The following is a 66,011-nucleotide window of genomic DNA, read 5'->3' on the forward strand; positions in this document are numbered from 1 at the left end:
ACTACCATATAGAGTAGGTGTCCTGCCCAAAGGGGAAGTAGGACAAGATGTGGTGCCCATGGAGGTCACAAAAATGCAGAAAATCTGCCAAATATACAGAAGCACCCAATAGGAGAATCTGAGTGCTTGGGATTATTCTAGACATCACTACACCATGTACATGGACTACAACATCTCAAATGACTCATTGTGGCTGATTTTGGCTGTAGTGCAGCACCCACTGAGTTGTACAGTGTATGAATCACGTATGTATGTCATTACAGACATATGGAGCACATCTGAGGCACAAATAGGCACTTTGACATCTGCAGAGGCACGTGTGGATTTTTTTATTTTGCATTTTCTGGACCAGCCAGCCACTCTAGCTACTCAATAATGATAGTGTATACTCTCTGAATGAAGGGCTATCAGATCAGTATACTAAGTCCATTCAAAATTGTTACTAACTAGGGCTATGGGGCAGCCTATAAGTGTGAGCGCTAGCAGTGAGCTGCCTGGCTGCCAGTCACATGACATTCTCACCAGTTGCCATATTGGGCGCCACTGGAAGTGTTTCTTGGGCCCTCACCCCAGGACAAAGCACTGAGCCACGGCATTTGTTTGGTGGTGTTGGTGCAAGTCGCGTTGTCTGGGAGTCTGAAATTTTTGAACTCCGCTAACTGACCATAACAAATGTTAACTATACATGATAAGCTGGGGGCAAATGACTGTACCTGTGGGAAAAAACTGCCGCATTGGGCGCCACTGGAAGCGTTTCAGGCCTGTCCATCATAAGAACGATACCTTCGTACCTCAGGGATCGTAACTAGTGTGCCATGAGCGTCAATAGAATGCGAGATCAATGAATACGATCATACCGTAAGCATGTCAATTCTATTGTTGACTTACCATGTACGCGTCCATCATCGTGCCTGCAAGTACGCCACACGCGCCCACCGCCGCGCGCTCGCGTCAGTGTTCCTCACAGTTCGCTCCGCCACGTCAAGCACCGGCCCGCCGAGCGTACGCAGGTGCCCCACCGTGGGGTCGTACCACGGCACGCTCGGCTCCGTGCGGTGTCTGAGGGAGGTTACCACCAGCAACGCCGGGGAATGTGGATGTCTCGCTTGTCGACACCGCGCGTGGAACGATCGAGCATCATGTGCGAGAGCGAGCATCGTGTGCACGAGCATGAAGCAAGCAGGCGGGCGGGCCAATGAGGCGGGCTCGCTGAAGAGAATGAGCCCGTGGGTGAACGAAGGAAGTCGGGCGACCGTGTCTTGTGTGTGGACTCGGACTTGTTCTTTGAGTCCTTTTGCAGGAGCTCCAGTGTGCACGACTGCTAACTCCTGTCGAAGGAGAGCGCTCATCAGTGATCCGCTTCAACTTGAACACTTTGACTCACCATGCCTATCTCCGCATCCACTGTTGAGCGCGAGCGCAAGATATGCCAAGGGTGACTGCAATCCCATCAGCAAACTCACAGAATGACCCTGTAAGCAACAAGACAGTGTGCATTGACAACTCACCAGCGTTCGCGCAACTGAGAGCACAAGGGAACCTTATGTTGTCGACCTGGATCACCTGAATAATGATATATGTGACATGTCATTGCAACTCCGCGTACCAGTACGACCCACCCTCGATTTTTCTGCCCATTGCGCGATGGTGAGCAAAAGGACGGCACCATGTGGAGGATCTTCGCTTCGTCCAGGGCATCATTGGTGAAGCTTGCTAAAGTACGATGTGGCGATATGTACACGCTGGCGAGGACAGGTACCGAATATGCTGTTTGAGCGGGGAAGACTTGAGTGATGCAAAGGCGGAAGATCAGCAGCCGAACGGCGGCGAGGGGCAATACTAAACTAGGTGAATACATTTGTGGTTACCAAACTTACTTCTCTCTGCAGTAATCCATGCTCGACTTCGCTTGCCGGATGTTCAACATTGAGAGACTTGATGCACCCGGTACTCCCTTGGTCGAGGTCTGAAGATGGTGATGGAATAGTTTTAGGTGAATGGAGAACATAAGGCGACAATGCTAGGGTTACTTATGGGGAAGACGTGGTTGGAGGAGAAGACGACGATGTTGACGTGGCAGCGGGAAGTTTAGGGCAGGTTTGTACAAGACTCCCCACCGTCGCCGGTTCGCGGTACTAATACTCACTGACGACGCTGCCAGTGCCCAGTGGCGACTTGTACTCAGGCGGTGCTCGCACACTCATGCATCGGGAGTACCGAACATCATAGCCTCCGAGTCGACACTAACAGCGTCGAGCGTCGCAAGCGGGCCCGGACTCCGAGCGCTACTAGCATCCGGCGGGCTGCTCTTGACTGCCACCACCTCGACGAACTCTGCAACTCAATTGGTCACCGTGACCGCCCAACCCTGTCTCAACCGCACTACAAAACACTTGCATCGTTGACTGGACATACAAATTTGGGGTCGTGTGGCTCAGGCGACAGGCAAACTAGATCGAACTCGCGCATCACGCAGTGCGCATGCAAGACTCGGATCGCTCTGGGGTAATCAAACTGCCACGGTTTTTGGATGCAGGGGAGCGAGACTGACGTGGAGGAGGGCGCAGACCAGGACAAGGAGGTGGGGTACCGCATGAGCCAAGAACGCGAGCGAAAAGGCAGTAAAGTCGAAGATTCCTTTGCACCCTGAGCAGCACTGAGCCATGCACGCCGTCGCATTCAGTGCCGCGCTCCTGTACGCCACGCTCACTGCGTCCGCCAAGCCCGCACCCAGCCTGCGCCCGCGCGCCAGTCGATCACCGCGCTCTCGACAGCGTAGATCATTGTGTTCACGCCGTATATGTGGTATGCGGGCGCGGTGTACTGTGCACCGGCGGCGACACTCGCTTGGGATTGCGGCTCGGACTGCAAGGCGGACACGTCATTGGACATTCACTACGTACGCATCCTCACGCCCACTCTAGCTGATTCACACAAACTTTGTGCACCACAGGCACTGCGATCTCCCTCCTCAACACCGTCTACCTCCCACTCCACATCTTCAACGTGACCTTCACCTTCGTCGGGTATGGCCTGCCCCGGGTCGGGAACCAAGCCTTCGCGGACTACGTCGATGCCCAGTCAAACTCCGTCACGCACATCAACAATGAGGAAGACCCGGACCCAATCCTGCCGGGCATGTTCCTCGGCTTCATGCACCCGTCTGGAGACTCGGAGGTGCACATCGAAGACTCGGGCGAGTGGGCGGCGTGTACCAGCCAGGATAACCCGAGCACGGAGTGCATCGTCGGGGACGTGCCGTATCTCTGGGATGGCAATGTGTCAGACCATGACGGGCCGTATAACGGGGTGAACGTGTGAGTATTGCCTTCAAGTTTGTTGCGACGATGTGGGTAATGCGGCCAGAAAGTTCGGTGTATCATAGCTAGTGTAGTATAACTGGATTGTCGTACTTGTGTATGATTGATTTGCACTACAATTAAAACGCGCACAATGTTATTATTTCTGCTGAAGGGCTTGTTAGTGCACGAGAAGCTTAGACAGTGCTAGACACATTAGGTGCCTTAGACGGTAATTAGATCGCTCAGACCCATTTAGATGCCTTAGGGCATCTCAGACAAACGGAGCCTTTGCTGATGAGGATAGAGAAGGAACGACACTGGCAGTCGCAGTCGCCGCGGCGGGAGGACGGTAGCCACGTGCACCATGTCGAGGAAGTGCCTTGCTATGAGACAGTATTCTATATCCTACTGTCCAGCTCAAGTGCCATATATGAGCTAGACTTCATATATGTGACAGCCTCCTCTGCATGATCCATGGGAAGTATTGATGTATCCCACCTTCCAGAGTCCAGCCTTCTCCAGGTGTATGCACATGTGAACTCCATATCACAGTGATCTAAATCCCAATCTGTGTCCCTGTAGCCCTGGTTGATCAATTCCTGGTTGGTGAGATGCTGTTCCTCTCTGAGCTCCTCAATAGCTCCAAGCAGATATTGCTCATCCAAGTCTGCAGCAACACTGATCACTATCTTGGACATCTTTCCATCTTCAAGAGACCAATTAGCCAACTCAGACAATCCTGTGTAGGGGTAGCATGGCAGTCTTACCCCTCAGACCAGTGGTCCACCTAGTACATAACTTGTCATTGACCCCAGTGGAATAAGGAGGCCATATCAGGTAGAAGTTGGCATGGAAATGAAAAACTGGGACATTCTTGAATGCAGCTATTTGAGAAGACCATGATGCATTGTTTGTCCAGAAACCTCTGATTGGGTAGAGGATAGCGGTCTGTAGTTCTTCAGTTGCAATTTGTTTCAGACCATGAAGGAGACATACCAGATCATATTCATGCACATTGTGTGGCCTGAGTCTGAGGACTTGAAGTGTGGGAGGAAGATGGGGAGCAATGCACATGTAGGGCAGCAGTGGAGCAGGTTCTTTGTGATGGTAGCTTATGGTGAGATTGGTGAGATTGGTGAGATTGGTGAGGTTTGACCAGGCAAATCTAGACTCCTGCCAGGCAACTGAAAAGGTTCTGCCACCCTCCAAACTTCCAGGAAGAAGTATATTGATGGTTTCAACCCACTTGCAGGATACAAGCAAGAGTTTGTCCTGAGCAGAGGAGTCAATTATATGCATGCAATCCAATACTTCTGTGGGAAGCCACCTGAACATCATGATTCCTGAGATTTCGATAGTCAAGAAATGATTGCAGAGCATCATCTGAGATGAAGAACATGTTGGTGTATAATTGATGTCCAGCAACTTGGAAAGCTTGGAAAAAGGCAGAGGCACAAGGCAATCGTGACCTTGCTTCTGATGCAAGCATCACTGTCTGGGGATAAGGACAGAATATGGAAGCTGGAGCCAGGGGTGGTAACCGGGGGAAGACCTAACCATTCGTTTGAAACAAAATGCTACAAAGAAGCATGACATCTCACCTCCTGCCAAATCATCCGCTGGATTTCGGGCAAGCCCATGCCAATATACCCCGGCATTCCTACTGGACTTTGAATGAGAGGTGACCGTTGAGTGCACCAATAATGACAGAATGTGAGTGGGATGTTTTGAACAAGGAGTGGTGTGGCGTAGCTGAAGGCAAAACTACAAGGGAGCAAACAAGGACTGTAAGAATGGAGGACTTACAACAGATCTCAAAGCTACTGAGAGGGAAGACTCAGAGAGGCGTAGAACGAGAGGAGAGATCGTTACATTACAGGGGCATCCAGCCCAGTATATATACACATGAGAGAGCCATCACATGATCGTACAGTAAGTGTAGTAGCATGACATCGTAATGGTGCAATGAGCAATGATGTGATGATTGCACCATGGATAGAACATACTGGAAAGGACTGGACAGGACCGGAAGGGAATCTGGATAGTCCTAGAACATGATATCATAGTGATGTCATAGTGATGTCATCAAGGAACATCCTGGAACATCCTGGAAAGTACTGGAAAGTACTGGAATGTTCCGTACAAGTCTAGAACAAATCATGTGCTACAGGTCTGGATCAAGTCCGTAAGAAATGTATGTAATATGTAGCAACGAAGAACATAAGTCCATAACGAGTAAAGGATAAGTCCTATCCTGTAGTGTAACACCCAAAATAGTCGAAGTTCAACAGGATGGTGGGTGTCACAAAGAAAACTGGCAGCGGGTGAAAGCACTCGCTGTCCCGTCGGATCGATCACTTAGCCGCTGGGCATGTAATGGCCTGGCCTTACCACCTTCCTTTTCTGTCCACTGGTCCCTCGGCTGGCTGCCGCGTTGCACGTGCTCCGCTCTTTGACCGCGTCCTCAACTCGTCTTGCATTGGACTCCGTTGTGCACTCATTATCACTGTTTCGTCCTCCCGCCGTCTTGCGCCCCGTCCCCACGCTGTCGATGCCTCGGTCTCGCTACACCAGTTGATGCGCACGACAACGACGAGTCTGACAATACCCATAAAGCCGCCATTCGCGCATTCACCGCGATCCACGGCCTAGTACACGGGTGCCCCGACTTGCTCGCTGCGCTCTCATCAGCCCTCACTGTGCTCTCGTCAGCCCTCACTGCAATTTCGTCAACTCTCACTGCGCTACTGCCTCGTGTCGGCACCAAGGAATGTCTCCTTGACTGCTGCAAGTCATGTCCTGATCGCGGGACACGGCAAGGTGCCGTGTCCTGCTCGGTGCAATGTTCTGCTCAGCTCAGTGCACGGCGCACTCAACACCGAACGTCACAATTGGGGCGCAGGGTGTCGCGCTTCCTCTTCCTCCTCTCCCTGCTCAGCAGCACGCGCGCCGAGTCCAGTCAGCGAATGACCACTGCGGACACACACCGAGGCTATACTCACCGGCCCTGGACCAACACTCCTTCGTTTGGACGCATCCATGAGCCAGGCACGTTGCAGCTCACTTCGCACTGTACTCAGCTAACAGAGATCCCAGGCCTACCTCTCACAACGCGCGTTCCACGCGCTAGCGGGCGACCTGCGCTCGAAGGACAACGAAGAGCAGTAACGCAACAGGATGCGGGATGCGGCAGCAGAGGCCGGGATCAGCCCCAGAGCTCTCAGCGATCCGTATCTGACCCCGACGCTGAGTCTGAGACTACGCGGTGAACAATCGACGGACTAGAGTATATCATAGTATGAGTTTCCTGTGAGAAGCATTCTGCATACTGGATGTATGATACTCGATGTGTTGGACGTGAAACCTGTCAGCGGTGCTGGTAGCCTGAGTATAGCTGTATTGTCATACTCTCTTTGATCCAGCCCACCGCTACTATTCAACGAGATGTGTTTGAATTTCGTGGCATATGCACGCGGGGGTCAACGTCAACAAAAGGTACAGATCCGATTGGGTGCAGTGACATGGGAATAGTAGGCGTTTGGGCACCCCGTACGAGCAGATATACGAGTCAATTAAATCACACAGCGGCGACCGAGCAGCGCAAGAAAGGCCATCCAGTGACGAGTGGCGAGCCACATATACGGAGAATCTCGTCCGCATAAATGACACGTTGAGAGGAGTGGACCCCGTCGGAAAGGCAACTCGGAGCAGCCACCTCATGAAATGCACACCAGGTGAAGAAGCCAGTGTTCGGACGCATGAGCTCCGGATAACAGGGTCAGAGAAGTTGTGACAGGTGTAAACTCACCTCCTGGTATCCGGAGCTCACTGGATCTCGTAAGCATCTCGTACGCATGCAATAAAATTTGGAACTCACCAATGCTTGGTTGTGGAGCCCGGCTAGTGCGACGTGGAGAGGAAACAGGTTTGTTGCGTCGTCGCCGACCTTGCTACTGATAGAACTCTGTTGGTTGAACACTTTATCGAGATGTAGTGAACTACGTTCGTGCTGGCACAGGACCGGGACCCTCGAGCCTGCAGAAAAAGATTCACAAGGATCGAGCTGGAATGATGGCGCGTCAATGAGGTACGAAGTACACAAGCTATCCTCACCTGGCAAATAGGAAGACTTCCGCAGGAATGCTTTGTAGCGTTGCAGTCACGACGAGTTGTCTAGCACTGGTCGGCAGGTGACGAGCCTTCCTGCAAGGGTGCAAGTCTAATGACATTGCATTGGCCGCAATTGCCATTAGAATGCCCTGTACCGACGGGTGCAATGAACCAGTAGGTGAGGCAGAGTACTAGTTCTTGTTGCCACATATTTCAGTTGGTGGGCTCTGCGTCGGCGGTGGCGAGATGTAAGCTCAAGTTACTTGAAGAACAGGAATTGCCTTGCCTTGAACGAAGTCGCCACGCTGGTTGCGCTAAAACCGTGTTATGGCGTTGGAGCATTCGGCAAGGAGGAACGGCGCTGACCGTGCTTTAACAGCTGTTGCAATGTCATGTCAGGGTAAGTATGCCACGGACACTCGCGGTGCGGTCGATGGAGGCTGGTGCACTACTGGCAGATGATGAACCGCATCCACCAAAAAGAAGAGCTTACTTATGTGCCTTAGAACCACTACTCCTTCCTATATCTCCCAAGGCCTCTCAAGTTGTGATCTAGACCAGGAGCTGTTCGACCGCGATGCCGCGTCTTCTCGTCGTAGAACAAGGACAAAGCTGTCAAGTATGTATCCTTCGCTCAGGCCAAGGCCATATCAGACGTAGAACAGACAGGAACTCACTGGAGTAGCACTCAAACTTGAATAGACCCATTGGTTTTCGTCGTGCGACGGAGGGTGAAAGAGCTCCGGAGGATGGGCGCGCGCGAGCATGAGTCCTAGGCCGCACATTCAGTCAAAGCTCAGCAGAACATCATCATATCTGATCGCCGTAGCTCTAGAGAAGACTAGTTATCAGAGGCTGCTTGTAGAGTGCTTGGAGTGTGATCAAAAGAAGTTTAAGAGATGAAACGACTCAGCAAGCGTGGTCAAGAGGTGCTCGAAGGATATTCTTGGTGTCCACGGCCGCGCGCTCCTCCACCTTCGCTCTGGACTTCAACTAACACGACCGCAGACTTCTTTAGATCTCTGGGGCCCTCCTCCTCCTCTGCTGCTCTCGCCTGTTCCGTCGTGTGGGCGATTTGAAGAGCTTGTAGTGTCTTCAATGCAGGTGCCAAACACCTATGTATGTGACGTTTGGTACTCAGGTTCGTGTTCACCCATCTTTTGCAACCCTGGGCCGTCATGCGTACCTGGTTAAGACGGTCTTCAGCCCTTCGACCAGTCCTGCCAAACTACGCTACGCGGAACAATCAGCAAATGCTTGGATCGTGTTTGAGGTGTTTTCCGTGAAGTAGCCTTCCACTCGCCGCTCAAGGTCGTCATCGGCTAGGTCCACGCGGCGTAGGTAGTATGTGCAGTATGCACCCTCATTCCAGTTCAAACCCTTACACGCAGTCTCAGTCTTGTCTGCACCAGCTTCTACATGCTGTACTGCTAGTGCCACCCGTTTCCGCACGTCAAACCCTGGCTTTCATCCGCTTCTGATCATCGCCTACTCCTGACGGCTTCAAGTTGATGAACAAGGCTTCAAGTTAACTGCATGCGCTGTCTGTAACCCTTTGCCATGAGATGTACCACTGGCGAGCCCTTCGCGGTGATTCCGTCCCATCCCTTCATGTGTTTCAAGTCTATTCCAGCTCTCTCGTTGTTCTAGCTGCGAAGCTGACATGTCTTTGTATTGGCTTCACTTCACGTTTCTAATTGTCACTACGGCGGATTGGGAACGAAATGGCAGACGTGGAGGCGAAGAAGGCGGCACAAGGGGATAGTAGCCCGGTCGAGGACCTCCTGGGCTGGCTGAAAAACACGCTCCCAGTGAGCTTATCCAGGGTCAGACAGACACAAAACGAGAGGCTGAGGCGGATGGCGAAGGAGGAGTGGAAGGCGTCCCCGAGAGCAGAACGGATGGACCAAATTGACCCGGAGATGCCATTGAAGAAATATGGGAAGTTGGCAGAGAGGCTACCCCGGAGACAGGCAAGTATTCTCATTCAACTACGCACTGAACACGTCCCGTTGCAGAAATTTCTCTTTAGGATTCAGGATTCAGAAGGAGGACACTCCCATATGTGAGAGTTAGCGGTTTCGCGCTCTCGCGAGGGGGCCGGACTAGGCCGTGAACTCGAGGACGTGGGTCGTTAGGAGACCGCGGACTTGAGGACGTGAAGGTCGTAAAGGTCGTGACGGGGCGAGGAGCCCGCTGAAGGCGTGAACGAGGCAAGGAGCCCGCGTTGAGGTCGTTGCACGAGGAGCGCGCTGGCAGTCGGCGAGGAGCTCGACGGCGGGGTCGACGAGGAGACGACTCAGAGGGACAGCGCAGCGAGGAGCTCGTGTCGAGGACGAAGGGCGAGGAGCCCGACGTTGGAGGGACTTGATCCTAGTTCGTACGGCGCGGCGAAATCGCACTCGGACGAGGATGTAGGATGCTAAGAAGTTGTGCGTCTATTTCGTATGGCGCGCGCCTTCAGCGGAGACGCGCGCCTAGATGTACACGTGATACGACAAAGTATTACTGCTAGACGGGACGAGGAAGAAAGAGATGGGGGTCGCGGTTATTGTACAGTGAAGAATATATATGTAGGTACGCGGAATTCACCCTGTCCGCCGCATCCGTAACAGGGCCCCCCACCGCGAGTCTCAGGTCCTTCGCAATATCGTCCCGAATGTCCAACTCCAAGAGAACCCTCCCCAAGGTGCACCAGTGCGCAAGCCTCACCACATCGTCTTCGCTGTCGAGGTAGCGAGGTTCGTAGTATGAGGGGTAGACGGACAGTCCGGCCCCCCAGACTCGACGAATTCTGTCGCGGATCCCGGCCCAAAGCACGCCATGGGCGGTCGTAGACGTCGCGCCTCGCATGGCTGGGTGCTTGGCCGCTACGATGCGCTCGACGTTCGATCGGAAGTGGAAGGTGCGGAGCTCCCATACCTCCTTGTCCTCCTTGTCCGGATGAGGGTTGCGGTGGTACGGAAGCTCGGTCGCGGGGAGTGGGCGGAGAGGGCAAGTCTTGAGCGTACGACTCAGAGCAGCGTCGGGACGAAGACGGCCTTTTCAGACCTTGAACTTGAGCGGCTCCCACTCACCGGGCGGAAGGTCAAGAGCGGCCACTTGCGTGTCCCTTGACTTGAGCCACATCAAGAGGGCGCCATACCGGTCGTCGGGTCGTCCGAGCAGAAGCTGAGGCGAGGGCAAGAGGAGTAACCCGTCCGCAGGGAATTGTGGTTCCGGTCCGAGCTCGTTTTCCCAAGGTCGGCGAGGAGCGGGCGTGAACTCGTTGCGCTCGAAGGGTCGGCGAATGTATTCGACCACTTCGAGCGGCGAGTGAAGGTCGAGCCGCATCCTCAGAGGGGATCCTGACGGAAGAGTGACGATCCGGTAGGGGTTCGCGGGTGGGTCCTCTGGATCCAGGCCTTGGGTGCCCTTGTCTCCGTCATCGTCGGCGGGAGTGTCGTTCTCGCCATCAGCTACGCGGGTGTCGGAGAGTCGTTCCTCGAGTGTCGTTCCTACGTGAGCGAGCAGAGATCGGGAGTCGCTTAAGCGCAAGAGGAGCGAGGGACCGGGCTCATTGGTGTCCGCGACGGGAGCGGATCTAGGGAGGTTCGTCTCGTCGACCCGTAGACGTTCCTCCAACGAACGAGCCGAGGCAGGCACGGGAGCGGGATGTATCCGCTCCGCCAAAGGTCGGCCGGTGTTGTTGGAGCTGCTCCGAGGGGCAGGCTCGCGCGGAGGGGAACGGGGCGGACGAGGTGAATCTATCCTTCGAGCAGGACTACGCCCTCTGGTGGCTCTAGGTGCCCTTTCTTGAGGCGCGGCTCGGTGCATCCCGTCTCGATTTGCACGCCGGGAGTACCCCGCGGACTGGGAGGGCCTGTAGAAGTCGCCACCTCTTCGGGGCGACAGAGGACGAGGAGGAGACCGAGCGTGGTAAGGCGACCGAGGTCGAGGGCGATAGGGCCGAGGAGATCGCGATCGAGATAGCGCGCGGCGAATGGGCCGAGGGTCCGGAGAGGGAGGGCGGCGGAAAGACGGACCGTATCTCCCGTAGGGCTGAGGTGATGGAGAACTAGCCCGCTGCTTGCCCTTGTCTAAGGAGGGACGCGGAGGGGACGACAGCGGAGATGGTGCCGTCGGGAGCGGAGCGAGCGACTCGACTGGGCTCGCCGGGAGTGATACGGCCATGGGCGAATCCGCGCGCGGGAGCGGCAGTTCCGACTCTCCGCGCGTTTTCGAGGAGACCGAAGATGTGAGCGGATCCTCGCGCAGGAGCGGCAGTTCCGGCTCTCTGCACGGGGTCCGGGCTCGAGGCGTCGAATCCGAGAGCGACCCGAGGGCGGGGTTATTGACCCATCCTTCGTCCAAGTTGTCGAACGGGGCTCCGTCCCTAGCCTCGTCTCGTCGATCTGAGGGAGCGGGGATGGGGGGCGCCGGGGATGGTCGTCGCGGAGGGCCTCGATCTCGTCGTCTGGCGTCGCCCATGTCGAGGTCGGAGTCCTCTTCAGCGCTATCGAGGTCAGCTTGAATTTGACGCATACATTGACGAGTGCGCCTTCCCACAGGCTGCGGCGGTGCATGCTCTGTCACGTCCCATTCCTCCCATGAGAGTCGAGAGTCCATTGGGGCTATGGTCGAGACAATCTGGCTTGAGGGGGGAGGCGAACAAGTAACGTACCAAACTGGGACCCCACACCAAGCAAGACGCTTCCGTACCTCTTCATTCCTTTCATCTACCCAGCACCCCACTCCCACCAAATCCGGACACGGGATTGAAAAGCATCCCTCGGCGAAGGCTCGCCGTAGGTAGGCGTGAAGCGCGTAAGCTCGCAGCTCCAGGAGATGGCGTTGGATGAGAGCAACGATCTTGCGCATCGCGTGGAGATTGACGGTGAGGCTGCCGAAGTCGTAGAGCGCGTCTTGGACGCAAGTGGGACGAAGGACGAAACCGGAGGGAGGGGAACGGTCGAGGTTGTAGAATTCCTCGGCGCGATGGAGTTCCGCGTCGTAGAGGGTCCGCAATGCGAGTGAGAAGTTGCGAGTGGGAGTGCCCGTCCCGTTTTGGATGCAGGAAACGCGGAAGGAGACTGGGCACCGACCACGCTTGAAGTCGAGCAGAACGAAGGCAGCGTCCACTCCTTCATCATTCTCAGGTGATTCGTAAATGAATGCACGATGTTCGAACGCGCTGTTCCAGTGTTGGGCGTGGTACCCAGGCTCGAACCAGCTTGTGCACCCATCCGCGTAAACTTCTTCCTGATCGTTTGTCCCTGGGGGTGGCGACGGGACATACGGGGCGTTGGATGACACAGCGAATGACCCGTCGCCCAAGGGGAGGGCGGAACGGACGTCGCGGTGAGCTCGGTAGAGTTCCCAAGCGGTTTGACTGGCTCGAAGTCGGACCGGGAGATGTTGGAAATCCCGCGGATAGTGCAACGACGTGCGGAATCCGAGCGAGGACGAGGCAGGGGATGAGGCAGACATGACGAAGAAGGAGAAGACAAGGAGAATCACGAAGGTAGCTGAGCAAAGTTCGGCAGTTCCAAACGTTTGCTTAGGCTACGGAGTGAGAGTGAGAAGCGGCAAAATCACTAGCTCACGGAGGAAGGGATGAAGGAGGAACAAGCACGCTTAGTGCTCTTGTGGCTTTCGAACTTCCGCGACATGCTCACGTGACAGCTCGCGTCGCGTCAGGAGGCGTCTAGAAATTAAGGGAAAGGAGTAACGTAGAGGTAAATACAGTATAGTAAGAGAGATTCGTGGGTGGCAAAGTATTTTAATCTAGCTACTAGAGAGAAAAAGAAGATTAGAAAAGAGAAAAGTAATTCTATCAGCGGGTTAGTCCTTCCGCGGCTTTGTATTCCCTGAGAATCTCGAACGTGTTCTGGAGATGAGAAGCCGGCTCCCAAGTGTCGTGAATGGGACTATAGCCTTTCCATCGTATCAGGAATTCGAGGCGATTACTTCGGGACTTGTTCCTTCTCCACGCTACTATTTTGTCGACTTCGAATTCTTCAGAGGCGAGAAGGTCCGAGTTGCGCGGATCAGGGAGGATGGGACGGTCGACTTCGACGGGTACTGATGACGATCCTCTGTAGCGTCGTAGATGTTCGAGGTTGATGACAGGATTCATAGGGTACGTGTCGGGGATAGCGAGACGGTAAACTAAAGGGTTGACTTGCTCTTGCACCGTGAACGGTCCGAGCATGCGTTGAACAAGCTTCTTGCCGGTGCCCTTGACGTCAACGAGCTCCAGTGAATGAGGGTTGACCAGGACTCGGGATCCAACGGGGAAGATCTCCACGCGTCAGCCCTTGTTGAATTGACGGGCGGCTTGTTCTTGAGCGAGGGCTAAGGCATCCCGAGCCTTCTGACGATGAAGTTCCATTTCGATAACGAAGTCGGTCGCGCGCTCGCTAGCAAGCAGCGGACGTTCCACGTATCGGCTATCTTTGTTAAGGAAGTCGAGAGTGCCCTTAGGATCGTAGCCGTAGAGTAGAAAGTAGGGTGAGTGACCAGTGGCGGAGTGTATCGAGGAATTGTACGCGTGGGTGAGGGCGGGCAACCACTTGGCCCATCCCGTCCGGTCGCCTTGAACGTAAGCTCGAAGCATAGTCTCTAGTCGTTGATTGACTATCTCCGTTTGGCCGTCGTGTTGAGGATGATGTGATGACGATAGACATAGATGGATGCCAAGTTCAACAGCGACTGCTCTCCAGAATTCGGATATCCATCGACCGTCTCGGTTGCAGATGATATGCTCGGGAATACCGAAGCGGAAGACGACATGTAGCACGAAGAGGTGGGCAAATTCGATGGTATTGAGGGTTCCCTTGCACGGGATGAAGAGTCCGTGCTTGGTGCACCTGTCGACCACTATGAACACAGCATCGAATCCCTCCGAGAAGGGTAGGCCAGTGATGAGATCAAACGAAATCCATTCGAAAGGACAGTTAGGGACTGGGTTCGGACGTAAGAGCCCGGCTTTCGCTCGGTGATCGGACTTCGTCTTTTGACAGACGTCGCAAGAGGCAGCGTATTCCAGCACGTCCTTGCGTAGTGAGGGCCAGAAGAACCGCACGTTGATCCGGAGGGCTAACTTCGCTGCGCCTTCGTGCGCGGATTCGTGAGGCGAGTCATGTATCCGAGCAATTAGCGGGAATACTTCCGAGCGTGGCACACATAACCTCGCGGGATCGGATCCAGTTCGCATGTAGAGCAGTCCGTAGTCGTCCATGAAGACGCACTGTCCCGCGAAACGTTGTATATTCGGTTCACGGGCCTTCTTCCATTTGTCTCTGAAGAATGGGTCTTTCGCGTAGCCTTGAACGAATTTGTTTCGATATTCCTTACTCATTTTGATGAGCATGGTGGGATGCGATACGTCTTCGTCTGGATAATACAGAGAACTGGGATCGCGCGGAGCGTCCTGAACCCCTGAGTTCCTGAGTGATTCGTTCGGGGTGTTCGCTGGATTCTCCGCAGCTCTTTTGGCATTGCGGGATCGGGTTTGAACTGGATTGGCCGTCTTGAACGGTTTGACGTGGGGAGGCATTGTCTCTCCCTCACTCGTTCCGTTCCTTCCTTCGTTTACGTGCTGGGGAGGCGTGGCATCTCCCTCAACTTGTAGACTCCGGTTCTCTGCGTAAGGTGAACTTGTGTCTTGTTTGAACGGTTCGAAATGGGGAGGCATTATTTCTCCCTCACTCGTTCCGTCCGGTTCTTCCCTCTCGCCCTCCACGCTGAGGCCTGAGTTGTCCGTGTACGTGTGAGTTTGCCATCCTGTGGGTGGCGTCTCTTCGAGTACTTCGTCCCAGGATGTCGCTAATGATGCTCCGGCCGCCATGCGAGGGGCGGGAGCTCGCTCAGCCGCTGATTCCGTAGCGGCGGCCGTGGTCTGATCAGTGACGATGGGTATGGAAGAGTCGAAGCACGGAGATTGATGTTCCGGCGGGTCGCGAGGTAATCGAGAGAGTGGGTCGACGTTAGAGTGAACGCGCCCCGCGCGGTGTACAATGTCGAGGTTCGGCGCGAAGGCCGCGAACACCGCTCCCCAGGCCGCGAGTCATTGGTTGGTGTTCTCGTACGTGCGTGCCCATTGTAATGTGGCGTGGTCCGTGACGAGAGTGACAGGTTCGCCTTCAATGAACGGTTGGAAGCGTACTAATCCTTCCTTCGCGGCCAGAGCTTCGCGCTCAGTAGCAGAATAATTCCGTTCCGCCAGCTTGCAGGTTCTACTCCAGTAGGCGATGACACGCTCCACATGGACGATGGTTTCGTCTAAGGTGGGGGCCCAAGTCGACGGAGGTGGGCAGTCATCGAACTTGCGCGCTGTCTTCGCGACCAGTACGGGTATCGGAGCTCGGTCTGCAAAGGCCTTAGCTAGACGATCGTACATGCGTGTACCGCGGAGGTCGCTTGCGCGGATGGGTTGGACTTGCTGAAGGCAAGCTCCTAGGGCTATGTCGGAGGCGTCGGTGTAGAGTCTATACGGTAATCCCGGGATCGCATGAGCGAGTATTGGCGCGGACTGGAGAGCATCCTTTGCGTTCTGCCAAGCTACTTCGCAGTCGGCAGTCCATTCCCACTTATGGTCTTTCTTCAGCAGTTCAAACAGTGGGGAGACGAGGAATGAGAAGTACGGGATGTATGCTGCGAAATACACCGTCATGCCGAGGAAGGTTTGAAGTTCCGGTACGCGCTTCGGACGGGCTAGTTCCATCACGGCGCGCACCTTCTCCTGGTGAGTGGAAAACCCGAGGCGAGAGACCTTCTGACCGAGTAACAGGATCGATGTGTATCCGAAGTGGCATTTAGGAGGAGACAGAGTGATGCCTGAAGAGATGATAGCTTTTAGAACCTTGTCGAGGTGCGTAATGTACTCGTTCCAGGACCGCGAGTAGACCACTATGTCGTCGATGTAGACAAGGGCGAACAGCCATAAGTACAGGGCTAGGACGCCTTGCATAACTCGTTGGAAGGCCGAAGGTCCGTTCCTGAGTCCAAAGGGGAGACGCTTGAATTGGAATAGCCCGCGATGCATTCGGAAGGCAGTCTTCTCTCGGTCACCGTCCGCTATGGTAAGCTGCGTGAATCCAGCTAGTGCGTCTAGAGACGTGAGCACTTGAGCTCCCGTGAGGGCCTGTAGGATCTCGTTTTGGCGAGGAATAGGGAATTCGTCTGGGATCGTGATGGCGTTCAAGCGTCGGTAGTCGACGCACAGACGAGGCTTGCCGTTACGGTATGCTATCAGGACCGGGGCCCCCCAGGGACTGTTGGAAGGTTCGATAACGTCTAGGGACATCCAGGAGTCGTGCTGTTTGTCTATGACTAAACGCTTGGCCGGGGAAGCACCGTACATGGGTAGCGACACGGGTTTCGCGTCTGGTTGAAGTTTGATCTCAACTTCGGAGGGGTTGTGCCCTAGACGTCCGTCGAAGGCAAAAGCTGCCTGATTGGCTTTCAGCATGCGCAGAAGTCGTTCCCTTTCGTCGGCAGGCCACTCCGGTCCTATGTCCAAGATCTCGGTGATTTTGTCGGATGGGTACGTCTCGGGATCCGGTACTTCAGCTGTCTTAGGTCCCCATTCGTCTTCTCTGGGTGCGGTCGCCGTATCGTTCACTGCATCCGCGCGCGGCTCCATCGCGCTACGGATGAGGGTTTGCACGGCAAGTGCATGGGCTTCCAAGTCCGGCGAGCCATCCATGAAGTATAAGGCAGGATCATGAAGAAGACCGAGGGATTCTCCCTTGCGAACGATGATGGGTCGGTCCGTCGGGTTGGTGACGGACACATAGACATGTTCGGCATCGATGATGGACGGAGTAGTGAGCAGGAAGGATCCGTCAGACTGTCCGAGGACAGTTTTCTCGATGAACCAGGATTTGCGTTCGAGGAAGGATGCTTGGACCGGCACCGGACGACAAGAGTGCGGCGATATTCGCACGTCTTGGGTCGCGATGGCAGTGGGACGCAACTTCTTGGTTCGTTCACGATAGCGGTCGGCTCGGCGTCGCCGATGGGACTTGGCTCTGACGAAGCTGGAGTCGGCCCCCTTCACTATGATCTTGATGGGAGGACGGTCTTTGCGGACGGCAGAGGAGGCCGGTATGGAGTACCCAGTGTCGCCGACTTGTATGGCTGATCCTTCGGTAAGACTTCGCGTGATGCCTAACTCGTAATTGACGTGGAAGTCCTCTCCCAGTAGCAATGAAGAGGACATTCCCGGAACCACGTAGCATTCGGCGAGCATCTTGAGAGTATGTCCTTGTTCTGTTTCAACGTAGACTTGCGTCTGTACATAGCCAGTGATGCGAAAGCCTCCGGTTAGCTGGAACAGGTTCATCCTAAGGCCTTGTCGGATCCTAGGGCGCGTGGCTAGCGGTAGTGAGTCCAGATACTCTTGAGATACCAGGGAGATGTCAGCTCCGGAATCGGCGCGACATTGGACAGGGTCGTGCGAGCGGCTGCCGAATCGTAGTTGGAAAGACAGGGCTGCTACTCCTACCGTAGAGTGCCCGGGCGGAGGGTCGCGAACCCGGCTAAGTGTCACTACCTTGGGCCCGCTGGCTGGGTCTGGGCTAGGATCGAGAGGAGCGGCAGTTCCGCTCTCAGTCGTCGTAGTGCCAGACAAGACTTCGCGGGCCGTGAAGGTGTGACAAGAGCCGTCGACGGCCAAGGCCTCCGCCATTGAGTTAAACAGTCTGTCGGTAGCTTCGGACGGATCGGATTGGACCGCCTCCATGAGATGAGGATGGTCAAGGAGCCTACTGAGTAAGATTTGACGTTCCGAACGGTAAACCCGGAGTGAGATCTGGCCGTCTGAAACGGTGCGGCCGGCGCCGGCCGGAGGGGTCCGGGTCAACGTTGCAGACGTTGTCGTTGCCAGCACGTTGCCAGCGGTCCGGCCGGAGTGCATGCCGGCCGGCTCTGCCTCGTCTCCAACGTTGCAGCCGGCCTTGCCATCCCTGAATACTGTCCCCAACGATCCACCCGGCCTGTTTTCACGGTACGTTGCAACACTCCGGCCGGAGTGCATGCCAGCCCCGCACCCCCTCCTCAATGTTGCGGCCGGCCTGTTTTCACCGGACGTTGCAACGCTCCGGCCGGACTACACCCCGGCTGCCCCCCCCACTTCTCAACGATCCGCCCGGCCTCTTTCACCCAACGTTGCAATGCTCCGGCCGGAGGGTATGCCGGCCGGTCATCCCTCGTTCCCAATGTTGCGGCCGGAGCAGGCAGAATTCAAAGTGGCCAGGCAGTCCACGCTGCAAACAGTCCGGCCGGTCAACAGATATAGCATTGCAAACGAGCCGGCCAGCCTCAGGCCCTACCACTACAAATGGTCTGGCCGGACTTTTTGCCGGCCGAAAAGACAATGTCTCGGGCCGAGGGTACAGCCAAAACTCGGCCAAAGCAGCCAGACATTTTGCCGGCCGAGCTTTTGCTTCACTGACCTGGCAAGCATTGTCTCGGGCCGAAAAGTTGACCATTTTCTCGGGCCGAAGATTTGAGTACTGCCTCGGGCCGAAGAGTTGGGCATTTTCTCGGGCCGAAGATTTGGCCGAAGCTCGGTGAAAACAGCCGGGCTGTCAGATTGCCATATAAGGAAATTTTGTATTGACTGGTAGTACTTCATTGATAGACTATAGTATCAATTCCCTAGTGACCAAAGATGTCTAGTTAGGCCAGGATGTGCAAAACAAGATTTACTCACAGGCTTCTTTGCACAACAAGCTAATCAATTTCTGAAGCCAGTTTTCTTTTCCCACACTGTTTGACTATCTAGGATGTGTTGTTTCAATGCATAGAGTACTTGCTGGGGAGTGGGCCATTTCTGGCATTACGATCCCTTCAGTCCATATTATTATTACTTCATTGATCATCTATCCTGACATATATGGCCACAGACACATTTCTATTTCCCATAGTCTTGAGCATGTGTGTTTCCATTGCCTTCAATGTCCCCTGTGATTCACATCTAGACCCCATGTCCCGGCCATCATTGCACCAGATATGGTTGTCAGCTGAAATAATCCTGCATGTAAAATGGAACCCACCAAAGTAAATGATACCTGCTAGTCTGTATTCAATTTGTCCTTGCTGTGTGTGCACAGATATATGCTTGCTAATCTTTGTACTTTCTGCTCGGTATAGATTGAATGCCATGAAATTGGGTGGCTTCTTGATGGTCTCCTCATGTACCATGGCTGCATTACAAAAACGGCATCTAGTTCCTGCCTTGTGCTTCATTGCTGCCTTAACCCATTGGGCCATTGTCCGTGATTGAGTAGCATGTCCCCTTCCAATTCGTGCCTCCCACAGTGTTGAGTCTAGAGTCCAAAGCTTGCTTTGGGATGAGCTTTCTTGGAGACAAACATGGCAGGATGAGCATCTTTTTGCCTCACAGTAGAGTGGTTCATTGCTTGCTAGGAATGTGGTACACAGTGCATACAAATCTGTTCCTGCTGGGGCCTCAATAGGGAATGAGTCAGGATCCTGTAAATGCAAGATCTGCTGCATTTGGTCCCTGACAGCATCAAGTTCAATCTCATTCTTTGTAGCTTGGTCCAACAATTCTGTGAACTTGGTCAGGTGCATGTTTTGGCGTGCTATGTGTGTATTCCAAAAGGAGTTCTGTTCTTGATATATGTAGTGCAATATGCTGAACAGGGTGTCAAATGCACAACTATATGTGTTTGGATTCCACTTGAAGCATACTGGCTCATGTGTATCTTCTTTGATCATCCGCTTTTTCTTTGCCTGTGTTTGAGGTGTAGTCTCATCAATGAATGTATCCTTGTGTTTTCTCTTGCCTTTGTGCCCAGTATCTGTACTGAGAGTATTCAGCTGTGTGGTCCCCTTTGCAGGAATATATTGTGCCATAAGCAGCTCAGACTTGGTGACATTGTTACAGTCAGCATTTGCTGCTGTATCAGCTAGATCATCAAGATTATTGTGCACTTTATTCTTGTCTCTTTTCGAGTGCTTGACAATATCCCACTCTGCCTCTTTATATGGTTTCTCTATATCAAAAGGTTGCTTGTCAGACCACTTCAAAGCAGTGTGCATTGACTTTGGCATGTATCTTGCACCCTTTGTTGTCCTGTATGAGTGAATAAGTGCAACACGAGTTACACCCTGTACATCTGCATCCAAGGATCCTTCATATCTCAGCTTTGTGATCTCATCTAACATTTCCAACTCTCTGAATTCCTGTCTCAGCCAGCCTGTAACACCCCCCATGAATTTTGAATTGTCAAATCCTTGCACAATGATGGTTCTCTGATAGCTGGATCCTCTTGAGAGGCATGTATACACAGACTGGTGATTTTTGCAGTTTTGCAGGTCCACCACATTGTATGTCCTTGTTCTGCCTTGGGAGTTGAAATCTGTCATTGCAAAGTTGGGTATCAAGGCTACTTGAGTTCTGTGTATTGTCAGTGTACGGTCATTTGACATCAGGCATGGAATCTTTATTGTTTGGGCAGCAATAGGTACTACATTCTCTGGCAGTCCATCCAACTGTACAGGTGTTGGTGTCGCAGTCAGTTGAACAAATACAACATCCAACATCCTCTTATCATCAGTCAGTGGCTTAGACTCCCACCCAACAACAATAGCCTCTGCACCATTGGTGACATTGCATTCTGTAGCCTCATTGGCTTTGATCATGACAGGAAGGCCAATGCACAATGATAATTTCCCAGGATGATTGTTTGTATTTTTATGAGGGAGTGCCCAGAGCTGTTCTTGCAAATGTGGGTGGATCTTGTCAACTTTGCGTTTTACATTAGCAGTCTTCTTGGATTTATGCTGTTTAGGTGTCTCATCAGGGCTGCCATAGTGATCCAATGAATAGAAGGTCTCAAGGGCTTGTCCATTGTCCTTTGCAAATCTTGCAACACCCAGCTCATTGATGCGGTCTCTGTGGGAGTTGTATGACAAAATCATAGATACATTGCGGAAGGTTGGATCACCAAGCTTTGGCTTTCCCTTGCCCCGGCCAGCAATGCGGTCTTTGAGAAACTTGATGTCAGCCATGGTGCATGCCTTATAGCGGAGGTTCTCCAGCAATTTGCGGAACTTAGCATCTTCAGATGTCTGTGATAGTTGTCGCATGTTCTGCCGGAGTATAACAACAGTAGTTACTTGATGCCAGATGGCCTTACCAAGTGAGGCCTCTTGTTGTCTCCAGCTGGAGGTTGTATGTCTGACACTGCTCACTTTGGCTGAAAACAATGAATAACCTGAGCCCGGGGGCTCCAGCTGAGCAAAATCACCAGCAAAAATCAGATTCTTGCCACCAAATGGTTCACCATCATTGCTGAATATGTGACACAAACGGGCTGATATGTCATAAAGGTGATTGCAGTCAACCATGGATACCTCATCCAAGAACATGTAATCAACATCCTTCAGCCGATCTCGCACATTGCGCAAAGTACCATTGCTTGTCACTCCATACTTTGAAAACCCAAGCACAGAGTGGTATGTTGATCCTGATATAAGAGATGCAGCAGAGCCTGTAGGAGCCATGCAAATAAAGCGGTAGCCTTCATTTCGCACTGTGAAGAAATGAATGAGCGCCTTAATGACTTGGGATTTTCCAGTGCCTGCCATACCACCAAGGTACATCTTCAATTTTTCAGCTTGAGGTTGAGTAGCATGATTGGCAACAATACGGAAGGCTCGCTCTTGCTCTGTATTGAGTAGGAAAGTCTTGGCTGTTTCATCAATTGTCTCTTGATTTTTCTGTTCAGAAGCCCTAAAATTAACAGACATATAGTCATAGTCCACTGGTTTGACAGAATCAACATAGTCTGGGGAGTTTTTCCCAATGGCAGGAAAATGTTCTTTGTGAACTGGTTTAGAAGCTGCTTGTTCATCTCGTTTGTGTAGGATCTGTTCCCGTTTATCTGTCAGAATTGATCTCCATTCAGAGCCTGTCATAGAGCTCAATGGCTGGAATCTGTTTGTTTCAATAGGGCCAACTGCTTCATTGTCATCAAGCCATCCACTCGTGTGTGCAATATGCTCAGCTTGTTGCATCTGAGCAATGCGCCCCAGTGCTCTCTTTCCAAGGACATCCCATTCTGGATCATAGTCAATGGCCCCATCATCGCCAGTGAGACTAGTTTGGACAATATCTGCATATTCATCTGTGTCAATGTCATTCTGATCCTGCTCATCATCAAATGCAAAATTATCTCCTTCTGTTTCCCTTTGCTTTGAGAAATCATCTCTAGAGTCATTGCACTCATATTTGATATGAAAGAAGTTCATGATTTCATTCTGACGTGCTGTGAATGTATATTCTGTCAGGGCCTCATCCCATGTCTGCCCTGTCATCTTAAGGTCTGATCCTGTTCTCCATGGCTTGAACAGCATGAGCATAACAAGGCAATAGTCTTCTCTATTCCCCTTGTCCCTCCGAGGAAGAGCACCACCCACAAAGTTTGGGACCCGTGCAGAATGCTCTGGTAACATGACTGCCATATGTGTCTCATATTGAGGATGGGTAGGCAAGAATCGTTCAGGCTCAAGGAACTGTGCAGCAATTTCGTTCTTCTCTTCTTCCATAGCTTTGAGTACTTTGTGCATGATGTAAAGTGGTGGTTCATCTTCACTTTCTGATTCATGCTTCATAGGTTTTACACTTTTTAGATGCCTTGGCAAAGGTTTAATATCCCTCAGTTCCTTGATGTGTGGCTTTATTGATTGTGTCAACTTTGCATCTCTCATGTGAGCCAACTTCTCATTTGTTGCACTGGATTTCTTTGTAGCTTTCTTCATGGCACGTCCCATAGTTTGCTTCTCAGCTAACCGTATCCAATCATACAAAGTCACATCTTCATATTTCTCAGGCCTGTTGATATAGTCCATCTGTTGAGAAATACCAACAAAGTTCTGCTTACTCTTCCCAATCACAACCTTAACAGGTTTGTCATCAGGATTGTATACAATGTCCTCCTCTGTCCATGCTTTCATGACCTCATACTTGTAGTTCCGCCAATAGAAAGGCTTGAATTTGTGGCTGGTATAGTGGTCTGGTTGGTTGAGCATATACATGCAAGCCATTGGTGCACCTGTCTCAGCACTTGCTGACAATGCATTGACAACCTTTGTGATAAGTTTGCGGGCACGGATCTTGCGGTCTGTGCCATCACCAGTTCTGAGCTCTGTATTCCGGGTGAACACCGTCCTTACAGCAGAAAACATAGCATGAGTCTTCAATGGTGTCTTGGTAATGTAATCTGTCACATAAGCAGTGATTGCCTTTATAGCAGTTCCAGAAAGGAGGCTAGTGACATCACTGTTGCAGCGTAAGAGGAATGTCAATGCTGGTGTGAAGCTATTGAGGCGAGCTTCACCCTGTTTCATCAGCAAGGCTCCACTGTGTGGGTCCATTACAGTGCATGGCCTTATTGGTCTAGGGAATCGCCTTTTGCAAACTTTCAATATTTTTCCTGACTTTTTATCCATCTTACAGCCACCAGGGCCTGTGGAGCATTGGTGACGGTTTGATTTGTAGATGATATCATTGACAGTCTGCTTAAACATGTCCCACCATTTGGCCATGTTTGTGCATGGATCACAAGTATGATCTCCAGTGCATTCATGTTTAGTAGTTGGTGGCGAAATTGGCAAGGTGAGTGTTGGATCTTGGTAATGATTTGATTCCTGGGCCTGTGTCATGCTCTCTACCACATCAGCCATTGTTGTGTCAATGAACTCTGCTTGATGAACACCTTCAAGATATTCTACCATCCTTTGCTGAAAGTCAGAAGTGGGGTCCATGATGCGGTCCCTGATTTCTTGTGGGGACAATGAGTTCATGATCCACAGCATTAAGTGGAGATGAAGTGTCATCCGACCTTGCTGCTCTACTGTGCCATAGTATGCTGAGGTTTCACCATACAGTCCTGGGTGGTTTGCACCAACTCCAAGTACATGCTTGATAAACAGTTCTACAACAACATGGAAAAAGCGTGCACCTGCCACAGGGTTCCCGGCAATCAATCTTGTACGACTGTCAGCATCTGGTATGTTTGGCTCGTACACTTCATCCGTTCCTGCAAAATAGAGGCACAGAGGGTGCTTTACATCAGCAGGTGCAAATGTTATGAACCATGAAGGAGCACCAAGATAGGATGTTAGTGCCCATATTTCATTCCTCATGTATTTTCTATTAGTCAGTGATCCTTGTACCTTGTGTGCAACATGGTCAACATCCTGTATGAGCTGGTAGCAATCCTTCTCAGCCTGGGTCTCTGGCTTATAGTGGTGGCCATCCTTCAATTTCTCTGTAAGTTCCACAAGAACATTCTCATTGATTGATAATATGCGGTTGGCTATGTCAGGGAACTTTTGCTGTTCAGCTAGCAGAAATCCACCTGTTGTACTGTTCTTGATCTGTTCATGGTTGAAGGATATCAGTGGGAAGTATTGTTCTGTCTGAAAACGCTTATCATGATACATCAACAGTTGATGTTTCCTTTCACTCTCAGATATATGCTTGAATCCACGTGAGTTACCTGGACCTCCCAGTCCATATGGAAATAGCCAGGGAAACATCTGTGGGTACAACTGTGGGTTGGAAAAGAGAGATTCTGGTTGCTCTGATTGCCCAATACCTAATGCCATGTGCTTCTTACTTTTGAAATACTGCAGTGCATATGCCCGCAGTGCATTTGTGCTCATTTCTGTCAATTGCTCACCCACAAGGCCATGGACAACAAATGGGCAAGGACCCTCCATTGTACCATCATTGTCATCAACATCATTCACAGCCTTGGCTTCATCATCCTTGCCACCATCTCCAGGGTGGTAATCAACTATGACAGGAGGAGTGTTATCAGAGTACATGTTGAGATTATTGTATGATATGTGCAGGTCAGCATAATCAACATGATTCAACTTCAGCCATTCAAGAGCAGCAGCAACTTTGTTCCGTCTGACTAACAATGGTGTGCGATGGTGGTCTTTAGCTACAGGCTTAGTGGGTCCAATATAGATATAAGCCAATACTTCATCCAGTTCTTCAGGACTTGGAGGCAATGAATTATACACCTTTGGTATAGGAATTGTATGACAGACAGCATTTGCAATCATTTTGCTCTGCAAAGACCCCTTGACACGGACAACACACCGATTGTGATTGACTCTGGAAATCATTGTTCGTTCAGCCCATGTCAATTTCTGAAGTTGCTCAGGTATTTCTCCAATCCATAGTCCATTTGCCAATGCATGGTCAGGTACTGCACCTTCAGATAAAATGTACTTGCATGTGTGACATACATGGGATGCCTTTGGTAGAAGAATTGGGCCTTTAATATCCTCTATAGGATCATCATCTGAATGTCTCTCTTTCCTTGTAATGCCCATACCATATGTTTCAAGTGCAACCAACATTTTTGCCACTGAAGTCAGTGGATACATCTTTGTCAATGGTGTGAGCAAACCACACACTGCACAGCCAGTCTCATGATGTTGCTGTGGCTGAATTGCATCACTGAAATGAGAAATGACTTGTTGTACAAGTTTCTTATCTGGTGGTGGTGGAGGGAACTGAATTGTGCTCTTGTTTGTTTGTGATTCAACTTTCACAGTACTGCGAAATTTTTGTACCCGGACAGACCCTTTGACAGCACCTTTCCATTTCTGTAACAGTGAGACCATTGACTTGCAATGTACATTACATGTATGACCCTTGATAGCATTGCGAAGTGCATCAACAGACGACTTTGATGTACAGTTGAGTTTGTGCACTTTAGCTATGACAGTCAAATGCTTTCTTGACAGAGTTATCAACTCATTTAACGGAATTTGTGCAGCAACAAGGTTGTGTGACTCTGCTGCAAAGGCCTTTACATCATCAGGCTTGCAATGATATGTGAAGACAAATAGGTCATCTGGCATGTGACTGTCCATTGGTAGCTGGAAGCTGCTGTTCCAGTATGGCATCAGTTGTCTCCATGTCCATTGCTCTCCTGCACTGTGTCTTTTGGATCCTCCACCTATTAGTTGAGGTGCATGGTATTGGTCACTGCTTGGGACAGTATTGTGATTGAAAGCCAGTGTGAGATAGGTGATTATTTCAGTCCAATGAGTGAGGCCTCTACAACCATTGAATGTGTGTTTTACTATGGCAGTATAATCATGAGCTCGCATACTTCCTCTGCACAATTGCAGTTTGGCAATCTGTACCATCAATTTTGTAGTCTTGATGGACATTGACATGTATACATATAGGAAAATGTGATGTGGTTGTTGTATTGTGATTTGGATGTGATTCACTGATGTGTGTGGATGCGTTTTTGTGATGGTGCGTTCCAGAACCATACCCATGAAGGGTGCAGAAGTTTGTGGTGATGTGTCTGCTAACACACATTGGGTTGGGATGATTGTTATAATGGGATTGTTGTTATGGAATGGGTTGCTAAGCCCTGTGCATGTGGTGGGTACCAGCTGGCCAAGATCTGAGTGTATCTTGTTGGCTGTTATGAGTGAAAAATACACCACAATGTGTGCCATGAAGGCTACAATGCAGATAATGTTCTTCATGGTTGCAGGAGACATGAGAGTCAGAAGCAAGAGGACAGATATTCTCACGGTTCAATTTGCACATGTGATGTCAAATTTTCACATCACATGACTGCATTGATTGCTCCTTTCAGAAAGTCTTTCCCTATAACAATTGTTTTGTCATTTCCATAAATTGCAACACCAATACACTGTGCATGCCACATTTGCAATTGACTTTGACTGGAGTGATGATGAATCATGTGAATCATAACTTGGCATAATCATTGTAGAGCATGAGGTACAGCATAGAGGGTAGTCATACAGATTCATGGAGCATATGGCCAGCAAGGTCAGGATTGCATACATACAAAGCACATCAACACATTAGTCATTTCCCACCAAGATGACAGCACCAACAACATTCAAGGAGAGATTGGTGGGAGCACCAGAACTCCCTGGGTAAGTAGATGTTGTATGCAACACTGCAACAATAGAGTCTTTGCCTGGCTCCTCAAATGCACGTGGACAATCTTCAAGAGCCTCAATATCAAAGGAGCCATTGGCTGCACCAGGCTGGAAATATTCCCTTGCATCCCAGATGGGTACTGTACATGGATGCCATCAGTGGAATGAAATTCATATTACTATATGCCACTCACTCTCTTGCTTGGGGTTGAGTGCTACACGATCTCCAAGTATTTCATTGAGAGCAGTAGGGCGGGTACCAGCAAGAGCATTCTGAACACCCTGAGAGTGAGAGGGACGAGATGGGGAGGCAGTGGGCTTTGAGGGGCTCTTGAGGAACTTCTTCATAAGGCTGACCTTGCCATGAGATATCAAAGCATCTGCCATGTGGCTCAGCATCATGCAGCACATATAATCAAAGTGTGACATACCTCCAGCTCCAGTCACCTTGTCAGATATGGTTGAGAATGAAGTGAAGGAGCCATTAGCATTGTGGGATGAGAGTGCTAGTGAGGAGGCTCCCAGAACCTCACACCAGAAGGACCAGGCTAGATCAAAATCTGGGTCCAGGGGAGTGATGGTGATAGATTTTAACCTGCGACGACCATCTTTGGTGTTGAAGTCCATGGGAGTCACAAGATGGCTGTATTCAACAGTCCCAAAGGTGACATTGATGATGGGATGTTCATTGAAAGTGACCACAGGCCTTGAATAACCTGGACTGATGGAGCCAAAATTCTTGGGAGAGGCACGTGCAGGGTTCACCAGCCACATGCACCTGAATGAGGTGGTAAATGTTGCCTTCAGGTTTCTAGAAGTTCAGTGTTAGTATGAGACATTGCATAATTTGAATTAGTCTTGTTACTCACACTAGCTGCAGTTGAACACCAGCCTCAACAAAACTTCCAACAAGATCACTGGGCTTGACACAAGCGTGTGGTGGTACATCATATTTCCTGATACTATTGAATGATATGGTGTCTTTGATGGTATGGTGAGACTTACTTCAAGGGCCACATGTTCTTGTAGCTGTCTTTCAACCAAGGGTCTATCTCAGCCTTGTCAAGCTGGAGACAATGCCTGGGAAACATGCAGTTATCAGTACTGCAATACACATGTCAAATCTTACATACTTGTTTCCCTGGGGAGGTGTCAACTCATATGGAGGCTCAGCATAGCTATACTCAATGTCAGATCATTCAACTGCATGAAGATTGGAAGGCTCTCACATAGCATCCTCAATGCTAGATTGTTCAGCATTCCTAGCCATACTGAGTTGTTTGTGGACATCCTGAAGAGTTGTATGAACTCACTTCACAGTCTTCCTTGAAGATGAGGCCTTTCTGGGAGTGGAGTTCTCCAGAACAGGCTTGAGTCTAGAAGCACAAGATATGAATATGAACATTAATACTATGAAAGCTTACAAACTTCTTCCCTCCAATTTGGACATTGCTGTCAGGAAAATTAGCATATGTAGCATATATAAATATCTGAAGTGTACCCACCCTTTCCCTTGCTTCTCAATGAATGGGTTCTCTCCATCATCAGACATGGGCAACTGTTTGCCTTTGCCCTTGTTTCTGGGTTGAGATTGGCTACATAAGTCTCAGAACACATTCAAACTTGTATTATTCCATGGAATTGCTGACTTGAACACTGCCTGCCTGGACTTCTTGGTGGGAGATGCACTGTACAATTATATGAACACCAAATCATGAACTCTAAATAATGAATGTACCTTGCACTGTCATCCTCAGGGCTTGGGTGCTCATTGCTAGGATTGTTGAGCATACAGCTTCAGTGACAGATGTCAACTTACCGTTTGGCTTTGATCTGAGATTTGCTGCAATAGTAGTTATATCAGCATGGGCACATGCTACAGCAAGTAAGGTACACACTTAGGAGATGGTGTCATGGGGCTCTCAGGAGGACTAGATATGTTGCGTCTGCTATCCAATGAGAGAAAAAAGTACAGATGCAATCAATAACACACACCTCTTCACAGGGCTCTGAGGTGTAGAGCCAGCAAGCTCTGTGTCCCAGTCAGGACTGTTGTGCCATTCAGTATGCATTATGAATAAGATGCAGGGGAAGAGGTACCTAGATTGCATTTTCTTGAGACTGGACAAGCAATTGAGACAATATCCAAGGTGGTGGTTTTGTAGTGCATGCATACCGTGTGGCAAGAGGGTTTGAGGAATCACTACTCTCACCCGCTGACTCAAGATCCTGTGTAGCAGTAGCCTGCTTCTTTGCAACAGGCTTCTTGTATCTGCAGAGCACAACAGATGAAGTGCAGTGAACCCATGATTGCAGAACACATACCTCACAACCTCATACTCCTCATCACTCACCCCTTGAGATATTTCTCCCTCATGCTCAACTTCTGTATCACTGACAGTGATATGGGTTGCACCCTCCTCATCCTCATCATCACTCAAAGGTACATTCTTTGCTGACTTGCCACCCTTCACTACACCAGCCCTAGAAGACTTGACATGAGTTATGTTGATAATTGTGTGTCAAATAGGTACTAGCCTTATTTTTGCAGCTGTTCTACCAGCTGGCAATGATGAGTGCTTCTGGCTGGGAGGGGTTATCCTGATACTATATCAGTATATGTAGTAGTGTGATATGATAAACATACACAACATCATCAGAGTCTGTTCCACCTTCCATTCTCAGAGAGGGCTTCTTGGGAACCTTTTTCCTGAATTATAACTATGAGTAAAACTATCATTGGGAAAAGTCAAAACTGACACTATTGTCTGAGACTTGGCAACAGCAACTGCAGCTTTCTTCTGAGAACGTGTAGACCTGCAGTATGAAAGTTTCAGTGAAAATGGACAAATAAAACACTCAATGAACTTACAGAGACATGACAGAGACTGCACAATAATTACAGCAACAGTGTAGGTCCAATGAGCAGTGTTTCTGGCAGCAGGGTAGAAGTGTCAGGGAGGAATCTGATGGAGAAATCACCCTATTTATACTGTGGGCACTTCACAACATGTGACTGATTACACCATCAGTCATACAGTCATGTGACTCTGTAACACATCAGTCAGCATATGCTTGGCATCATCAATAGGTGTGTTCTATCAGAAGCTTGGTTAGGACTGATCCTTATCAGATATTGTTGCATGCTTGTCTCAACTGTTTTTCAGTGCAGTAAATTGCACTATTGCATGTCATCTATGAGAGAACCAAGAGACAATATATGACATTCACCAGTAATAATAAGATACAGCAATATACCAGGGGAGACACTTGTCATTACTCATATAGCAATCATTGATGGTTGCATCAAAATATGATTGCACCATGTGGAAGTAGATATTGGAACACATGAACACCCTGATCGCCAAGCATGTTTGTTGATCTGTTGTAACAGAAAAGCAGTGTCTGCTACTTGCACCAGCCTCAGTCCTCCCTCCCTGTTAGACATAAGTTGAAATGGCACTGGCAAAGTTGTACAATGCTCCAGAGAAGTACAGTATGTGACTGACTCATCAATACCCATACCAGTGACTAATGTCATTTGGCATATGTAGGGCTGGTTCTTGATGGAGAATTGGCATTAGCAGCCCATAGCAAAAAAGCAGCAGTGCAACTCACTGCTATGTCTAATGTGAGATTTGTCCCAGCAATCTGTGATTGCATCTCACATTTGCATAAAACAGGCAGATGATGTCCAGAGAGCAATGAACATCCTAGACCATGGTGAAGGAAAGGAGAAACTGCTGGTCTACTATGCAGAAGATGACAGCACTCCTGAGGAAGTGGTGCTCAGCATCCAGGGATACTTGGTCAAAAGCAAGTTACCACCAATAACCCGCGAGGCAGAGTATGTCATTACCACTTTTCTACATATAATTGTACCTACTAACAAACAAATGTTAGCATTGCCCGTACAAGGGCTGTTCATACAGAGCAGTACTTGCGTATCACTGGACTTGGCAGTGCCCAGTTCAGTGAAGCTGCTGTGGCACTGATGTCTATCCATCAGCTGTTTGAGAGAAGGCTTGGCCAAGGAAGCCTTCATCAGTGGGATGTAAAGAAAGAGCAAGGACATATTGCTCTTGACTTCCACAATCAATATCTCACCACACGAGAGAACACCTCTGCTGCCAACATCATTGACATCCCTGATGACATGGACCCTTTCCACATCCTCCGCCGTCACATCACAGATGAAGTTTTCACTATGGATGGTCTAGTCAAATACTATGAGAGGGTGAAACCTGACAATGTTGCCAAGTAAGTCATGAGTCACAGTAACAACATTGATTACTGACACAGTAATGTATATAAGGCCTCAATTCAAGAAGTCTCATTCAACAGCTATCAGTGTTGGTCAATTAGTGGAAATCCAAACTTCATTTGTGGCTGTTCCTAGGGGAAAGGGGAAATACAAGATGGTGTGTAAGTTGCGCTCCATCTGTGTCCTTGATCGCAGCATAGAAAATGTAAGCCTATTTTTGTATTTGAAACAAACTACTAAACTATGGACAGGCATTAACCGAGAGCGAGTTGAGCAAGCACTGAAACAGGGGTCTCCAACACGGAAGGTCAAACGTGTTGTTGGATATGATGATGACAGTGATGTGGAGGACACCAGGACAGATATCAAGCGCATGCGCATTGATACACCTGAAGGGCACACAATGGATTGATCCTTGCTTTCAATAGTGTCATTTGTAATCTCCATGCAATGCCTAGATCATAACAAAGAAGCTCTACACATAGCATTGGGGTACAGTTGAATATACCAAACAGAGAGGAGTTGAATCCCTAATACACCACACTATTCAACTACAACAGATGAGCTACTGACAAAGGCCGCATGCGCCAACCACCATCATATGCATCCAGTTCTGCCTCAGCATCATAGTCAACTTCCCATTCCGCCTCGAAAGAACAATCCTTCATCATACACACATACCCAGCATGGGCATCAGTGTAGAATGTCTTGAGAGTGTGAAGATGCTTGCACTCCGGGCATTGCAAGGGAGTTGGGTGACCAGCAGGTGCAAGCTTACGGTGATGCCACACGTACTCCTCACGTGCAATCCACCGCATACCAGCCTCGTTATCGCAGAGGCGGAACAGCACAATTGATCCATGCCGCCGAAGAGACCAGGACAGTTGGAGTAATTTGCGGAGGGTTTTGGAAGTGAGGCGAGCGCGTTCAATGAGAACACGGGAACCAAAAGCGATGATGAAGTCGGCAGCAAGGTGTGCATTCAGTGAACTGGCTGTGAAGCCAATGCAGAAGGGGACTCGGTGTTTCAGGAGCTCGTTGTCCAGTGTGTCGAGGGCCTTGGGACTGGTGATGATGGCGCCACAGGCTAGGATGAACATCCAATGTGAGGTTTCACCGTACTGCTTGGTGTACTCAAGATACGGAGGTGTGAGCACCCGGAAGAAGAACTATGCACTTGTCAATATAGCAGTCACTGGCTAATGAGGTTATTGACATACCTTGTCAATTGAGGATGTAGCATCCCATGCATGATAGAGGTCACCACGGAGGATGTTGCTATGCGTGTAGACAAATGTCACAACACGTCGACATTCCACACTAGGTGTGAATGGATGCATCAGTACTGTGTTGTTTACCTAGACTAAGTAGTTTGACATACTCAATAAGCTTGTCAATAACAGCCCGAACACGTTGTGCATGGCGGTCAGCATCTTGGAGGTCTTGCAGATCAAATGGTATGTCATAGTAGTGGAGCGTGTTGGTTTGCCAGAACCAGCTCTCAAGGTGCGCCTTGAGGAGCTCCGGAATACTGCCCTTTCGCTCCAGAGACTTGAGGCGGAACACAACAATAGCTAGATGCCTTGTGTTAACATGCGCATGCTGCGGGCCAACCAGACCACCAGAGATGATGGTCGGCTCGTCCATGACACGTTCACCATTGAGCTGGAAGGCCTGTGCAAATGTTATAAATGATATTCACTGATCATAGTACTAGTAAAACGTACATAGTATTTGTCTTTATCCTTCCAGTCCTTGTAGTAACACGTAGGGCATTTGAAATCCCACTTCTGTGGCACTTTGGTGATGTCGATCTTGTTCAAGCATTCAGAGCACATGGCACGCAAACACCAGTCACAGATGAGCATGTCACCACCATTGTGGCACATGTAACAGTACTGTGATAGATGTTAACCACAAAATTAAATAGCATATAAGAAACATTACGATTTCGTGCCACGCCTCTCCACCATCGTCTGCTTCAATGCTCTGAGGAGCTGGCGGAGCGTCATCCATATTGACATCGCTGATCTCTGCAGGTACAGCATGGCCATCATCAAGGTCGTTGTGTCTTGCACTTGTCAATAAGCCAACAGCCTTCTTTGCAGTAGCCTTTGTACGTGCCATTGCTTGGGCAAGGCGTGAGAACAGCAAAATCAATATCAAATCAACCCACTCACTGATATGGGGTTGACAATGGCGAGGGCAAGCGCATCTGATCTGTCTGCAAAGTCAGGCTCAATATATGTCATTCCATCAGCTTGGCGGTTTCACATTCATATATCTGATTGTGATGCCAAGTGAACCACTACACAGCTTGATCTTCATCGCCATGTGGTGCAGTGCTGATAGTTGATAAGCATTATTCACACAGTCATGTGACTAAAGGGGATCGCAAACAGGTCATTACATAATTCATTACATCACAGCACTTGTGTTCAAGTCAAATAAAGTAAAGAATGAGAAAAGGCGAAGTCATCCAAGGCTACACAAAGACTGGCCACGTCTTTGTGCAGCCCTGAATGATAAGGAATGGGGGTGAAAGGAAACCAGCAGAGCCGTGCCTGTTACACAGTGTTATATTTTCACAGCCATGAGATAATGGGAAATAAGTACCAATGGTCGTCAACACACATCCTGCTCAATGCAATGCATGAGCACAAGCAGATATCGCTACACGAAGGCAATCAGTGATGACCATGACATACTCCATGGAAGAAACATACCAGAATCATCAGTAAGCGGTGACGGTACAACCACACACACCAACAGTAGTACAAAGCCTGAAAATACATCAGTGCAGTGATCGGAACAAGCATCATCACGTACCAGACAATGTAACCCGTGGGCCGACAACAAAGGAAGGCACAACACCAACCAACTATTGACACGACAACCATCCATATATCCAACACAACGTACTCTGCCAGTAACAATTGCCCCCAGAACCCATTGGCAAGCGGAGGTGCAGCACCAACCAATGTGTTGGTACCGCAACCACCAAGACGTCCAATACAACGTACTCTCGCCAGTAACAAATGCCCCCAGAACCCACAGACAAGCAGAGGCGCAACACCAACCAATATGTCAGTACTGCAACCCCCAATACACCCAATGTGATGTACTCTCGCCAACAAAAAGTGCCCCCAGAACCGCATAAGCCCCCAGAACCCAATATCTCAGACATGATCATACAGAGACCGTATACTAGAGCAAAGTAATTCAGCAAGATGAACGGATGCATGACAACTCACAATTGCCGCAAGACAAAGCCAGGCAACCTGCATGCCCATGGCAACATGCAGGAAGTCTCGCTGAGCCTACGGACAACATATCATGCTGGATACAGCGGGTACGGAAGGGAGCATCAGTGACATGGCGGTGAGGAAACAAGAGGGACATCAACCTGTGAGCTCCGTATATGTGAGCGGTGACATTGGTCTTGGCATCAGAGCATATATCAGTTGCTGATCAGGCGCAGCAAACACACACGCTGACATCAGATCTGATTGATTAGACGTGCAACATGAGATAACACAATATTGGAATTTTCAATATATAGAACTCACTCATCTCATTATTATGTGAATACAGGTGGGCCCATTCAGAGATTCAGTCATTCGATGAGATGCAATGAAATATACGTACCCACAGTATCACAGGACCAGTGACTTGGCATGCCCAGCCAATGCTCCCAGAAAATCACAAGACCGGCTATGAGCCTCACAACATAACCGGATACTCGCCAAGGCCTACCTGTACCAGGACGGTGGGCCGGTGATGGTGGGTAACCGGAGCGGCACTGCCACGAAGCCCATGCGCACTGTGGCAACACAAACAGAATTGTCCAGCACCCCAAAACAGTAACGCTTGACTCGCCCAGGCAGGGCGAGTCGAACGCCACCGCTACCGGGTGGTAGCGGTGTGGGAGGGAGCCGGGAGTCCAGGACAGCAGGTCGGGAGGCGCCTGCAGCAGTGGGGCCGCATAGACGGTCGCTGAGCACCCGAAAACGGTCACGCATGACTCGCCCAGCCTGATCTAGTCGTACGGGACCGCTACCGGGTGGTAGCGGTGCAGGAGGGACACTGGAGGCAGGGGTTGGTGGCGACCAGGTCGGGAAGCACCGGCGGGCGGTGCTGACGCGTACACCGCCGCCCAGCACCCGGAAACGGTTGTGAACGACTCGCCCACGCTGGGCGAGTCGAACGCCACCACTACCGGGTGGTAGCGGCGCGGGAGGGAGGCGGGAGGCGGGGGTCCAGGGCGAGCAGGGCGGGAGGCGCCGGCGGGCAATGGTGACGCGTACACCGCCGCCCAGCACCCGAAAACGGTGACGCCCGACTCGCTCAGGCTGGGCGACTCGAACGCCACCGCTACCGGGTGGTAGCGGCGCGGGAGGGAGGCTGGAGGCGGGGGTCCAGGGCGAGCAGGGCGGGAGGCGCCGGCGGGCAATGGTGACGCGTACACCGCCGCCCAGCACCCGAAAACGGTGACGCCCGACTCGCCCAGGCTGGGCGAGTCGAACGCCACCGCTACCGGGTGGTAGCGGCGCGGGAGGGAGGCTGGAGGCGGGGTCCAGGGCGAGCAGGGCGGGAGGCGCCGGCGGGCAATGGTGACGCGTACACCGCCGCCCAGCACCCGAAAACGGTGACGCCCGACTCGCCCAGGCTGGGCGAGTCGAACGCCACCGCTACCGGGTGGTAGCGGCGCGGGAGGGAGGCTGGAGGCGGGGGTCCAGGGCGAGCAGGGCGGGAGGCGCCGGCTGGTGGTGGCGACGCGTACACCGCCGCCCAGCACCCGAAAACGGTGACGCCCGACTCGCCCAGGCTGGGCGAGTCGAACGCCACCGCTACCGGGTGGTAGCGGCGCGGGAGGGAGGCTGGAGGCGGGGGTCCAGGGCGAGCAGGGCGGGAGGCGCCGGCGGGCAATGGTGACGCGTACACCGCCGCCCAGCACCCGAAAACGGTGACGCCCGACTCGCCCAGGCTGGGCGAGTCGAACGCCACCGCTACCGGGTGGTAGCGGCGCGGGAGGGAGGCTGGAGGCGGGGTCCAGGGCGAGCAGGGCGGGAGGCGCCGGCTGGTGGTGGTGACGCGTACACCGCCGCCCAGCACCCGAAAACGGTGACGCCCGACTCGCCCAGGCTGGGCGAGTCGAACGCCACCGCTACCGGGTGGTAGCGGCGCGGGAGGGAGGCTGGAGGCGGGGGTCCAGGGCGAGCAGGGCGGGAGGCGCCGGCTGGTGGTGGTGACGCGTACACCGCCGCCCAGCACCCGAAAACGGTGACGCCCGACTCGCCCAGGCTGGGCGAGTCGAACGCCACCGCTACCGGGTGGTAGCGGCGCGGGAGGGAGGCTGGAGGCGGGGGTCCAGGGCGAGCAGGGCGGGAGGCGCCGGCTGGTGGTGGTGACGCGTACACCGCCGCCCAGCACCCGAAAACGGTGACGCCCGACTCGCCCAGGCTGGGCGAGTCGAACGCCACCGCTACCGGGTGGTAGCGGCGCGGGAGGGAGGCTGGAGGCGGGGGTCCAGGGCGAGCAGGGCGGGAGGCGCCGGCTGGTGGTGGTGACGCGTACACCGCCGCCCAGCACCCGAAAACGGTGACGCCCGACTCGCCCAGGCTGGGCGAGTCGAACGCCACCGCTACCGGGTGGTAGCGGCGCGGGAGGGAGGCGGGGAGGTGGAGTCCACGGCGGGCAGGTCGACGGGTACGGGCGGGCTGTGGCGAGGCGTGCACGGCCGTCATGCACCTGGAGACGGTGACGCACGACTCGCCCAGCCTGGGCGAGTCGTACGAGACCGCCACCGGGTGGTAGCGGCACACGAGGGAGGCGGGAGGCGGGGGTCCGTGGGCACCAGGTCGGGAGGTGCAGTCGGGCGGTGGGGACACGTAGCCGGTTGCCCAGCACCCGAAAACGGTCACGCACGACTCGCCCAGCCTGGGCGAGTCGAACGCGACCGCTACCGGGTGGTAGCGGCGCGGGAGGGAGGCGGGCAGGTCGGGTCCACGGCGGGCAGGTCGGCTGGCGCCGGCGGGCTGTGGCGAGGCGTGCACCGCCGTCGTGCACCTGGAGACGGTGACGCCCGACTCGCCCAGGCTGGGCGAGTCGAACGCTACCGCTACCGGGTGGTAGCGGCGCGGGAGGGAGGCGGGAGGTGGGGTCCACGGCGGGCAGGTCGACAGGCGCCGGCGGGCTGTGGGGACACGTAGACGGTCGCCAAGCACCCGGAAACGGTGGCACTCGACTCGCCCAGGCTGGGCGAGTCGAACGCCGCAGCTACCGAGTGGTAGCGGCGCAGTAGAGAGGCGGGAGGCGGGGGTCCGGGGCGAGCAGGTCGGGGAACGCTGTCGGGCGGTGGGGACACGTACACCGGAGTGCAGCGTCGGGATTGGCAGACACACCTTATTCGGAGTCTTCCCTCACCCCTTGCGCTGCGCTCCGCTCACCCCTTCGTGGTCCATCTCTGCTCTCGACGTACGAGACGTACGGAGTGCGTTGTCGATCTGCTAATGAGGTGAGTTAGTCGTCGTCAGTTCCCTGACTTCGTTGACGGGTGGCGTGCGGTCCACGGGGCTAGACAACCGGTCCACGAGGTGAGACGATAAGGGGTGGCGCGGCAGGAGATGGTGGTCGGAGAGAGAAGGTGCAAGCGCGCACGATCAATCGATGACGTGCGGTCGCAGCACTCGCAGCGGTACTGTACCGCTGCGAGTGCTGCGACCGCACGTCATCGGTCACATGCTCGCACAGCCCGTAGACAGCGCTCGCACAGCCTGCGAAAGATGGGTACTCGGGTCTGCTCGAATCCCCTCTCTCTCTTCTTCCCCTCACTCTCTCCCCCCTTCCGAGTTTGCATTCTAGTGTGTAGCCCAAGCAAGACTGCTAATGTAAGTGATCTGGAGTCTCTGGAAGTGTTCTAGATTAGTTCTAATGTGTTCATGGTATCTACAGCCTCTGTATACCTCAAGGTGAGTATAGTACCTGTTGCTGCTGAATAACTATCATACTAACTTGAGATCCTGCAGCATCCAAGGACAAGAACTGTGGCCATATAGTAGCAGAGGTACTGTACTCTGTGCATAGTGAGTAATCTTGTGATCATTGCAATCAGCTTGGCAATGCTGTTCTCATAACAGTATTACTGAATATCATTCTCAGTAACAACAATCCCAATTGACAGCCATTGTAGGCTGTTACTGTCCTTAGTACTCAAACAAGGTGAGCTCATTGTTTCTTTTGATATGATTGGTGACTCATTGATATGTATAGTCATTCTACAGCTCAAGCCATACAATGTGAGTCTATGAATGAGTACTGCATGTATATACTGATCTGATGGAATGCTCAGTCAAGCACATAGTACACAGTGAGTAATTCTGTCAAATTGACATGAGTTATTGATGCTTATACATATGTAGAGAGGTATATGATCTCAGCATAATTATCCTCAGTGATTAATGCTGAGTCTACTACAGTGTATTGGATTGCATAGTGTGCAGTGAGGAATCTGTTCTAAATTATATGACATTGAGTACTGCTGATTTAAATATTTCTACAGAGGTAAAGGCCATTAAGATTATCCAAAAGGTGGTGATACTGAGTAACTGTCCATAGAGTTTCAGATCACACAGTGAGTAATGCTCAATTACAGCATGTTCATTACTGACACTCACAATATGAACAGACAGGTAGGGAGCCTGATGGGGATAATCCTCATAGTTCAGTCTACTGACCATGGCCATGAGCAGTAACATGAGTGAACCACAAGCCCCCTTACATTCAACTGAAGGGAGGCCCTTGGATATGGACTCAGAAGCCTCAGTTCTGCATGAGAGGCCAAACCCCACTGGGGAGCAGTTTTTAAGTGAAAACTGCCTAAGAGATGAGGAATACCTTGATGTATTCAAAGACCTTGAATCTCTTGAACTGCCCCAGAGGCCTAAACACTTGCCTCCCTTGTTCCTATACAAGGGCAATGATATGCATCCTTTGAGACAACATAGGATGAATGGACACATAGGCAATACCTATGTGTATGTAATGGATACAAGCCAATCTGGGCTGGAAAATGCCATGACTTGTGGAGAGAAAGACAAGGTCCCTCATATGCCCAAGGCAGAAATTGAGAAGCTAGGTAAGATGGTTTATTCAATCAATCTGACTTGATGACTGACAAAAAAATAGGATTGGTGGAAATGAAGCCAGGAGACTGGATCATGGCTAGATCCCTATGTAATGGAGGAGATCCATTGAAGGATGTAGTTCAAGGCTTTGTTCCTGGAAGGTAAGCTTGAAGAATTGTTATTATCATGCTCTGCTAATATTTTATTCAGTGATCTCATGAACAGTGATAAATGGGCTGCATGGCTTGACTGCTGTAAGACAATGCTAGGGCCTAAGGAAAACAGGTCACCTGAGGCTGGGAGCACTCCTTTTGAGCAGTACAGTGATGGCACCAGAATTAAACCAGTTAAAGATGGAACTAGGTGTTACCAGACTGGTTTCACCTATGAGAAGCCCACACTGAATTGTGCTCCCAATGCCAATTCTAAATTAGGCTCAAATGGCAAAGTTGATGAATTAACTCATATGAGATCAGTGTTGAACAATGTAAGTGTTGTCATAAAATGTGATATGCATATGTACTGAACTTGTTGCTTCACAGCTTGGAATTGACATAGCCCTTGATGGGTTTGCTGAGTGCCCACCATACATGAGGGATACATATCATGAGTTGGCAGAGGCAGTCAACATGCCTAGATTAGCCCACCCAGGCAATTGTGTGTGGCCAAGCTCCCAGGTCAACATGGCTGTACCACAGCGTTTTGAGTCTAGTAAGTTAAATTCAGTAATCATTGGAGATATGAACTGATTAGTTATCAATCATTAGAAAATGGCCTCACTGAGATGGGATTTTTTGGTGGAGACCATACAGATGATATGGATCTTGCTGCAGGTCTCTCAGCCATGGTGGTAGGCAGTCATCTGCCTGAGAATTATGAGGCTGGCAGATTCCACCTCTTGTCCCTAGGAGTCTATGTGGATTTAGCAAACATCCATGTAGTTTTCTTTAGTGGGCGCTTGCGCCACTCTGGGACACCACCACTAGCACCATCTGGTGTTGAGGACATTGAGACATGGGCGTACCGCTTTGTCTTGATTCTGTACCCTGCATCAAGAATTATGCTGGGTACCAACAAGACTGTACTGGCTGCTTCCAGTACAAAAGAGCCAGTCACTGTACCCCCTGAGATGTTTCATCCTGAGTGAGTTTTATATAAGTTTTATCATTTGGAAAATGTGTAAGTTGACAGATTGAAAGGCCTCCTTTCCCAGATTGCACCCATGCAACTTTGATCAGGGATGCAAGCATTATCATGCCACCTGAGGAACACTTTACATGCTCTAAGCGCATGCTAGTGACATCACTCTATCAGAGCCTAAGGCAACTGCCCTATACTGTGAATGTTGATGTCCAGCAAATCATGGACAGTATCACTGCTGAGATACCAGATATCAACAATGGCCAACCCTTCAAAGGAAGGGACTGGAAGTACTCTCCAGGCCATAGAATCACTTGGCAGCCAGAGGCTTCCAATGCTGAGAGAGCTCAAGAGCTGTTCCCAGGTAGAAAGGCAGTTTTGAGAAGTTCTACAATGAACTGCATGTGCCTCATGCACAGGCTGTACCTGAGATTGCATTGAAGGGTGTAGACTTGGATCTTCCAAGTGCACTGAGATTTCTGGGGCATGCCCAGCCTTTAGGTGAGAGAGATACACTGGACCAATACTATATTGGCTAACAAATTGATAGACAAGCCACAGAAGCTACCAAGGACTGGAGCCTCAACCAGTAAGTCATTTTTGAATCTTATGAACTCATAGTTTGATATATCATCTGCAGAGCCTAAGACTAAGAAGAACAAGGCCACACATGTGTTGCCTTTGGGAAATACTGGCTATCTGCACATGCATTCCAGGTCCCAAAATGGTTGGCAGGTGCCAGAAGGCTTGCTATCTTCTTCTGAAGATGAAGATGATGTGGATATGGAGAATGGTGAGTGATTTTCTCTATAAAGATGCAAGACTTGTTAATTGATATTTGTTATCAAGTTGAGAATGTTCCTCAAGACCATGCTAGTAAGTGATCACAACTTTCTGTATTATGCACTGTTCTGACACATAATCCAGTGCTTGCTGAGCATGAGAATGAGCCTGAGATTGAGATTGAGATTGAGCCTGAGATTGATCTTGAGAATAGGCCTAAGCCTAGTGTTGAGCATGAGCATGAGAATGATAGTGAGGATAACTATGAACATGAGCTGGAAGCAAGGGGCATAATGAGAGATGAAGGTGAGAAACTCTCACTGCACTTAACTCTCAACTAACATATCCATTCAGTTGATCTAGCCATTGAGGCTCTCCTTGATGAACCTGAGGCAAATTCTGCACAGACTAGAGCCATGGAGTCCCAGCCCCAAAGTGAGTATTTCATGCATCACACATAGTATATTGTGGTACTAAATATACAACTATGATAGTGAAAGCATTGCTGAAGATCTTCAACAAGTCACAGTTGTCTCAGTCCCTGGGTGATGCCCAGTCTGCCCTTGAACTGCTGAAATTCAAACCTCAGCAGTTAAGTGAAATCATTCAGTCATTGGATGATTTTGAGAGTCAAGCTGAAAAACTGCCAAAGTACTCAGCTGACATTGTCAAGGCTATTGGGAGATACTGGCATGATCTGTCAGTCTTGGGCAGTGCAAGTGAGCTCCAGTCTGTCTGGCTCAACATCAGCCATCAGAGGATCATGGTGTCCAAGACATGGGTTATTCAGTTCCTGTATCAGGATTGTAAGAGTGTGATACAGACTATCTCATCTCAACATAGACCCCATGTCTTTGTGATGCACAATGACTCTGAACAATCAGAACCCTGCAATTGTAGGCAGCTCTGGGAAGATCAACAAAGAGATGTCTTATGGCTGGTAGACCTTACCTTAGCCTTCATTGACAAGTTCAGAGACTATGCACAAGATGCAACATGGTCTGTGTCATCTGCTCCATATATTCCAGCTCTAGATCCACCAAAGAGAGTCAACCATAAGCTGGAGTACTACAGGAACAGATTACCAGCAGATGATGCTAGATTTGATGGAGATGTGACCTGGAATATCTTGCAAATAATCTCTGCATGGCTTGGTATCACTGAGGTCAACATGAAGGACCTGATCAGACAAGCAGGTCTTGTCACTAGCCTCAGGGAGGTACTGGACATTGGTGCACTTTTACTGCCAGCTGTTTGGGAGATATATAAAGCAGTTCCTCACTGGATCACTGAGAGATACCAGATCACACAGCCTCATCTCATGACAAGAGATATTTTCCATGAGTTTAAGACAGCTTTGAAAACTACTCCTGCAGCCAACCTAGACACTGCAGAGAGGAAGTTACTCAAGTCCATTCAAGATGCTCATGAGAAGTTCATTAGGATGTCTAAGAGCACCAGTTCTCAAGTTGATAAGGTTGCTCAAATTCCTGAGCCTGTGCCACCCCAAGTAGATGCTGTTTCTCCTGAGAAAGCTGTCAATTTTGTCATAGCCATTCTCCAGGATGCATTGAGATCACAAGAGTCCACAGACAGTCAGAGTGAAGATAAACCATTCCAATTGATACATAATGACTCTGACAACTTCTTGGCCTTGAGGGAGCAGGGTGCATCCAGGAAGAGGTTGATGGACTCTCCTAAGAACCCATTTGATGATGAAAACATTGTCACAAATGCTGGTCTATTCAGTGCTTTCTATTTCAGATTGCGTGCATTCAGAAGTCCTGCTCTTCTGCATACTCCAAAGGAACATGTGCAAACCATGTTCAAAGGCCCACAGGAGTTGAGGAACTATGAGCAAGGACTTAAGGATCTCCTGAACAAGAGCCCTAATTTGTTTGGCAATCTAAGTGAGGCTGAGAAGAGAAACTTTCTCATGCACCATGCCACCTATGGACAAGTGAATAAGCTGGATGATGGCTGGGAATATGAGCTGTGGGAAGCTGTTAAGCTCACAGATTGGGAAACTCTGATGTCCAAGAAGCCAGTGGATTTCCAAGAGATCTACAAGAAATGGCTTAAGAAGTCCTGGAGATCCAGTAGTGAAAATGAGCCCAGTCAACATCTACAGAAGATGGGCAAATTGACACTATATCTCCTCTGTGCAGACCTCTCTTATACTTGTGCTGTGAAAAAGCCTAGCACTGCAGAAGTGGGAGACATGATTGCAAGGATAGACTCAGGAGCTGTAGCTGGACTGAAGACTCTGGGGCTTGTACCTACACAGGGACTCACTGCTCAGATGCTGAGAGACAAAGTCACAGAGCAGTTTAGTTGGCTCTTTGAGGAGATAACTGCCAGAGTTTCCAAAGAGGAACTTGACAAGATGCAATTTGATGAGATTGTCTTGGAACACACTCTCTGCAAAGTTGTGAGGTTCTTGAAACAAGGGGCATATGGTGAATGGGGTATCAGCATGATTGAGAAGAAGAAGAAGAAGAAGAAGACCAAGAAGACCAAGAAGAGAGGGCTTGAAGAGGCTGAGGAGGGATCTGATGGGGAGGAGAGACCTAGCACTAAAAAGAGTAAGACTGCAAGTGACAAGAGCAAGGGTAAAGGGAAAGCAGTAGCTAGATGATTGTGTCTGTACTGTGCTGTGTCATCATGTAACAACATCCCAATTGGCAATGTAATTCACAGCTGTTATTGATGCTATATCAGTATGCCATGAAGAGCATGGCAACATCATGTAATTGTACTCAACAAGATCTGTTATATATTATCCAAATTTCATTCCTCTGGTGGAAATAGGTCTGTACACAAAATCATTATCAACAGACCATGAAGTCGGAGGTAAGTAACATTACTATGCTAAATGGGTAGTCATGATGAGCTTTGTACTGCCACTACAACAAAATTTGCTGATCTCTATTATGGATGGTTGTACTGAATGGGACATATGCAACATATCTAGATTAGAAACAAGTATAAATGCTACAGAGTCATTTGTAATTTTTGCATTTTGCATTTTCTGGCCTGACTGGTCACTACTAGGGGTGAACCAAATTACTGCAGACTACCTGAAACAAGAGGTTCAGGTGACTGAGTATATGGTTGGTATGTCATGGATCATGTGACTGGCTACACACAGTGCCCACTGCCCCTTTCTTTGGTGCAACAGAGGCATATATACAAACTCAGTGATCTGTAACTAATATTATCCAGGAAAATACTCATTCCAGGCAAGTTGTGGGAGGGCTATGGCACATGCAGCATCACAAAGCTCACATTGCCCTAAATGGTGAGAAACCTTCCATATCCAATAAAGTGGATGTCCAGTGCTTCATAAATTGCAGATAAATCAGAAGATATTCATAGAGCAGTATGGCATGTTGATGAGGCCTGTGATGTTTACAACAGATTACCATATATGGAAGATGAGCGATAATACCATGTACAAGCATTAAATGAGCAGTCCTTGCCCATTCTGAGCTCTGTTGTGGTATCATAAAGCATTTTCATGATGTCTGACACACATGGCTATACTGTATGGGTTGTGTGCTACATATCTAGGGTGAAAATGAGCAGTTTGAATTCTGCAAAGTCTCTTGTGTTTTTTTTGTATTTTGCATTTTCTGGCATAACTAGCCACTATTGGGGCACAACAAAATTACTGTAGACTCTATGAAACAAGGGCTACAAGTTGACTATATACTTGCCATATCTATTTGTGAGTGCTTACTATTCCAAAAAGTGATTGATTATATTGGAGTGCAGTGCTGCTGGTTAGGTCACATGCCATGTTCACCACTTTCCATATTGGGCTCCAAGCTAGACGTTACAGGAGCCCCAAGTCCATGGGGAATTGTCAGCCACTGCATTTGTTTGGGTGTGTTGGTGCAAGTCGCGTCATCTGGGAGTCTGAAATTTGAAACTCAGGTAATGATAGCATAGTAAATGTTACTTATGTCTGCTTATCTGGCCTACAAACAGTCACATGCACTGTGGGAAAAACCTGCCACATTGGGCTCCATGCTAAGCGTTACATTCTCTCCAGTCATAAGAACGATTCCTTCGTACCTCAGGGATCGTAAAAATCACAAAATGGCCGTGACGTAGCGGTATGACCAAGCCCGCTTCGTGCAGGCACAACTCGCCGCCCTCAAAATTGCCAACAGCAAGGACGACACAGACAGTGTCGTCCTTGCTGTCTCTGTGGGCGTAGGTTGCGACATTGATGTTGATGACCAAACCCACAAACGGGTTGACCAGCGACTGCTGGTGGTTAGGGAGGATGCTGGCCGTTGCCTCGAGATGACGGTATACGCCTGGAAGAATTGTCTGGACCTACTCAGACAATATTAGCACATTGACAATAATAGTACCGTACTGTACTGAGATTGAGCTTACCTTGGTGTCCATCCAGCTGAACACGTCGCCAAGAATACACTCCATTGCCTGATAGATGGGCTCATGGACCACCATATCCTTGGACGGATATGGTATCATTTGACGGTAGTTGGTCCTTGAGCGTCCAAACTTGCTCATCATTTGCGGCGGTACATCTGAAGGTGCGTCATGACCCTGTACAGAAGGCAATGTCAGTTGAGGTCAAGGTCAAACACAGTACGAGTATTCCAGACCTTCGTGGCGTGGTGGTTGTACCACAAGAAATGAATGGCTTGGAACTCGTGCTGTGTTTGTGTCGCAGTGTCCACGTCATTCAAAGGATCGGTATTGAAGCACACGACCAGCCGCTCCGTCAGATCGGCTGCCATAGCTTCCGACATCGAGGTGCAGACCGACGCTACGAGACCGTTGTTCGCGCCTCTGAATGTCAGCACGTCTCTGTGTGTCATACGTTGTGAGTAATTGCGGCATCGTTGGAGGTAGATAGGACAATACAAGTACCACTGACCTTACAAGTTCGAGGGGTACTCGCACGTACAAGTCGTCCCTGATTCGCTTTCCTTCAGAGTACAAACCATCAAGCTGTAAAAGTAAAGTTTAACTCCATAATTGAGAAGTGATTTGCCTCGTACCTCACTCTGGAGACCCTCCAGGGTTGCAGGCCGAGCGGAGTTGGACGCATGTTGACGGGCTTGTTCTGTCCAGACAACGTTCTTGTCTCTGTCACCGCACGGTCCCGGATAGCGCTGGTTATCCTCCTGCTGCTCGTCGTACTGGAGGCGAATCACTACTTCCTCGTGCGGCGGGACAGGGGATGACCTGAGCGGGGAGGAAATGACGACATCGTCTGGTAAGTCGAACTCTGGAGGGACGGGAGAGTCAATTGGTGTCAGCGGTGATAACGGCCCTAGTTCGTCTATCAAGGCATTTGTGAATGTGTTGCTGGTGTCGCACTCATCGTAGCACGATCTCCAGACGTCTCTGTTTCGTGGCACCAGAGAAAAGGAGCTATAAACAATTAGTGTGCCATAACGTGGGGGCAATATTGAACTTGACGCTCACTTCAATTTCCAGGATTCAAATACGCAATCAGATGCGTCAAGATGGCCGCACAGATCAGGCGGAAAATGCGATCTTGACACTCCAGGTTGGGGAGCTGCCGGCAGGATACAGTCAAGATGAATCGGGCACAGTTCTCGCAGACGAGCTACTGCGGGGATTATGACATCTTTGACGAGCCGTCCCGTTCTTGAATCTGAGTCGGCTTAGAACAGTCAGATGTCAATAAGAAAATCAGCCTACCGTCAGGCCACCTCAGGAGATTACTGAAGTCTTGTGCGATGTGTGCGTTGGCGGTAGCCAGAGGTACTCGGAGATTCTGGGCTGCTACTAGCACCAGAAGATAGATAGAGCCTGGACGTGAATTTTGAGATCAATATATATTTTGGGAACATGCACGCTAGACGTACCTCCTCCGGCAAGTCGCGCGAACTTCACGCCGGTAGTGTTCCAGTCCTGAAACGTCCTCTTCTCTGGGGCACCCTCAACGCCTTCAAATTCTCTCCGCCAAATTCCCGCCACGGTGAGTTTGCCTTCATCAGATTTCCCGTTATCTAACTCAAGTATCCTAGTCATGCCAGCCATTCAACACTAGGAGATATTCAAAGGAAAAGCTACGTACCTTGCCACTCTAAAGGCGAGCCTTATGTGACTGATCATCAGCCAGAAGCTGGCGGCAGCATCCAACTTCAGGCTGCAGGCGCATCTGGCTACCAGAGAGCGCAGTGATTCGTCCTGGCGAACCAGCGCCCCCTGCAGCTCCGTCACACTTGCCTGTACTGCTCTGCACACGTCAAGGAGCCTCCTGTGGCTGAGATCTGACGTGAGGAGGGATGTGTACTTATGCACAGCGGCCCCTGTGGTAAGAGCCGGTTCAGAGGTGTTTTCCCACTGCCGTGTCTGCGCTTCCTCGGACTCCGTCGCAGAGTTATTGGCATCCATCGCAGAATTGATCGGGATGAACTGGATACCACCTCGGGGGCAAGGTGGGAGGCGATGCTGCAGTCGCTGATGTAGCAGTCTTCGAGCATGTTTGTGACCATCAGGCTTTTCAAGCCGGTTTGCTACAACAGTATTTGCCTCGAGCTGAGGGGCATACGGGTGAGCTTCCTCGCGGGCACGACGAGAGGATCTTGTTTGCCGCTGGGGGCCACAAACAGTCCCATTAGAAAGAACTTGATCCCCTACAATAATCATTGGACTCTGTCTAGCAAGCAATAAGGGTAGTACGTACCTTCCGACTCGTCCAGATTTTGGCAGTGGGTCTGGGCCTGAGCAAGCTCTGCGTCGTCAAGGTACTGTGACGTGTTCTCCTGACTCACTGTAAAAATTGATTGTTCAGCGAGAACGGTAGAACTGGCATTAAACTCACGCGCAACGTCAGCCAGCCTGTCAAGACTTGACCGTCTTTCCTGACAGTCAGTCAGGTGTTCAGCAAGCTGTGCGGTGGGTTGCTGGTCTTGAAGTCTTCGTAGCAGAGACGTGAGATTCTTGTTGAGACTAGGGGTGCGTGACAACAACTCCTCTAGATCCCTTTGTTCTTCCGGAGTGAGCTGCATAACGGACGGACAGAGGAATGTTAAGGCGTCAACTACATCCACTGCAGTCTGCCGAGGTAAGCCACCGGACGACGGCTGTCCTAATTTAGGCGGGCCAGCGAATTAGCACCTTGGCGTGCAAGTGCCCCCTGGGCTCAGACAGTGCAGGATGGCATGTAGTCTCAAGAATCTCCATATATTATGAATGTGCGAAGGACGGGGCTGAAGGGGCGAGAGTAGAGATGAGAGAGTAGCTAAAATTACAATTACAACGATGCGACGAGCAGCAATGCACAGCGAATACGATTGCGCAGCGAATACAACACGCAGCAACGAGCAGCAAACACAACGGGCAGCGAATAAGCGAATATGACGGGCAGCGAATACGACGTACGACGGGCAGCGAATACAATGAGCGGCAAACACAACGAGCAGCGAGCAGCGAACACAGCGAATACAATGAGCAAACGGGACGACAACACGAGGATGAGCCAACTGCCAGGATCTATGTTCTTCAGCGGCAAGTAGTACGCTCATTCAGAACCAGTGCTGGCCTGTGAGTCAGCGTCAAGCTGTGAGGAGTTCAATTCACCCTGCGACGATGATTCCGCGTCATTCTCATCCTGCGATGATTCATCGGCATCCTGGGATGAGTCGTCGGCATCCTGCGACGATTCGTCGTCATCCTGCGACGAGTCGTTACCCCGCGATGACTCCTGCTGCGACGACCCCTGCTGTGACCCCTGAGACGACTCGCCGTAGTTGCTGTCTTGAGAGTAATGGCCGTCGTCCACGTCGGGATTGAACGACGGATCACGGAGGGGGTCACTCGGTATCGGGTCGCTCGAGCCGTCAGCAGAGCCCAGGTAGTCGGAGTCCGTCAAAGAACTTTTCTTGTCGACGAGCGCGGTGTCGAGGTGACGCCGTTTGAGAGCCCTTCTAGCCCGTCCAATGTCACCCTCGTCAAGGGCCCTCTTGAGAGACGCCCCTGCCTTGAACGCCTCTTTCCGGCTTCCGACAATTCCGTCGAACGAGTACTGGGTAGTCGTGTTCGTGGCCTTGGCGTACCGTTCCTCCGCCAATCGCCAGCTCCCGGAGCCGACCAGGGCCCTAACTACTCCCACCGGGCTCTTGATGGGCGGCAGGCTGAGGTCCGGTAGCTTGTCGATCTTCTCCTCGAACGCCACGAGTTCCACGGGGGTGCATTGGCTTGACTTTGCGATGATGAGGTTGTGGAGGACCTTGTGTCGTACAGACAGCATACACTCTCGCCATCTCGCTTCCCACTGCCTGAGCGCCTGCTTCTGCTCATCAGTGGCGTACCTCCTGCGAAGAAGCTGGTGCAAGTAAGCACTTTTCATCTGAGAAGGGACTATGAGCACTTACTAGGGCCTTCCCGCTTCTAACCCACTCCTCCAGGTCATCCTTCCAGTGCTTCGCGAGGTACGCGTGGTCCTCTGCGCCCTGTAAAACCCACATGTACGCACGTATTTCCCCTACGTATATCCTACCTCCATAAGCGATGCCTCCCGTGATGCAGTCGTCGTCCGGGCAGGGTAATTCGACCCAGTCTTGTTTGTTGATGTCCACACCGGGGGGAGCTTTCTTGACGGCCTTCTCCTGCGTGGAGACGACCACGAAGACAACGGACGAGATCTTCTGGCCTCGCTGGGGGGGGAGAGGCGCCACGGGGGGTGGCAGGGGAGGGGGAGATGGAAAGGATGCGTCGGAGAGGGGCGATAGGGGCGAGGACACGTCCGGTAGAGGAGTGAGAGGAGAGGACGGTTCCTCGCCTGCGTGCTCCGTCTCAGGGCCTGCCGGTGTCTGTGTCCCGTTGTTGTCCCCGTCCTCCGTCTGAGTCTGGGTCCCGTCATCGTCATCCGTCTGCATCTGCGTCCCGTCTTCATCGTCCGTCTGCGTCTGCATCCCGTCCTCCGTCTCTTCACCTTCCGATCCTGCCACCGATGCCATCTGACGCACGTAGGTGTGTCCCGCCACGCTTTCCGAGGTATTGGACGCCGTCATGTTGTCTGTGACCTGCAGGCTGGTTAGACGGTAGGGTTACCGGTGGAGATGAAGCTCACCTTTGCAAGCACATGCGGTGCGCTTTGTGTTCTCACCGACTCAATGAGTACGCAGTCACTGTTCAGGTTGATGCAGAGCTTGTTCTTTTTCGCCTGGTTGAAGAGTCCTACCATGCAGTCAGGGACCTCTATGTGGTCCTCCCTAACTAGCAGCCTTGCGCCGTTCTGCGTCACCAACGTCCCAGGTACGCGCACCTGATCAACCACCGGCTTGATGATGTCCTCGACTACGGTGCTGGCGCATCCCAGCACGACGTCTTGATGCAGACCGCTTGCAGAACCAGCCACAATGGTCGCCATCTTACGGTCGTAACGGAACCTAGAGTATCAGGATTGTAGTGAGAATGACATACACGATAGCATACATGTAACTCACCAAAAATGACGCAGAATCTCAGGTTTGTCTCGCAATTTTGAGCGAAGAAGATCCCAATCTTCCGGCTGGAAATTGGGAGTCTGAAAATCGTCAGCTAGGTACGGTTGGTGTCACCGTATGCAAGTACCTCTATTAAAACGTCGGACAACGCCGGGAAGTCCCTGTCTTCCAAGAGGTTGCCGAATATTCGTCTGGCAAAAGGCCAGCGCCGCACAGCCTTCACGTAGTCCTCGTCGTCAACACTGGTGGGGGGAGAGGACGGCGGTGCTAGAGGAGGTCATGAGTTAGTACAACGAAAAGATAAGTAGAATCACACTTACCTAAGTCGCTGAAGTTCCAGGTATGATTCGTCGGTGACACGCCAGACGAGTACTTGTTGGAGAGGTGGCGACTGTCCCCCAAGTTGGACCAGTCGTCGATAGTGAGGTCCCTGAAGCTGCCTAGGGGCTGGAAGGTAGGAGAGTGAGGGGGAGGCATGAGGACAGAAGCACGAGAGACCCTGCAGCACGAGGGATAGGGCATGGGAAGGAGAATCACTACTATTAAACCTCGCGTCAAGTGACCGGAGTTGAACGGGACTGTCGGGACGGGCAGATAGGTATTCCGACACGTACTTTGGCTGCCGAGGCACTCCTCCAGGACCGCGCAGACCAGTACTCAGTATCTTAACCACCCATACTGTATACCGTCTGCGCCGGCGCCTACAAGACCCACCGAATCTCAAGGGTCAGGGCCGGCCCTGAGCGTTAAGTCTGTTAAGTCCCCGTTGCCTTATCGGGGCGCGCGGTCAGGCCGCGCGCCCCGATAAGGAAGTCTCCTAGCTCGGAACGCCCCGAAGGCAAAGCGGGCGCAGAGGTTGGGTGGATGGGAACAGGTAAGAGAAGAGCACTCACCTTTGTAAACACTACTTGACGTCGCTCAAACAGGTTCACAAGCCGTAGCACAGCAATTTACTGGAATCAAGCAGATCTTATTAACGTAACCAGACGGACCGACAAACTGAACAACTTACTGGGTAGGTATAGTGAGAGAGCACCAGTAAGAGTATGTGTGTTGCGTGCAAAGTGCGTGAGCCACTCGAGAAGCGCGCTGGACAGCCAGATCCGCGGGAGCCATCAATCTGGCGCTGTCAGTGCGGACTTGCCGCCAAGGCAGGGAAGTCCCCGCGACAACGTAACGTAACGGCGCGCAGGGTCGGCGTGCAGGGTCGGTGGCCATGAAGTGTTGTGTCCTGCAGTAACCTTCTGAGTCATTTCCTGAGAGACACCGACTTTGATGAATTTTGCTGTGGCTTCAGTGTCGTTCGGTGAGTTTTTGAAGCTTGTCTGGCTGAGAATCACGTACTGAAAGACCGTAGAGACTCATAAGACATGGTAAAGCAATCAAGACACTTGTACGCCGTGCTGGCAGAGACATGCGACGCATGCGGCGGTGGGTTCGACACCGTGCAAGGGCTAATGGCTCACCAATCTACGAGCCGGGAATGCACCTGGTATAAGAAGGGAAAACTGAGGGAGTGTCTTCAGGAAACGGACATAATGGACTCCTCAGATGAGGAGGCTGAGGCTGGTGATGCGGTGAACAGGTGAGATTCCATAATTCTGGCAGCACTTCATTATAATTTCTGACGATATGTACAGAGATGCAGATGCGGATAGCAGTGAAGAGTCCGAGGAAGAGGATGAGCGAGACCAACAGTACCAATTCATTCCGTTACCTGATCCCAGCCAGCCTGTAGCATCGACATCGTCAGCACCGGCGCCCGCTCGACGTACCGCCCTTTCGCTTGACGAAGATGACGACGAAAGGGTAGAGGATATCGATAGGAGTGCTGGAAAGGTTATAGGGACTGCAGAAACAATAAGAGAGTCGTGGAGAGAGCATTTCAATAGCTTGGGAGGGCAGGGACACAGTGAGTTTCGACTTATTCTGCACCGTGCTAACCTGACAAATCAATATTAGGCGATGAAGATGTACTAGCACGGGTCAATGCAGTGTGGGCCCCGTTTGAGTCCGAGATGGACTGGCAGATCACGAAGTGGTTCGTCAAGGAAGGGATTGGGCAGGGCGCGGTAGACCGCTTTCTACGAATACCAGAAGTAAGTGCAGTTCCATCGGGTTGGTAAGATAAACTGAATTAAATAACAGGTGCAAGAGAGGCTCGGACTCACATATCACAACAACCGAGCCTTGCTTCAGAAGGTCGACTCCATCCCTGAGAGGTTGTCCTGGAAGGAATGCTGGCTGACCTTCAAGGATCGTCCGGGCGAACACCATTTGGTGCAATACCACGACATCATCGAGGCAATCAAGGCTTTGTTAGGAAACCCAGCTCATGCGAATCAAATCGTGTATCGACCTAGCCATATCTTCTCAAACTCTGCGCGCACTAACCGGATTTACACGGAGATGTGGACCGGTCAATGGTGGCACGCAATCCAGGTAAGCACTACCAACACAGAAATCCTACGGGGTGCTGAAGAAGATTCTAGAGTATCTTACCAGCAGGCACTGCGGTGCGCCAGTCATTATCTCGACTGACAAGACACAACTCACGCAGTTCTCAGGGAACAAATCCGCCTACCCTGTTTACATGACCCTGGGCAACATCCCCAAGGAGCTTCGTCGTAAGCCTTCCGAACATGCCTGCATACTCATCGGTACCTTTCCGTGGATAAGGTCGACTCCGCCGGCATCACCGAGAACAAGCGGAGAGTGTTGGTCCAACAGCTCTTCCACGCTTCGGTGCGCACCATCCTCCAGCCTCTCGTCGACGCAGGCAAGGAGGGAATTGATGTGACGGGTGGCGACGGAAATGTGCGCAGGGTTCATCCGATCCTGGCGTCTTACGTCGCGGACTACCCGGAGCAGTGCTTGGTCAGTTGTACCAAGTACGGGACTTGCCCCATCTGCCAGTGCCCAGAGAGCGGCCTTGGGGACGCGTCTGCGAAGACGCCTCGCGCCCAGCTCTGGACCCTGGACGTGCTACGGAAAGCTCGTCAGCAAGGCGAGAGAGGCTCCACAGCCTTCTCCAAGTCTTGCAAGCAGTTCAACGTCTCCGGTTACTGCATCAAACCTTTCTGGAGGGACTACCGTACACCGACATCCACTCCTGCATCACGCCTGACGTCCTTCACCAGCTCTATCAAGGCGTATTCACGCATATAGTGGAGTGGTCCACCGAACTCATCGGAGAGAAGGAACTCGACCGTCGCATTCGCTGCCTCCCTCCGGCGTACGGCACCCGTCATTTCAAGACCGGGATATCCGCCCTCTCTCAGGTTTCCGGTAGCGAGCGGAAGGACATCGCACGCATTCTCCTCAGATGCCTCGTTGGCCGTATACCCAGGGCTGCAATGCTCACCTTCCGTTCGCTGCTCAATTTCATATACCTTTCCCAGTATCCCACTCACGACGAGTCTACCCTCGGATACATGGAAGACGCCCTCAAAATGTTCCACGACAACAAGCATATACTGGAGGAACTCGGCGTTCGGGAGCACCTGAACATACCGAAAGTTCATTCCCTTCTACACTACGTAGATTCTATCCGCAGGCTCGGCATGACCGACAACTTCAACACCGAGATGTTTGAGCGGTTGCACATTGATTGTGCGAAGAAGGCGTGGAGAGTCTCGAACCACCGCAACGCTCGCCCGCAGATGATCAAGTGGCTCGACAGGAGGGAGAAGTTTTCTATGTACGACACCCTTCGCGGCAGACTTAGTACGGACCAGTCTGCAGACCCGCAAGCAGTGTCTGCCTCGGAGAGTACTACTGGCACCGCAAACTCTGAAGACGACAGTACGCACCTCCCTCGCAGCAGCAAAACACGCATCAAATTAGCCAAACATCCGTCGTTAGCTCAACAATCCTTACCTTCCATCGAGGAACAACACGCGGCACCGGGCTTCACCGACGCCGTCTCGCAGTACGTCTATACTATGAAACTACAGCGCAGACTCCGCCCTAGAGAGCAGGACCGGGCGAACCGTCACCTACCATTCGGCCGAGTGGACGTCTTCCACGGGTTCAAGTTCAACAACATTCCACTCAACGACAACGCCGAAGAGAAGGATGGCGTCAAGGCCAGGCCTTCTTCAGCAGACAAGCCAGCAAGATTCGATACTGTTGTTGTATTGCGCAGCGACGAGGCTGAAGCCACAGGATTACAAGGTAGGACTCACTAGTTTTCTGACCGCCGTAGAACCCTAACTAACAGTTGTACAATACAGGGACTCGCGTCGGAAGACTGAGAGTTATTTTTCAGCTTCCCAAAACCATACGCGATCCTACCACAAACCTGGATATGGAAGCACCGGAGGAGTGGGCCCAGGAGGGGCCTTTAGCCTACGTGGAGTGGTACGGGAAGCTGGGTTCAATGGCAAACCCAGTACACATGATGTACGACGTGAACAAGCTTCCTCTGCCATCCAACGGCAAACCACAAGGAGACGTCATACCCTTGAGTTCCATTCGCCAATCGTGCCAGTTAATTCCCCGCTTCCCCAGCCCATCGTCATCGGATTCCCTCAGCGTTCAGTTCCTGATGACTGGAAATCAGACACGGTTCTTGACTGCACCTCAAAATTCGTATTGAACAACTGGTCTAGTAAGTATGCTTACCAGACTATATGGTGATACGGTTTCTGTGGAAAGGAAATACGAGGCGGCACAGCAACGTAGTTTATTGAACGAACTACTTGGAAATAATACATACGCGGCGCGAGCCCAAACTAGTGTGGTTGTACAACGATGTGCAGGCACAAGAAGGCGGACGGGTGGTGAAAGTTGACTGACGGCCCACTGACAGTGACAGGTGAGGTCATGCATGCGATCGAGATCGAGATCTAGATCTGAAAGCTCAACTCGACCAGAGGAGTGCCGCATCCTCTGTCTCCTGCACACATCGACGTGAACCTCTGACACCGGTGCGTCACCATTTTCTTCTATGCTTCTGGGCTTTCTACATGACTTACACTAGATATGCCTGGGGCTCACCCCCAGCCTGCTGAGACGACGTTCAGTACGTTGGCTTCTTCCGCGCCGACGTCAATAAGAGCAAGGTGCATAGCACCAAGCTCGAAGAAGACGGTCTAGTATATTGCGGATACAAGAACACGATGGATTTTTCACACTTCCCTCCTCCCCCCATCCAGCGACGTGCCGCATGTCGCGTCGTCATTGAGGTGCCGTCGGACAGCGAAGACGATGAGGCGCGTAGTAACGGGGCGTCCAGTTCGAGCACGGTCACGGTGAGTACTGAGTATTCGCAAAGGACCATCTTCTAACACCTTACAGCCTACCGTCGCAAAACGCGCCGCTCGGCAGACGACCCTGTCCCTCGTACCAGCAAGCGGTGCAAGAAGGACAAGGAGGACGGTGGGCGGGTGAGCGACGCCCGGAAAGAGAAAGCGAAGCAGAGGGCAGGCAAGGCGGAGGGCAAAGGGGACAGTGGGCGGCCAGCACGTCCCACTGCAGGGAAGTCGAAAAGTCGCAGGCGGGGAGCGCAGCCTAGGTAGAGTGTAGGCAACGTTGAGTAACCAATCTATTGTATGCCCTCTCCTTCATGCCCACACACCCTCATCGGTCTGCCCGCTCGCTTGCGCCCTCGCTCTGACTCTGCCGCCCTTGCCTGACGTCCCTCTCGCCCTGTCTGCCCTCTGTCTCGCGTCATCTCACTCGCCGTCTGTCTCTCTCGCCCTCTCACTCGCCCTCTCGGTCGCCCTTCGGCTCGGTCGCGGCCGTCCACATACTTATACTTCCACTAGCACCGGGCACACCGGCGTCCCTGGTACCCACGGTCCCATTGCGCAGTACCACGAACACTCAAGGTACTATTCCGCCATCAAGCCCTGGCCGAACAAGATCGTGGAGAACGGCCTGCCGATTGAGATGCCGGTGTACAAGGAGTCTCTGGAAACTGTCTTGTGAGTTCCCATTCGGGCTTATGAGCTGTGCGATTGTTGACCGCGATGCAGACGTATGCCCGGCAAGGTGATGCGTCCATGATACTCGTCAACGACGATGGTCTCAGGGTGAGTTCCGACGTACGCTTGCTGTGCGGGTCGCTGATGCCTGCGTGACAGTTGCTCTCGGTCGAGGAGCGTGACACACGCATAGCATTCTACGCCAACCACGGCATTGGCTGGGTCGCGCGGCCGAAGCTTGATGATGCGCCGGACGGTTCCAGCGTGCGGGTCGGTTCAAGAAAGCCTCGAACATGAACTACGGTTTGAGGCTCTCACTCATTGCGGAGACGAGCGCGGCCCCAGAAGAGGACTCACTCGGTCATGAGGCAGAGCAGTGTTACGGCATGCAGTACCAGCACTGGGACGGCAGTAACGCCAGCGTCGTCGGCTTCGAGGACGACGAGAAGATGAACTCGGAAGGGAGCACGCGCTGCAGATTGCCATCAACAAGGTGTACAAGTCGAGCGGCCGCAAGTTCCGCCCCTGGGCCGCTAACGGACGTGGGGACGTGCGTGCCGTGTTGGCGAGATCATCCTGATCGTCAACTCGGACATGTCGGTGTCATCCAGCACGAGTCGGACATCATGCAGGTCGCGCATCACTGCTTCGCGTACTTCACCGGCGTATCAACAAATGTATCTCGTACGCATGCGCGAACGTGCACGCGTACGGCGAGGTCGCGCCGTTCGTCGGGCACAACGTGTTCCTCTGCTGGAGGGCCGTCCAGGACGCCGGTTCATTCAAGACCATGCGGACAAGATCCTGTAACGAACTGCCAATCAACCCCATAGCTCGGTGGTGTGGCGCCAGGGCCCAATCGCGAGGGAGATCCACTCGTTCCTCTGGTCGCGCTGCTGCACTACAAGTTCTCGATGATGTCGTACATGTTCTCGTACTACGGTATCGCGTGTTCGATCACGATCAGTGTCATCAACTACATCTGCCTCGGCTTCGAGCTTCCCGTTGACGGCTACTACATGCACTCGGTTCGAGATTTGGCTGGCGACGACGGTAGTCTTCATCGGCTCCGGCGGCTACACTCTACTCCAGTACCGTCTGGGTGAGGAACCGCTGATCAAGTCTTTCCTCATCAACGTTATGTGGATTCCATACTTGTAAGTCCATAGTGATTGTGTCGTGGCTGAGGACTGACGTATTGTGCAGCTTCTTCTTTGGTGGTCTGTCGATCCCTGTCAGCCAGGCGATTATCGCCCACCTGTTCTCACACAACATCTCATGGGGTGCGAAGAAGGAGGTCAAGCGGTCGATCTTCTTCGAGGACATCCCGAAGATCCTCAAGAGGTTCTGGGTACCGTGGACGATCTGCATTGTGCTCACGGCGGGCCTGATCATCCTGTCGACGTCATTAGTGCCCGTGCAGTGGCGCATCGACGGGTCAGCATGGGCTGTCATCCTCCTGTTGTCAATCCTGATCGGTCTGCAGTGGAAAGAAGCATGCGCGCTGCATCACGGTATGTACTTGCGTTGTCCGACTCACCGTGCGCCGCAGAGATCATCTCCGCCGGGATGCGGGGCTCTTGTTGAACTTCCGACTTTCCAGTGTTATCTTATCTTATCAGTTACGTACATATATGGACTTGTGTTCTGCGATGTAGTATTACATACATTCTTTTGATGGACTCTGTCTGGACTCATCTTGTGACTCACTCCAGACCGATCTACACTGTTCCAGACTTATTCTGGATCATTCCACTCCCTTCCGGCATGTTCCATGACCTTCCAGTACATTCCTTGATCACATGGATGCTTATGCATATCCCTATCTCTGGAGTTAAGGCTTACTCATTTCCCTAAAACTCGGACTTAGTGATTACTGATCTGCTTACTGATGTAGCATGTGATCAGTCCCAGACATGTATATATACTGGGGTGATTCCCCCTAATGGATAACGATCTCTCCTCTTTTCTGCCTGCCTAGCATCAGAGTCTTCCCTCTGGGATAGGTCTGTTCACTCCACTCTACTGTCCTTCACTTCCACTGGCCTAACAAGCCCTTCTAAACCTCTTCACTTCAACAGCTCTGTGTTGTACATCAGCATTGGCTGGGCTCGGTACGTGGCGGTGTTGACATGACCGTAGCGGTGCTCACCTACGCCCACGGTGCCGGACATCCCACGTTCGGGCAGCAGTGGTGAATGGGATAGGATTGGGACTGAGAGGGGAGTAGACGGCGGGCAGACAGAGAAATCAAGAGCCACATTCTCTAGGTGAGTGAAGGCTAGACGATGGGCGGAGGTGCACTGACCATTGTCCAGCTCAAGTATGTCCGGACACAGGGACGTCGACGCGCGCGCAGAGTCATGGGCCGGCTGACCCGTTGTCTCTCCGTGCGCCATCTTTGCTGTCCCACCTTCTAGCTCGCCCGTTGTCTCACCCGCTCACCCGCTCACCCGCGTGCTCGGCTACGTTCTCTCGCCTGCACTCTTGCGTGCGCCCTCCCCCTGCTCGGCCGGCTAGTAGCGACCGGCTCACCCACGCAAACAATCACTCATCTGCGCACCCACTTCAAGTTGGCAATGGACCAAGTTTGATGGCCGTCATGGACCTGTGGACTCGGCATGGATGAGCAATCACTTGTCATGCCAACCACCAGGCACTCATCCACAGAGTGAGTGGCCACGAGCTATGTGTGACTAGATACAGTTGCAGGAGCCTCACTACAGATGATTGTATTGTACCGTAGTATTCTTTATTGAATCAGACTTGTGAGGAGTGAAAATGCAAAAGTGAGGGCATATAAGTGTATTGGTCATTAGTCAAAGGTAATTGTACTACAAGTAACTGCGCCTCAAGTCAGACATGATGAAATTGATGGCTTCTTGTCTTAACTGCCTCTCAAGTTAGCCCGACGTCTTGAAGGCCTTTCACGTGACTGATATCTCTTGTAATGCCGCCCAAGACAGATCCGTTTTTCCTGATGTACAATGCGGGCGAGCATACCAAAGGATGCGATGAAGTGGTTGCAGCAATTGGGCAAGGCGATGCAAGTCATGGATATTTATATCCAGGCCGAGCTGAACTTTTGGCATGCTGCCACACGAGCGAATGCCGCCGAGTTGGAAGCATGGCAGTGCGGTGAGACTCCAAGGGCCCCGGCCACTGCGTCTGCGCCGAAGTAGTGTCCAATGTGGTATCATATGAGACTGTCATGTACTGATATGTTAATGTTGTGTTGCTGCACCACTGCGATGTTGATGTTACCGAGTTGTGCCTGTGTTTCCCCGGTCGAACCTACGGAATGTCTCGGTGTGGGTTATGCGCATTGGAGCATATTGCGATGAGCAAAGAACATAGATTGGTTATGGACCCGGAAACGTATAGCTACGGAGTGCCAAATTTCCAGCCATTTCCCGTGCCTAACGACACCCCCCGCCTCCCAGTCCTGCTCATTCTCCAGTGCTGTGCCAACCGGCAGAAGGCACATTTGCCCAGCGATGTACATTCCGTTGCATAAAATATGCTACACACAACCGCTCTGCAGATGACAGCGGAACCTCATGGGGGAGCCGAGTGCCCGAAAACACTGTCACTGTACCACTGTGATAGGGAAGCCTGAGATGCAATGTCGGGAACTGGATGACCTGCTCGCGATCACCCCTGATGGTCATCAAAATGTTGTAGACATTCAGAGGAGTCATCTTGTCGCGATGAACCGGGCTTGCGCGGTTTGTCACCACCAAGAGCGCATTGAATGGGTTTTGCCACATATCCACAACGCTGGCCCAGTCTGGATCGCTTCGCAAGGCTTCAACCAAGGCAATACCGGCATCATATAAATCCCACATAATGGGGTCAAAATGTCGGTTTGTTACCCGGCCACCCAACATGAGATTCACCTATTGTTGCCCGGCCACCCGACGTCGGCCGACGGTCTGACTCGGCTTTGTTGTCCGGTCGGCCGAGGCATCAAACAATCAAAATCCGCCTGGGCGGCCGACAAGGTGCCATTATCCCCCCGGATTATCCAGCAGGTGATGCTTGCATTGTTCCCGGAGCGGCCGACACTGGACAAATGGTATCCTCCCCGGGCGGCCGAGGGTCAGAAATACCAATCCTGCTGGGTCGGCCGATGGTCATACAATGCAATCCTGTCCGCCCGGCCGACATCAGAAATCTGCATACACAGCGGGTCGGCCGACAGGCTGTGTTCACTCAGGAATTGCATCCATAGCAGGTCGGCCGGCCACAGGATTTTGGCTTCTGAGGACAACAGGTTTCCGAGGTCGGGCTTCCCAGACTGGGCTTCCGAGCCCGGACATCCGACACCGGACATCCGACACCGGACGCCCGCCACTGGACGCCCGCCACCGGAAGCCCGCCACCGGACATCCCGGGTCAGGCATCTGGGACCGGGTGACTGTGCTTTTAGGATGCTCTTCAGTGGATTCATTAATCAAGCAGTCCCTATGTGCAGAACAATGTAAATGTGATGCACTGATTGATTTCCGAGTATTTCCTTCCCAATCTGGATACCTCCTTCCTAATCCGGACTGGGTAGACCATCCGGATGTGCATAGCTACCACCGGAAGTCTGAAAACATTTTTTGAACACTTCCTGTGTACAGGACAGTGCAAATGCACTCTGATTGGCAAAGTGAATGATTTCCGGACACTGCCTGCCAATTCCGGACACCTCCTTCCTAATCCGGACCGGATGGTTCTGTCCGGCTTCGGACGCCCGCCATCGGACGCCCGACACCGGACGTCCGAGCTCGGAAGTCCAGATTTATTAACTACATACTTCATGTGTGCAGAAATCATTTTCCGGTGTGTAAGTGGTCAAGTAATCATTTGCTGAACATTGCCTTCCAAATCCGGACTGTCCGCTTCGGGCGCCCGAGCTCGGACACCCGACGTCGGACGCCCGAGCTCGGACACCCGACATCGGACACCCGACATCGGACACCCAAGCTCGGAAGCCTGAGAAGTCCGGATTTATTGACCACACACTTCCTGTGTGTAGAAATCATTTTCCAGTGTACAAATGCATTCCTGTGGTCAAGGAATTGTTTGCTGACCATCTCCTTCCTAATCCGGACCATCCGGATTCGGACACCCGAGCTCGGACACCCGACATCGGACGTCCGAGAGCGGAAGTCCGGATTTATTCAGTAATCACTTCTGTTGTGCAGAAGTTGTTTTCTGGTGTGTAAAAGTGTTTCATTCATAGACTCTAGTATTGAGTTCCTAATGTCTAAGGATCTTTACTTTGGCTACAACATGCAATGCAAGATTTACTCACAGGCTTGTTTCCAAACATACTATTCAACTTCTGAAGCCAATATTGTTTGCCCACAATATCTGACTATCTAGAATGTGTTCTTTCAAAGTATCGAGCAAATCCCCAACAGGAATAGTCTTATTCTTTGAAGCTGAATGCAGGAGCAGAGATAAGGAATTGTGTAGTGTATGGAATATGTGCCATAACATGTTCACTGCCTGCAGCCAAACTACATTCAAAACAATGTTTGACTATCTAGAATGGGTCATTTACACACAAGGAGTGAGTCTTCCAAAGGAATAGTCTTATTCACCCAAGCTGAAAGCTAGGCAAAGATAAGAGGAATGTGAGTGCATTGTGAAGCATACAAAACAATGCTACAACATCAATCTTGAAGTTACTGCAACACCACAAGCAAAATAGCATACACATCACACTACTGTATTACTCCAATGAACTACTCATACTAGAGTCTACATGGTGCTGTTCTTAACAGTCAATGAAAGTGAACTGTCATTGACAGCCTGATACACATTGGGTACTACAGGGTCAATATGAAGCACTACACATCCACTTTATGAAGGATTACTGGATTTGGAAGGTTACTCACCATTTAAGGCAATGCAAACTTTTGTGAACCTTCTCATGCAATAGCCCTCCCATATACCTTGGGTACTACAGGGTCATTATTCCATGTAGCATTATTCTAATACATGACTATATTTCATTTTCTTTGTCATGTTACTGATGAACTGTATACCTATTACCTAAGTCCATATTCAAATCACACACACTAACTCATCCATAGTTCTGTTGTTCCCTCATGACATAGTGTTGCTAGTCTTATATTGACAACAGACAAGGGTACACACTACTGAATCCAGATAGCATCTTGTATCAAGGGAACTACATTACAACCTCTGATTCAACAACTCACAGTAGCAGACACACTGGCATGCTGCCAGTAACAGCTCACTGGTAAAAGTCAATAGACAGTCTGAATTGAAAGGACACACAAGAATGTCACTACATTGACAATAGGAAAGCCATTACACACCAGAAAGTGATAAACAAACAGCAGAAGTGATTAATGAATAAATCCGGACTTCCGCTCTCGGACGTCCGATGTCGGGTGTCCGAGCTCGGGTGTCCGAATCCGGATGGTCCGGATTAGGAAGGAGATGGTCAGCAAACAATTCCTTGACCACAGGAATGCATTTGTACACTGGAAAATGATTTCTACACACAGGAAGTGTGTGGTCAATAAATCCGGACTTCTCAGGCTTCCGAGCTCGGGTGTCCGATGTCGGGTGTCCGATGTCGGGTGTCCGAGCTCGGGCGTCCGACGTCGGGTGTCCGAGCTCGGGCGCCCGAAGCGGACAGTCCGGATTTGGAAGGCAATGTTCAGCAAATGATTACTTGACCACTTACACACCGGAAAATGATTTCTGCACACATGAAGTATGTAGTTAATAAATCTGGACTTCCGAGCTCGGACGTCCGGTGTCGGGCGTCCGATGGCGGGCGTCCGAAGCCGGACAGAACCATCCGGTCCGGATTAGGAAGGAGGTGTCCGGAATTGGCAGGCAGTGTCCGGAAATCATTCACTTTGCCAATCAGAGTGCATTTGCACTGTCCTGTACACAGGAAGTGTTCAAAAAATGTTTTCAGACTTCCGGTGGTAGCTATGCACATCCGGATGGTCTACCCAGTCCGGATTAGGAAGGAGGTATCCAGATTGGGAAGGAAATACTCGGAAATCAATCAGTGCATCACATTTACATTGTTCTGCACATAGGGACTGCTTGATTAATGAATCCACTGAAGAGCATCCTAAAAGCACAGTCACCCGGTCCCAGATGCCTGACCCGGGATGTCCGGTGGCGGGCTTCCGGTGGCGGGCGTCCAGTGGCGGGCGTCCGGTGTCGGATGTCCGGTGTCGGATGTCCGGGCTCGGAAGCCCAGTCTGGGAAGCCCGACCTCGGAAACCTGTTGTCCTCAGAAGCCAAAATCCTGTGGCCGGCCGACCTGCTATGGATGCAATTCCTGAGTGAACACAGCCTGTCGGCCGACCCGCTGTGTATGCAGATTTCTGATGTCGGCCGGGCGGACAGGATTGCATTGTATGACCATCGGCCGACCCAGCAGGATTGGTATTTCTGACCCTCGGCCGCCCGGGGAGGATACCATTTGTCCAGTGTCGGCCGCTCCGGGAACAATGCAAGCATCACCTGCTGGATAATCCGGGGGGATAATGGCACCTTGTCGGCCGCCCAGGCGGATTTTGATTGTTTGATGCCTCGGCCGACCGGACAACAAAGCCGAGTCAGACCGTCGGCCGACGTCGGGTGGCCGGGCAACAATAGGTGAATCTCATGTTGGGTGGCCGGGCAACAATGGATAGTTTAGCTAGATGGGCTCTAAATCCGGGTGCATAATGTGCAGCATACCGGAGATGATGATATGCAGATAGATCATCTCGGCCAACCACGCCCGGCCAGCGAGGGCAGTGTTTGGATCTGCGAGCAGCCGAGAGACACTTGGCACATTGTCCGCGCCCTGCTCTTTGTGAGAGAAATAATGTCAAAAGCCTATTGCAATACGTACGTCGTGTCCCAGCTGGAACCATCCCGGTGAAAACGACACACATGCCGGGACGAGCTCGTCCCCCTCCTGCGGCTGCCGGAAGTTCGCAATATTTTCCCTCCAGCCCGCGCTAGCCTTCGGGCGGTTCCGGGCCAAGAGTGGGTTGAGGTCCATCGTCGCATCCCATATTACACCCTTGTATTTATGTATTGTTTTAGAGACAGTCGGCAAAAGCCCTCTGGATTACGGCGTACCTCAAAGGGCTCTATGATCACACCGGGAAGATGCCACAACAGCATCCAGCCCTTACTGTCTTCGATGGTGAGCGGATCTGCACAATCATTGTATTGCACCGTGGCCAATTCATCATCGTCCGGGACGGCACATGGATGAGTTGTTGCATCCCACAGCAAAGTAACTGCTCGTGAATGAGTAAATGACGATGGAAGCTGACAGCTTATGGGCACATACGTCTATTATTGAACACCTTTGCAAGCATCTCAGCTGCACGCCGGGCCTGGCGGACGAGATACACGTCAAGGAGTAGTCCGGGGAGTGGAGCACGTGGGGCGCGTGATTCCGGTGCCGAGAGGAAGCGAAGATACATTGCGTCCAAATACGACAAGTACTGGATGCGCACCTGCTCCGGTGTGATCATCGTATGAACAAGGCAGAGGCAGGGGAATGAGCAGTGTCGCAAGGGTTCAAGGCAACACAGAGATATATCAGCCAGACATCCCCGCACAAAACTGGCCTCGTGGGTACTGACGCCAGCTGGGATCTCGGCCACCTAAGGAGTCGATGCGGGCCTTCGGGTCCATGTTTACTTCGACCGCTTGGGTGAGTATCTGGGACCACGTTAGAACATCCTATGTATGCAGGAGAATTGCTAGAAGAATTTATTGACCACTGGGTCGAAGGTAGTAAGCACTTTCGTGACAAGAATCCTGGGAACCAGATTGACTACGAAGTCGGCCATGCAGCCAGAGCTGGCCCGCTACAAGGCTTAATATTATCCGAATCAGCATATATGTACTCCAGA

General features: G+C 51.4%; 18 protein-coding genes across 18 annotated transcripts; 4 read left to right on the forward strand and 14 right to left on the reverse strand.

Moving 5' to 3' along the window:
- Positions 1-518: 518 nt before the first annotated feature.
- B0H18DRAFT_959754 (uncharacterized protein) lies at positions 519-1,858 on the reverse strand (the record flags this gene model as incomplete). Its single annotated transcript, XM_048042856.1, has 8 exons — positions 519-659; positions 792-805; positions 889-911; positions 937-1,328; positions 1,385-1,404; positions 1,464-1,472; positions 1,509-1,563; positions 1,607-1,858. 8 exons carry the CDS (start codon positions 1,856-1,858, stop codon positions 519-521), a joined length of 906 nt encoding a protein of 301 aa, XP_047886606.1.
- An 805-nt stretch (positions 1,859-2,663) lies between these two features.
- B0H18DRAFT_1125467 (uncharacterized protein) lies at positions 2,664-3,321 on the forward strand (the record flags this gene model as incomplete). Its single annotated transcript, XM_048035024.1, has 2 exons — positions 2,664-2,751; positions 2,954-3,321. The coding sequence occupies 2 exons, from the start codon at positions 2,664-2,666 to the stop codon at positions 3,319-3,321; spliced, it is 456 nt and encodes a 151-aa protein (XP_047886607.1).
- Positions 3,322-3,700: 379 nt separating this feature from the next.
- On the reverse strand, positions 3,701-9,025 carry B0H18DRAFT_959756 (uncharacterized protein; the record flags this gene model as incomplete). The annotated part of the gene is made up of 19 exons (XM_048042857.1): positions 3,701-4,041; positions 4,070-4,250; positions 4,299-4,685; positions 4,904-5,066; positions 5,309-5,349; positions 5,694-5,867; positions 5,911-6,132; positions 6,305-6,372; positions 6,412-6,560; positions 7,034-7,065; positions 7,180-7,252; positions 7,305-7,337; positions 7,416-7,561; positions 7,676-7,726; positions 8,090-8,184; positions 8,388-8,527; positions 8,599-8,645; positions 8,712-8,876; positions 8,984-9,025. The coding sequence occupies 19 exons, from the start codon at positions 9,023-9,025 to the stop codon at positions 3,701-3,703; spliced, it is 2,550 nt and encodes an 849-aa protein (XP_047886608.1).
- A 686-nt stretch (positions 9,026-9,711) lies between these two features.
- B0H18DRAFT_1125469 (uncharacterized protein) lies at positions 9,712-12,881 on the reverse strand (the record flags this gene model as incomplete). The annotated part of the gene is made up of 3 exons (XM_048035025.1): positions 9,712-9,834; positions 10,005-10,412; positions 10,464-12,881. 3 exons carry the CDS (start codon positions 12,879-12,881, stop codon positions 9,712-9,714), a joined length of 2,949 nt encoding a protein of 982 aa, XP_047886609.1.
- A 4,234-nt stretch (positions 12,882-17,115) lies between these two features.
- Positions 17,116-17,889, reverse strand: B0H18DRAFT_848575 (uncharacterized protein; the record flags this gene model as incomplete). The annotated part of the gene is made up of 2 exons (XM_048039578.1): positions 17,116-17,402; positions 17,478-17,889. Coding segments are annotated over 2 exons (699 nt in total), but the record flags the coding sequence as incomplete, so codon positions are not given.
- Positions 17,890-19,271: 1,382 nt separating this feature from the next.
- B0H18DRAFT_886914 (uncharacterized protein) lies at positions 19,272-19,565 on the reverse strand (the record flags this gene model as incomplete). The annotated part of the gene is made up of 1 exon (XM_048041150.1): positions 19,272-19,565. The coding sequence occupies one exon, from the start codon at positions 19,563-19,565 to the stop codon at positions 19,272-19,274; it is 294 nt and encodes a 97-aa protein (XP_047886611.1).
- Positions 19,566-23,585: 4,020 nt separating this feature from the next.
- On the reverse strand, positions 23,586-24,269 carry B0H18DRAFT_886874 (uncharacterized protein; the record flags this gene model as incomplete). Its single annotated transcript, XM_048041148.1, has 2 exons — positions 23,586-23,851; positions 23,888-24,269. Coding segments are annotated over 2 exons (648 nt in total), but the record flags the coding sequence as incomplete, so codon positions are not given.
- A 1,566-nt stretch (positions 24,270-25,835) lies between these two features.
- B0H18DRAFT_886896 (uncharacterized protein) lies at positions 25,836-26,078 on the reverse strand (the record flags this gene model as incomplete). Its single annotated transcript, XM_048041149.1, has 1 exon — positions 25,836-26,078. A coding segment is annotated over one exon (243 nt), but the record flags the coding sequence as incomplete, so codon positions are not given.
- Positions 26,079-27,198: 1,120 nt separating this feature from the next.
- Positions 27,199-30,338, reverse strand: B0H18DRAFT_1215930 (uncharacterized protein). The gene is made up of 22 exons (XM_048036656.1): positions 30,262-30,338; positions 30,150-30,206; positions 30,037-30,099; positions 29,928-29,990; positions 29,715-29,873; positions 29,566-29,661; positions 29,490-29,510; positions 29,385-29,438; positions 29,288-29,335; positions 29,209-29,232; positions 29,128-29,163; positions 29,039-29,077; positions 28,895-28,984; positions 28,818-28,841; positions 28,703-28,765; positions 28,619-28,651; positions 28,523-28,567; positions 28,395-28,469; positions 28,259-28,345; positions 27,821-28,200; positions 27,584-27,769; positions 27,199-27,529 (listed from the first exon to the last, which is right to left on the reverse strand). Exons 1-22 carry the CDS (start codon positions 30,267-30,269, stop codon positions 27,309-27,311), a joined length of 1,872 nt encoding a protein of 623 aa, XP_047886614.1. The 5' UTR covers positions 30,270-30,338; the 3' UTR covers positions 27,199-27,308.
- An 827-nt stretch (positions 30,339-31,165) lies between these two features.
- On the forward strand, positions 31,166-31,996 carry B0H18DRAFT_851979 (uncharacterized protein; the record flags this gene model as incomplete). The annotated part of the gene is made up of 3 exons (XM_048039612.1): positions 31,166-31,236; positions 31,293-31,649; positions 31,705-31,996. Coding segments are annotated over 3 exons (720 nt in total), but the record flags the coding sequence as incomplete, so codon positions are not given.
- Positions 31,997-32,131: 135 nt separating this feature from the next.
- On the reverse strand, positions 32,132-33,861 carry B0H18DRAFT_1045008 (uncharacterized protein). Its single transcript, XM_048030740.1, has 6 exons — positions 33,834-33,861; positions 33,601-33,782; positions 33,381-33,551; positions 33,035-33,327; positions 32,874-32,973; positions 32,132-32,822 (listed from the first exon to the last, which is right to left on the reverse strand). Exons 2-6 carry the CDS (start codon positions 33,778-33,780, stop codon positions 32,205-32,207), a joined length of 1,362 nt encoding a protein of 453 aa, XP_047886616.1. The 5' UTR covers positions 33,781-33,782; positions 33,834-33,861; the 3' UTR covers positions 32,132-32,204.
- A 137-nt stretch (positions 33,862-33,998) lies between these two features.
- B0H18DRAFT_1045012 (uncharacterized protein) lies at positions 33,999-35,036 on the reverse strand. The gene is made up of 4 exons (XM_048030741.1): positions 34,576-35,036; positions 34,380-34,534; positions 34,270-34,326; positions 33,999-34,217 (listed from the first exon to the last, which is right to left on the reverse strand). Exons 1-3 carry the CDS (start codon positions 34,895-34,897, stop codon positions 34,279-34,281), a joined length of 525 nt encoding a protein of 174 aa, XP_047886617.1. The 5' UTR covers positions 34,898-35,036; the 3' UTR covers positions 33,999-34,217; positions 34,270-34,278.
- A 4,354-nt stretch (positions 35,037-39,390) lies between these two features.
- B0H18DRAFT_1144304 (uncharacterized protein) lies at positions 39,391-44,906 on the forward strand (the record flags this gene model as incomplete). The annotated part of the gene is made up of 16 exons (XM_048035676.1): positions 39,391-39,790; positions 39,841-39,940; positions 39,990-40,266; positions 40,322-40,490; positions 40,547-40,922; positions 41,018-41,283; positions 41,363-41,420; positions 41,470-41,508; positions 41,636-41,712; positions 41,769-41,795; positions 41,847-42,008; positions 42,057-42,137; positions 42,197-44,314; positions 44,514-44,555; positions 44,757-44,819; positions 44,854-44,906. The coding sequence occupies 16 exons, from the start codon at positions 39,391-39,393 to the stop codon at positions 44,904-44,906; spliced, it is 4,308 nt and encodes a 1,435-aa protein (XP_047886618.1).
- Positions 44,907-45,737: 831 nt separating this feature from the next.
- On the reverse strand, positions 45,738-48,113 carry B0H18DRAFT_1125478 (uncharacterized protein; the record flags this gene model as incomplete). The annotated part of the gene is made up of 8 exons (XM_048035026.1): positions 45,738-46,049; positions 46,113-46,286; positions 46,346-46,550; positions 46,621-46,694; positions 46,745-47,028; positions 47,415-47,525; positions 47,582-47,739; positions 47,794-48,113. The coding sequence occupies 8 exons, from the start codon at positions 48,111-48,113 to the stop codon at positions 45,738-45,740; spliced, it is 1,638 nt and encodes a 545-aa protein (XP_047886619.1).
- Positions 48,114-49,242: 1,129 nt separating this feature from the next.
- B0H18DRAFT_959764 (uncharacterized protein) lies at positions 49,243-52,387 on the reverse strand (the record flags this gene model as incomplete). The annotated part of the gene is made up of 8 exons (XM_048042858.1): positions 49,243-50,046; positions 50,096-50,746; positions 50,794-51,112; positions 51,170-51,249; positions 51,297-51,436; positions 51,490-51,668; positions 51,784-51,870; positions 52,182-52,387. 8 exons carry the CDS (start codon positions 52,385-52,387, stop codon positions 49,243-49,245), a joined length of 2,466 nt encoding a protein of 821 aa, XP_047886620.1.
- Positions 52,388-52,707: 320 nt separating this feature from the next.
- On the forward strand, positions 52,708-59,475 carry B0H18DRAFT_1125480 (uncharacterized protein; the record flags this gene model as incomplete). Its single annotated transcript, XM_048035027.1, has 20 exons — positions 52,708-52,754; positions 52,810-53,081; positions 53,132-53,268; positions 53,318-53,611; positions 53,662-53,685; positions 53,849-54,263; positions 54,320-55,345; positions 55,405-55,580; positions 56,197-56,424; positions 56,471-56,559; positions 56,941-57,094; positions 57,151-57,207; positions 57,259-57,369; positions 57,429-57,776; positions 57,933-58,127; positions 58,192-58,256; positions 58,306-58,536; positions 58,586-58,613; positions 59,242-59,369; positions 59,418-59,475. 20 exons carry the CDS (start codon positions 52,708-52,710, stop codon positions 59,473-59,475), a joined length of 4,083 nt encoding a protein of 1,360 aa, XP_047886621.1.
- A 675-nt stretch (positions 59,476-60,150) lies between these two features.
- Positions 60,151-61,435, reverse strand: B0H18DRAFT_959766 (uncharacterized protein; the record flags this gene model as incomplete). Its single annotated transcript, XM_048042859.1, has 5 exons — positions 60,151-60,393; positions 60,470-60,622; positions 60,687-60,897; positions 60,999-61,166; positions 61,212-61,435. The coding sequence occupies 5 exons, from the start codon at positions 61,433-61,435 to the stop codon at positions 60,151-60,153; spliced, it is 999 nt and encodes a 332-aa protein (XP_047886622.1).
- A 3,357-nt stretch (positions 61,436-64,792) lies between these two features.
- On the reverse strand, positions 64,793-65,627 carry B0H18DRAFT_1125481 (uncharacterized protein; the record flags this gene model as incomplete). Its single annotated transcript, XM_048035028.1, has 4 exons — positions 64,793-64,942; positions 64,991-65,164; positions 65,224-65,387; positions 65,441-65,627. The coding sequence occupies 4 exons, from the start codon at positions 65,625-65,627 to the stop codon at positions 64,793-64,795; spliced, it is 675 nt and encodes a 224-aa protein (XP_047886623.1).
- Positions 65,628-66,011: the final 384 nt, after the last annotated feature.

The sequence above is a fragment of the Fomitopsis serialis genome (assembly GCF_022376445.1).
Source record: "Fomitopsis serialis strain Sig1Antser10 chromosome Unknown B0H18scaffold_156, whole genome shotgun sequence".
Taxonomy (NCBI): domain Eukaryota; kingdom Fungi; phylum Basidiomycota; class Agaricomycetes; order Polyporales; family Fomitopsidaceae; genus Fomitopsis; species Fomitopsis serialis.

Bases quoted from the DNA above. Each gene is read 5' to 3' on its own strand.
- B0H18DRAFT_1215930 (XM_048036656.1), bottom strand. The intron at 29,662-29,714 runs GTATGTGTTCTG...TGTGCTCTGCAG, and splicing joins GAGGAGTATGAGGTTGTGAG to ATACAAGAAGCCTGTTGCAA. The intron at 28,201-28,258 runs GTGAGTAACAAG...CTGAACTTCTAG, and splicing joins GGTGTTCAACTGCAGCTAGT to AAACCTGAAGGCAACATTTA.
- B0H18DRAFT_1045008 (XM_048030740.1), bottom strand. From the start codon at position 33,780: ATGGCACGTACAAAGGCTACTGCAAAGAAGGCTGTTGGCTTATTGACA. The intron at 32,974-33,034 runs GTATGTCAAACT...ATTCACACCTAG, and splicing joins GTTATTGACAAGCTTATTGA to TGTGGAATGTCGACGTGTTG. The intron at 32,823-32,873 runs GTATGTCAATAA...ACAAGTGCATAG, and splicing joins CTACATCCTCAATTGACAAG to TTCTTCTTCCGGGTGCTCAC.
- B0H18DRAFT_1045012 (XM_048030741.1), bottom strand. From the start codon at position 34,897: ATGCATCCGTTCATCTTGCTGAATTACTTTGCTCTAGTATACGGTCTC. The intron at 34,535-34,575 runs GTACGTTGTGTT...TCGTGTCAATAG, and splicing joins GGGCAATTGTTACTGGCAGA to TTGGTTGGTGTTGTGCCTTC. The intron at 34,327-34,379 runs GTATGTTTCTTC...GCCTTCGTGTAG, and splicing joins ACCGCTTACTGATGATTCTG to CGATATCTGCTTGTGCTCAT.